Genomic DNA, 71,863 nt, shown 5'->3' with positions numbered 1-71,863 from the left:
ATCCACACGTCACGGCTGCGGCCGCGCCCCCTCCAGATCCAACGTTGCTCAGTGTTTACGTCTCCCACGCGTCTCTAGCACCTCCCTGCATGTGAGTGCACGTGCGTGTGTCTGTGTGTGTGTGCGCGCGCGCGTGGCTCTCCCAGTCTGCACACGTGCCTCTCGTCAGTTTCAAGTCCTCCTCCAACCCAGTCTCTTTACACATGGTCACTGTTTCAGCTCCCGTGGTATAATTCCGGTTCTTCTGGATCAACTGCCTGCTTCGCCTCCACCGAGCAGCCTGAGCCTCTTGGAGCCTGGTCTGGACTCCACCACGGTTGGTTCCTTGGTTCCTTAAATACACCTTCTTACCTTCACCAACTCCTAGTCTGTGTCCTGCGTTTGGGTCCAGCTGTATCACACCACAACAATATCTGTTTTGTTGACTTTGTTTTGTCCTTTTTTTCTCAACACTTTCCACACAAACACCACATTGAATACATTGAATCCGAATACACTCAAAGTTTGTCAGATGTGTAGATAGATAGATGGACTTTATTGACCTCAAATTGGGAAATTATTGTTACAGCAGCAGGTTATCCACAGCAACAGTAGATATACAGTTATAAGTCAACACTACCCTATACATATACACAACTAGAATATAGTTAAAGGATCACATACTATATACATTAGACAAAAGTATGCAAATGTGTTGCATCTTTTCTTTTATTTTGAATTCAACCAGATGAGGTAGCGTGGGAATGAAACATCTCAAGAATTTAGAGGCAAATCTTCAAGGCTCAATCGATCCTGTGAGGTCAACCGGATTATTAAGTGTAGCATCATGTAAGCAGTCAGAGAGTACACACAGTATTTACAGTAGAGGCAGTATTGACCTCAGCATGCAATTGTAACCTGATGCAACAACTTTATAAATGTATTTAAAAAAAGAACACAGACACACATTAGGACGACAACTTGGAGCCCGCAGACATAATTGTCCACTACAAGATGTGCACTCTACATGCACTGACAGGAAGACGTCTCCTGAAAAAGAAACTCTGATGTGTAATAAATGCGGGGTGCTTACATTCTAATTTGTGGTGCTGTATACTTGTATTTGTTTTTTAATGTATTTTATTTCAACGTAAAATAAACTGTATTTTGGGGATTAGTGGTCTCTCTGTCCATTTTGAGTCGATCAGTGTTGGAGTCTGTCTGGGCCAGTAGGGGGCAGTCGTGGAGCGTTTGAACTCAGTGAACGTCCTCTGGGGGTTATGAGGGTTTATTAGGCTACTATGTGTCATAACTTATTAATTGCCACCAGTGGTGGAATGTAACTAAGTACAAAACAAAGAATGAATACTTTTACTTTTGATACTTTAACTCAACTGTGCTGATATTACTCACATGTTTTCACTTGTTGTGGAGTATTTGCTGCTTTAATTTAAGTAAAACTAAATACTGAAGGATTGAGTGTTCCTTCATGTGTTGAGAAAATATTCACATTTCTTAAGATAAATAAACTATTTCATAGTAAAATACTGACAGGGGCCATTTTTTGCAGCATGAGTACTTTTACTTTTGATACTTTTAAGTAAATTGTGCTGATAATACTTACACATGTTTACTTAAGGTTGCGTTCAGGGACAGTGGGGAAAACCTGTACTGGTCCACAAAGGAGGCTTTCCCTCTGTTAGTATCAGAGCTGAACATGTTACATGTGTAGCACCCCAACACTCCACAGAGGAGACCTAAGTTACCTTTAAACTGGAATGATGTGTTCAGTATCCTAAGGTCTACCACGAAGGTTTAAATGTATTTTACCCTCTTAAAGTACTTTGTTAAAGTAGTACTACATGTATCTGTGCAGTACAAGTATGTGTGTTTAGTTTTACGTAAGGGTTCATATTTTATTCAGATTGTTTGATTAGTTCGGATATTTTGTATTCAATTCCTTTAATACAAAAGTAATTAAAATATTTAAATACAGGAATAAGAAGTTCTTATGAAATGAGAAAAATCATTATCTTTATCAAATAAATTGAAAACCCTCATTTAGAAAATTAACACTTATGAAATAAGCAAAACACAATTATTAATAAAAATAATCTTTAGTCGTAAAAATAATAAAAATCCGTAATTATATAATATTGTAAAATCTTAATGAAGAAGGAAATTTCGTTAATTACAAAATAAAGCGAAACGCTCATGATTTAAGCAAAATACTTTATTAAATTTGTTTTTATTCCTTAATTACAAAACTAAGTCAATTTATGAAGTACAACAATTTGTAAAATTCTTATGAAATGAGAAAAATCCGTAACTATGAAAAAATGTAAATACCTTGATTGCAACATTAATGAACAACAATAAGCGACATTCTAATGAAATAAGTAAAATCCTTAATGACAAAACTAAGCAAAATGCAAATGATTTAAGTAAATTATAAAAAAACAAGCAAAATCCTTAATTACAAAATGAACTACAATGATTAAGAACAATGAGCAAAATAGTAAAAACTTCTGAATCTGAAATAAATTAGTTTTTAGGGGCTGATCACAGCGGGACGTTGTTCATATTTATATTATTCTGATTATCTTTTAGATAAATGTTGCTCACTACAATAAAAGGGTCATGTGAACCACAAGGAGCGCTAAAGTGAAGTCATGAAGCTCATTATATGTTTTAGAGGACAAACAGCAACAGATTGTCAACATTGAGTATCATTCTACAGAATGTAGAAGATAGAAGTCAATGTTTCATGTTTATTCTAATATCTCACATTAACATTGTTCCTCATAGTCTGTGGTTCCTGCTTGGACTCTGGTAAACCTGCTCTCAAGTCTAGTTTTAAATGAAACTTTATATCTGTGAGGTGTTTATAAAGATTCATGTCTTCAGCAGGAACCAATGGGCTTGGAGCTGAGAGCCACAGACAGGAAGTCAGACCGTGTGGAGAGACCAACACATTGTTGAGAGTAAGACAGACAGGCTATAATAAAGTGATATCATGTTCAGCCTTAAGGTTTAAGGGAACATGCGTATCAAAGGGAGCTGATGGTGGTTGTGTGGTAGAAATCATCTGGATGTGAGATGAGCTCCTTGGAGGAGCTACTCTGCTCCTTCTTCTTCTTCAGCTGCAGGAACACCCAGGTTATAACGATCCAGCTCAGTGTTCTTCTGTCTGCACGGCATCCGCCCCCTGTTGGCCTGCAGAGACATGACAGCACAGTCCTGTCTTCAGTTCACTAAACACAGAGTCAGAGCTTCATTTCAGTGGCTGGTCTAAACAACAGACGTGTGTCAGTACCTTACAGTAGACGTAAAGGGCAACGTTCACCAACAGCAGAGCCAGCGGCAGGACGACCGCTTTGATGATCAGAGGTGTTGGATCTGAACAAACACATGGACAGTCATCATCACACAACATCATGAGTCCAACAGCTCCCATTGACCCTGAAATCTACAATCACTGACACGTATTACTCTTTATGTTTACTTCCTGTTCACGGTTTGAACCACAGACGTTATAGAAGAAGTGGACGTAGTCGTCAAGACGTCACTCATTGGTCTGTGGACTGTGACCGTCGCCATCTTGTTTTATTTACAACCAGTGAACAGGAAGTGACCATATCTGGACTGAGGAGGAGTGACGTAGAGACGCTGTATACATCTCTGGTAGAGACCTGTCAATCACTGTATAGCCCCGCCCCTAAAGCATCCCCTGCTTTATGGTCTGTTTGACTCTAAATGGACCATCATTTACTAAATGAACATCATGCTGTATTGAAGAAGACTTGACACTAGAGATTGAGACCAAAAACTCATGTTTACTGAGATAATAAATCAAGAGAGAGGTAGAGTCATTTTCTCATAGAACCAGAGGAGTCGCCCCCTGGTGGACATTAGAGAGAATGCAGCTTTAACACATGAAGCTTTGACTTCTCTGTTCAGTACCAGATGTAGCTGCCTGGAACAATCGAGGTCGTTCTTAAAAGAGACCAACATGATGGTAGAAACAGGAAGCAACAAGTGACTTCAGTTAAAAACTGTTTCCATGAACTCGAGGGTCTAAAGACAGACGGTGTCACTTTTCATACAGAGTTTAAAGTCTTCAGCAGTAAATGTTCAGTTTTAGAGCCAGTCAGAACGAAGGTTTGTGTTTTTGTTACATTGTTACATTTTATCTGGTTACTTTTGGTTTCATGTTACAATGATATCATCACTGTAAGGCTAAGAGGTGTTATGACTGATGTGGTGGCAGTGGAGCTTTGTGATTGGTCACGTCAGAAGGTGCTTCTGTTCTCAGAGAGCCAGAGTTATCCTGGTAACCAAACCTGCTCTGTCCTACAGTAGATTGTTAGCTGTTGCCTTTTATAGACTGTGTTTAGGTTTGGTTTCTATATGACATGTGTAACACAATGACAGGAGTCACAGAGTCATTCCAGAAACAACAACATGGACTCTGTGGTCAGCTGATCATCTTCAGTCAGTTTGGACCAATCATCTTCAAACCTGCATGTAAACAGTCAGCTTACCTAAGACAGTGATGGAGAGCAGACGGCTCTCAGAGGAGAAGGTATGATTAAAAAGATAGAGGTGATAAACACAGCTGTAGCTTCCTTGGTGGGCGGGCTCTGCAGCAGGAAACAGGAAGTGGGCAGAGTGATTGACAGCTGGCTGGGTGTAGTTGTGTGCTGAGTTGGAGGAGGTGAAGGTGAGCTGGAAGGAGCCTCCTGGGTACTGTGGCTGGATGGAGCAGCAGATGGTGAAGGTGGAGCGCCTGAGCACCGGAGCCCCCTGCTGCTGGGCCTCGGAGACCCCGTACATTGAGGAGGACACAGTGATGATTGGCTGAAGCAGCAGGTCTGTAAACACAGAGAGAGATGATGACAGCTCACATTTACCCTCCATTGAACAAGATGAATCCTGAATAATGACGTGATGTCACAGGCAGACAGACAGACAGACAGGTGTGTCCTCTCAGGTGGAGCTCAGCAGTCTATGGAGGTTTGAAGCTTCCAGGAACAAGCCCACCTCTCTACACTTCAGGATGTCGTTGTCCTGGATAACTTTACAATTCAGTCCAATGGAAACCCACTGACTGTCACTGTGACAGAGGAAGGAACATACTGGAAACATTGCTGTCAGAGATGATGTCATTGATGGGCTTACCTGAGCAGGTGAGATCCACGATGTAGAAAACGAAATATGATCTTAAACAATCCCTCAGAGCAGATCCAGACTGAAGACAGCTAGGGTAGATCATCCACACAGATCTCTCTGAGGACTCCACTCTCCGTCTGTTAGAAACAGCAGAGCCACAGTCCAGATCTCTACAGGCAACAGCTGCTGTCTTCAGGCTCCAGCCATAGTGATTTACTGGTCTCCAGTCTCCTTGATGTTTCACCTCCAGTGTTCCTGCACAGCGACTGTCTCCTCCCACCAACCTGACAGGTTCTGAACAGAAACAAGAGAGTCGTCAGTAAAGAACAAAGTGAGTTTCAGTAGAACAGAAATGAACCAGATCAACGCTGCAGCTCCTCTTCTACCTGAGCAGGTGAGTCCAACAGCTTTGCCAGGTGAGCAGGTGTTTCTATCTGAGCCTGAGCTTCTACAGTGCAGGAGAGCAGACTCATTGCCTCCACACTGGAACTCTTTGGTCCACATTGGAGCCTCCACTTCTCCATAGAGCGCCCCCTGGAGGACTGAAGGAGCCCCACAGCCAAGCTCCCTACAGACCACCTCTGCATCCTGCTGGTCAAAGTCATCTTCACACACTGAGGACCACCACTGGTTAGACTGGTTAGACTTCACCTCCAGTCTGCCTGAGCACAGACTAGTCCCATCCACCAGCCTGACTGAGTCTGGAGAGATGATAGAAGATGAAAGAGAGAGATAAAAGACACCAGACGCTAAATAACATTCTGTTTTATTTTTGTTAGAACATCAGTGACCCAGAATATAAATGTGTTGATAAAATGATCCCTAACATCTAAAAGAGATGGGGCTGGACTCTCTCCTTAAGGAGTGTGCAGGGTGAAGGACGGTGTGGAGATACTGACGAGTCCTCGGCTGAGCTGAGCTGCTCTAAGTTGTGTCCAGTAGGTCATTGGTGCCTGTTATGGTGTAAACCAAAGAAGCTGCTGGTGTAAACCAGTGAATAAGAAAGCTGTGGAGCTGAAGGAGGAGTCCCTTCAGGCTGGTTGGTGGTCGGCCCAGAGGACTCCTGAAGCAGCAGACATGGAGGTTTCATATATAAAGATATCTTGGTGCATTCAGCACCTGATTTACTGAGGCAGCAGCTCATCAGACAAGTCTGCTGCCATTCTAGCTGCTGCATGTGTGTGTCCACCTGGATACATTACTGTCAGAGATGATGTCACTGATGATGTCACTGATGGGCTTACCTGAGCAGGTGAGATCCACGATGGAGGAAGAATATGATGTTACACAATCCTTCAGAGCAGATCCAGACTGAACACAGTCAGAGGTGATCCTCCACACAGGTCTCTCTGAGGACTCCTCTCTCTCTCTGGTAGAAACAGCAGAGCCACAGTCCAGCTCTCTACAGGCAACAGCTGCTGTCTTCAGGCTCCAGCCAGAGTGATATACTGGTCTCCATTCTCCTTGATGTTTCACCTCCAGTGTTCCTGCACAGCGACTGTCTCCTTCCACCAACCTGACATGTTCTGAACAGAAACAAGAGAGTCGTCAGTAAAGAAATGAATTTAATTAATAAAATATAAACTAACACATGAATGCTGGTTATGCTTCGCTGGCTCTTTATTTCTGTTTTCTTTCTCTATTTACCTGTTGATGTGTGATTTCCTTCAGCCTGGAGTCCTGGAGAAATAGACACACATTTGTTGTTTAAAGTAAATATAATAGAAATATATTTGCAATTTACATCAAAAACGTATTGTGATATTGTTACATTAATATTCAGACAGTTGAACCTGCATTAAAAAACAAAACTGTGTTTAGACGTCTCCTTCTGTTTCAGCCAATCACAGAAGAGGAGATTAAAGGGTCATATTTTTTTGTGACAATACGACAAACAAGACATTTATTATTTTTGTAATTTAAATTATTATTAACAAGGTCTTTCCTCAGAAGGCAGACAATTGTGAGGGGAGGGGCTAAAAACAGAGAAATGTACAAAGTTAAGAAGACATAATAAGATATTATATTGATTATTATCAGGCAGCAAAGAAAAGGGATTAAAATGGTTCAGCAAATCACAGGCAGCGACTCATGATGCTCTCTCAGTACTCAGTGATGAATGCATTGTGTTTCCTGTGAGTGCTTCACAATAAAAGCCCCCATTGTGATTGTCTTGTTGAGGTGTTTTAATGTGAAGCAGCAGTAAATGCTGAGTCAGCATTAGCAGTAACTCAATGCTGCTCTGATCCGTCTGTAGGAGAGTGAACAGGAAACAGTGAGGCTGATATCAGATTACAAACAGCCTCCCTGATCACATGCTGCATTCTGAAGCTATGGAGGACTCGACCACCAACAGTATAACACACTGCACACAGAGATCATTACTGAGTATACATTGACTACATGAATATTAATTTACTACAAACATAATCAATAACTTATGATTTGATTAACATGTTGGATTTTAACTTGAATGTGTTCGTTCAGGAAACATCACATTTTATAAACTAAGAGGAAACCTTTGAGGAGTTTTATTTTAACATGGAGGCTGGTACAGTTCATACAGTCAATAATTCATCACTTTAATTATTATTCACGAAGAATTATTTATTTATTTTGAAACTTTTTATTTTATCGCAACAATACGACCTCACTCCATTGTCTTCATGTTCAGTGTGTGTGTTTACGTTTGTTTGTGTGAGTGTGTGCACGTCTACATGTGTGTGTGCGCGTGTGTACGTGTGTGTGTTTGTTTATGTGTGTGTGTTTATGTATGTGTGTACATGTGTGTGTACGTTTGTGTGTGTGTGTGTGTGTGTGTGTGTATGTTTGTGTGAGTGTGTGTGTGTGTGTGTGTGTGTGTGTGTGTGTGTGTCCTCTCAGGTGGAGCTCAGCAGTCTATGGAGGTTTGAAGCTTCCAGGAACAAGCCCACCTCTCTACACTTCAGGATGTCGTTGTCCTGGATAACTTTACAATTCAGTCCAATGGAAACCCACTGACTGTCACTGTGACAGAGGAAGGAACATACTGGAAACATTGCTGTCAGAGATGATGTCATTGATGGGCTTACCTGAGCAGGTGAGATCCACGATGTAGAAAACGAAATATGATCTTAAACAATCCCTCAGAGCAGATCCAGACTGAAGACAGCTAAGGTAGATCATCCACACAGATCTCTCTGAGGACTCCACTCTCCGTCTGTTAGAAACAGCAGAGCCACAGTCCAGATCTCTACAGGCAACAGCTGCTGTCTTCAGGCTCCAGCCATAGTGATTTACTGGTCTCCAGTCTCCTTGATGTTTCACCTCCAGTGTTCCTGCACAGCGACTGTCTCCTCCCACCAACCTGACAGGTTCTGAACAGAAACAAGAGAGTCGTCAGTAAAGAACAAAGTGAGTTTCAGTAGAACAGAAATGAACCAGATCAACGCTGCAGCTCCTCTTCTACCTGAGCAGGTGAGTCCAACAGCTTTGCCAGGTGAGCAGGTGTTTCTATCTGAGCCTGAGCTTCTACAGTGCAGGAGAGCAGACTCATTGCCTCCACACTGGAACTCTTTGGTCCACATTGGAGCCTCCACTTCTCCATAGAGCGCCCCCTGGAGGACTGAAGGAGCCCCACAGCCAAGCTCCCTACAGACCACCTCTGCATCCTGCTGGTCAAAGTCATCTTCACACACTGAGGACCACCACTGGTTAGACTGGTTAGACTTCACCTCCAGTCTGCCTGAGCACAGACTAGTCCCATCCACCAGCCTGACAGAGTCTGGAGAGATGATAGAAGATGAAAGAGAGAGAGATAAAACACAGTGTCAAGTCAAACAGGATTTTTCTTTTTTGTAAATAGAAGCAATATAAAGGACTGAAAAATATTAGTAGTAAATAAAATAACATGTAAAGCAGTTAGTAAAGTAATTAATATACTGAAAATCTGAATATTCAGAAAAGAAACAGGGCAGAACCAATCTGTCTGGAACTGTAGATAAGCAGAGACCCAATCCCAACCTCCACCCTCACAGACTCACAGACTGAGGCTCCGTAAAGTCCCTGAGGGTTTAGTTCTGTCCCACTGTCAAACCATCCAGTGTTTGAGTCTCTGACATTTTGACTCCTTTATGAACCCTTTCTGTAAGTCAGCATTCGATGCAGACTTTGCAATGTGACGTTAAACACGAGGTAACCAGTGGACGCATGGAGACGTAAACAAAGGTAAACAAAGAGGACGGCTCAGTGTGTTCAGCCTGGAGTATTACATTTACTCAAACATTAAGGGTTAAAGATAGAACATGAAAACATTAGCAGAGGATATTTATTTATATTAAATATTTAATATATGTCAAATATTTGATTTTGTCATTGAAGCGGTTTTGACAAACACTATAAATAGATTATATGAAATGACCTCATCTTGTGAGGAAAGAGCCTGAAGACGTTCAAATCAGGGAGTACAAAGTATAAAATAAATACACACAATTATTAGGGGTGTAACAGTTCACAAAATTCTCGGTTCAGTTCAATACGATACAGTGGTGCCACGGTTCGGTACATTTTGGTACGTTTTCAATACAGCAAAAAAGCAGAAATGCCAAAGCCGCGCTGGTGAGACTCTCAAATGGTTGTGTCTGAAAACCAGTAGATCTGAAAACCAGTAGATCTGAAAACCAGCAGGTCTGATAACCAGTAGTGGTGTAACACCGATAAGAGAGCTGAACTTTGCACCAACTGAGAGACTTTGTAACTGAGTGAAGATCAGCGTTAGCATTACACCACGGGGATCTGTAGCCATATACAGACGGCAATAGTTTAACCCTTTGTTGTATAATATCGTTGTTTGTTTATGATCAATTGTCCGCAAATGTTTTCTATCTGTTTGTAAATCCTATGATGGTGAAGCACGGTGAACCGTGATCTTTTGGACCCTAAGCCTTTTTTTAGGCCTCTTCTTGAAAATTGTAACCCATACAAAAGAGACTACAATTCTGTAACTACAAGGTCTATTGTAAAAATGTTGATGCTTGAATAACACTAGGGATTGTGAGATTTGATGAGATGAGTAAATATTGTGTATATGTTACTGGTTAATAGTAGCTGAACACATTAAACACAGCAAACAGGGAAAATTCTCAGGTTCGTCTGAAGAAAAAGCACTGTAATTTATTAAATGAGGCCCTGGCTAGCCTAAAAACATGCCCAATTCATAGCACAAAGGGTGCAGGTGCCTCACAAAAAGATTTGGTGTAAATAAAGTGAAGCAAACCCCAATTATAGGTGTTTATCTAAAACAAAACATGCCAAGTTCTCATTTTCGAACCAGAATTTGCAGCTGTTCCATTGTACTTTTATATACTTTATAATTATATTTCACTATATTTCACTTTGTTTATCACTCACATTGTACAATCTATCCTAACAGAGCTGTTTGGCATCATTTTGACCCATTTAGACCCATTTAGACCTCTCATATCTCTCCTGGATGCATTTTCCTCGTCTGTCTGTTTATCTGGAGCCCTTACTCAGGCTCTGCCGGGCGGATCTTGTCATGTGACCACTCGTTACAACCGGGTGCTCAATGCGAACACACTCGTGTGTTCCATGAAGTGATTGACAGAATTTTCAGCCAATAAAACTCCAAAACCGTGCCGCGGTCAGCCCCCAAGCCCCAAGCCCCCTGTATGATTCGCCGCCGGCATTCTGACCACCATTTTGGCTCAGATGAACAGAGAAACGCCATTTTAAGTTCCAGACGTACCTACCTAGCAGAAGAACACATTACTAATAAGGAATAATTGCAGATTTCACCGTTTCGGCCCTCAAAACCGACTCAAGGTATGATACAGTTATAATATTTCGCAGTGTGGGAGTTGTGCTTTCTGTGGCTTGTTGGCTGTAACTCCTGAACGCTTTGACGGAGAGTAATTTGGACGATACCGTTGAAATCTGTGTGAAGCGCTAATGTTGTTAGCTGTGTGCTATGCCGGGTGAGACGCTATGTCCGAGATTTACAAAGCATTCTCTGAGTTGTTGTCTTGCCGGTTCTGGCGTCAAATGCATGATATTGTGGCGAATCTTCTTAGTTAGTTAGTAGAATAGTTTATAATGGTGTTTGCAGTGTGTAAAATGGTTAACATGATTACATTAAGGAGACTTTTTTCGATACAAAATAAAATGTTATTTCTTTTTTTAATTTCTTTATGAACTTTGATTTCTATGACGCTCTCTTCGATTAAAAATCTCGCTCTGTACCCCAAATGTGGCTCGCTTGGGTCCAAGAGGAGGTTTCATTGTTTGTTGATAGTATAATAACATCCTGGTTCACTTTTGGTTGCTAAAAGTGCTGAAGTGAAGTATAATATATATTACATATGTCACAACATGTTTAGATTATAGAATATGGCACTGGTGCTTAATACTCAAACCATCATGAATGCTTTGCTGTGGACGGTGTGGAGATACTGACGAGTCCTCGGCTGAGCTGAGCTGCTCTAAGTTGTGTCCAGTAGGTCATTGGTGCCTGTTATGGTGTAAACCAAAGAAGCTGCTGGTGTAAACCAGTGAATAAGAAAGCTGTGGAGCTGAAGGAGGAGTCCTTTCAGGCTGGTTGGTGGTCGGCCCAGAGGACTCCTGAAGCAGCAGACATGGAGGTTTCATATATAAAGATATCTTGGTGCATTCAGCACCTGATTTACTGAGGCAGCAGCTCATCAGACAAGTCTGCTGCCATTCTAGCTGCTGCATGTGTGTGTCCACCTGGATACATTACTGTCAGAGATGATGTCACTGATGATGTCACTGATGGGCTTACCTGAGCAGGTGAGATCCAGGATGAAGGAAGTGGAAGCTGATGCTACACAATCCTTCAGAGCAGATCCAGACTGAACACAGCTAGGGTAGATCCTCCACACAGATCTCTCTGAGGACTCCTCTCGCTGTCTGTTAGAAACAGCAGAGCCACAGTCCAGATCTCTACAGGCAACAGCTGCTGTCTTCAGGCTCCAGCCAGAGTGATATACTGGTCTCCATTCTCCTTGATGTTTCACCTCCAGTGTTCCTGCACAGCGACTGTCTCCTTCCACCAACCTGACATGTTCTGAACAGAAACAAGAGAGTCGTCCGTAAAGAAATGAATTTAATTAATAAAATATAAACTAACACTTGAATGCTGGTTATGCTTCGCTGGGTCTTTATTTCTCTTTTCTTTCTCTACTTACCTGTTGATGTGTGATTTCCTTCAGCCTGGAGTCCTGGAGAAATAGACACATATTTGTTGTTTAAAGTAAATATAATAGAAATATATTTGCAATTTACATCAAAAACGTATTGTGATGTTGTTACATTAATATTCAGACAGTTGAACCTGCAACTGTGTTAAAAAACAAGACTGTGTTTAGATCAGTGGCGGCTGGTGGAACATGTTCTAGGTAGGGCCATCCAATCAATTTCAGCAAACATCCCAGAATGATTTAATGCAAAAACATTAAGGTATCAAACACGCATTACTACTTAAATATTTAACATTTATTCCAACACGAAAAAAAGCAGTAAACAACACTTTGATAAACACGTCAGGACATCTTATTTTAGTCACCCTCACAGGCAATTCAGTATAATATCATATAATATTCAGTATAACATATATGTAAGAGCCAGTTTTTTGTATTTTATGTTTATTGCAATAGTATGTGTGTTATGCCCTTTAGAATGTTTACCATATAATAGAGGTAATTAGTAAAGGTAATTGGTCATGTTGTAGAATGTGCTTCACATGTATGTCTTTACCCTATTAAGATAAAGGCTCCTCTATTCTGTCCTGCTATTGGATAATATTTGGTTGACTCCTTTAAGTAGGTTTTCAGTGCCAGTTAGGTTTTGATGAAGCAGGATGTGGAGCAACACTTTTTCTGACCGCAAATTAGAGATCGCAGAAGACCGCAGATTAAAGATGTTTTAGTTATAGCCAGCAGAAGGTCAATGTTTTAGTACTCCAGTTATTGCACAAGGACTTTGTTTATTTTTTGTTTACATCGAAGAATAAAACTACTTCTAACTACGAGCGACGTGCCTCATCCTTGGACAGCTAACAAGACAAGTTTAGCCTGCAATAGCTCATGGTGGTCTACGTGAGTCAGAACCCTTTACATCCTGCAAGAAGTGGCCAAGAAGGACGGTAAAATAAGCTGCCACTACAATATATATACAGTATAATATACATCGTATAATAATCAGTATAATATAAAACACACGCATACATATATATATATATAAGCTATGATGAGTTTTCACTGTTAATTTACCATCTCTATTAAATGTTGACGCCTCAATGACCAAGTTGTCATGAAACTATGTAAAAGAAAAGAAGTTCACTTTGCCTAATATGTAGCTTGAGAGAGTTCTCATGTGTACCCTGGTGTTCTCATGTTTCCTTACCTCCTCATCCCTCATTCCCTACCCCAGTGTTCTCATGTTTCCTTACCTCCTTATCCCTTACTCCCTACGCCGGTGTTCTTATGTTTCCTTACCTCCTCATCCCTCACTCCCTACCCCGTTGTTCTCATGTTTCCTTACCTCCTCATCCCTCACTCCCTACCCTGGTGTTCTCATGTTTCCTCACCTCCTCATCCCTCACTCCCTACCCTGGTGTTCACATGTTTCCTTACCTCCTCATCCCTCACTCCCTACCCTGGTGTTCTCATGTTTCCTACCTCCTCATCCCTCACTCCCAACCCCGGTGTTCTCATGTTTCCTTACCTCCTCATCCCTCACTCCCTACCCTGGTGTTCTCATGTTTCCTTACCTCCTCATCCCTCACTCCCTACCCTGGTGTTCTCATGTTTCCTACCTCCTCATCCCTCACTCCCTAACTGTCCGTGCTGGATCTGTCCCCGTTGTTTTCAAAAGCTAAATAAGTTATTAGCATGACTGCATCCAGCTAGCCAAACCTGTCTGGTACAGCTAGTAGAGAAGTAGAGAAGCTTCATGTATTGCCTCCCTTTCCCGCTAGTCTGCTGTCTGATTGTGAGGTCAGGCTGATCTGGGATCAGCTCTTTGGCCTGAAGTTTCTCCTCAAACTTCTCCTCTCAAACGGGACTTGGAGGAGTAGTGCTCGCGCTGGCGCTCACGCTCGCCTGAAGAGACTTCTCCTGACGAGAACGCGCAGCTTGGGGCCAAATCGGCCAAATCCCAATGTCCCCCCTAAACCCTCAAACCCTGAACCCTCAAGGACTTACTGACGTCACCTGGTAAGTGGGTGAGTGTGAGAGACTGTGAGGGCTTGAGATGGTGTAAATAGGAACGGGACAGCACTTTGCTGCAACATATCACGTTACCATGAAAACGACAAAAAATATGATGTATAATTGTGTGTATTTATTTTATACTTTGTATTCCCTGATTTGAACGTCTTCCAGACTCTTTCCTCTCAAGATGATAAGTACGTTCGTATAATCTACTCGTTTTTGTCAAAACAGCTTCAATGACAAAATCAAATATTTGATGAATAAATAAATAAATATTCTCTGATTTCATGTTTATTTTTTGTTCCATCTTTAACCCTTAATATTTCTGTGTAAATGTAATACACCAGGCTGAACACACGTGATCCGTCCTCTTTGTTTACCTTTTGTTTTTTACTTATCCATGTGTCGAATGGTTACCCCGTGTTTAACGTCACATTGCTATGACTTGTGGGTAATTCCCACGGAGAATCGCCATTTTAAGTTTCAGACGTGCATAGTGAGCTAGCCAGCACATTTCTAATAAGGATTAATTTGGGATTTCTCCGTTTTCGCCCTGAAAATCGACTCAAGGTATGATACAGTTCTAATATTTGGCAGTGTTGGAATTGTGCTTTCTGTGGCTTTTTGGCTGTAACTATTGATCGGCCCCACTAGCTGCGCGTTCTGAGACGTGCACACAAGCGGAGATGATGAGCAGACAGGCTACATACAAAATCCCCTTCAAAATAAGAGCACAGGATTTCTTTTTCTTCTTTTTTTGGGGGGTGGGGGGGGGCTCAAGGTGGGGCCAGGCCCTCTATTGACCAGCAGCCACTGGTTTAGACGTCTCCTTCTGTTTCAGCCAATCACAGAAGAGGAGATTAAAGGGTCTTATTTTTTTGTGACAATACGACAAAACAAGACATTTATAATTTTTTTAAATTTAAATTGTTAACAAGGGCTTCCCTCAGAAGGCAGAGCATCGTGAGGGGAGAGGCTAAAAACAGAGAAATGTCCAAAGTTAAGAAGACAGCAGCTCACATCCAAATGTTTCCAATACACACCATTACTACAATCACAACAAGCTTTGTGTTGCTTGAGGATACGAGAACCTTTCAGACAGAAGCAGTCATTAGCTGAGAACTGCTGTTGAAGTTTCTCTGAGTACAGTTGTTTAGCATCTTTCACCTCATGGCTGAACCTGTGCTCTTTAAACCTGTCCTTGTCTCCTCTCCTAAACACTTCCTCCTTTTACAACCTTAAGAGTGATTTATGCTTGCTGCATCCGTGAGGCGTCTCGAGTGTTTCCCCACCAGTGGCTGGAACACGATGCTGATAACTACTACTGATAATAACAACATATTATATTGATTATTATCAGGCAGCAAAGAAAAGGGTTTAAAATGGTTCAGCAAATCACAGGCAGCGACTCATGATGCTCTCTCAGTACTCAGTGATGAATACATTGTGTTTTCTGTGAGTGCTTCACAATAAAAGCCCCCATTGTGATTGTCTTGTTGAGGTGTTTTAATGTGAAGCAGCAGTAAATGCTGAGTCAGCATTAGCAGTAACTCAATGCTGCTCTGATCCATCTGTAGGAGAGTGAACAGGAAACAGTGAGGCTGATATCAGATTACAAACAGCCTCCCTGATCACATGCTGCATTCTGAAGCTATGGAGGACTCGACCACCAACAGTATAACACACTGCACACAGAGATCATTACTGAGTATACATTGACTGCATGAATATGAATTTACTACAAACATAATCAATAACTTATGATTTGATTAACATGTTGGATTTTAACTTGAATGTGTTCGTTCCGGAAACATCCCGTTTTATAAACTAAGAGGAAACTTTTGAGGAGTTTTTTATTTTAACATGGAGGCTGGTACAGTTCATACAGTCAATAATTCATCACTTTAATTGTTATTATTCACAAAGAATTATTTATTTATTTTGAAACTTTTTCATTTGATCGCAACAATACGACCTCACTCCATTGTCTTCATGTTTAGTGTGTATGTGTGCTTGTGCGTATGTATGTGTATGTGTGCGTATGTATGTGTGTGTGTACGTGTGCGTGTGTATTTGTGCGTATGTGTGTATGTAAGTGTGTGTGTGCGTATATGTGCGTGCGTATGTGTGTGTGTGTGTGTACGTGTATGTGCGTTTATGTGTGTGTGTGTGTATGTGCGTATGTATGTGTATGTATGTTCGTATTTGTGTGTGTATGTGCGTACATGTGTATGTGTGTCTGTACCAGTGTGTGGGTGTGTATGTGTATGTGCGTATGTGTCTTTGTATGTGTATGTGTATGTGTGTGTTTGTATTTGTATGTCTGTATGTTTATGTGTACGTGTGCGCGTGTGTTTGTGCGTATGTGTGTATGTAAGTGTGTGTATGTTTGTATTTGTGTGTGTATGTGCGTACATGTGTATGTGTGTCTGTACGAGTGTGTGAGTTTATATGTGTGAGTGTATATGCGTATATATGTGTATGTATGTTTGTATTTGTGTGTATGTGCGTACATGTGTATGTGTGTCTGTACCAGTGTATGGGTGTGTATGTGTATGTGTGTATGTGTATGTGTGCGTATGTGAATGTGTTTGTATGTGTGTATGTGCGTATGTGTGTGTGCGTACGTGTGTATGTATGTGTGTATATATGTGTGCGCGTACGTGTGTATGTGCGTATGTGTGTGAATGTGAGTTTGAGTGTGTGTGCGTGTATGTGCTTTTGTGCGTATGTATGTGTATGTATGTTCGTATTTCTGTGTTTGTATGTGCGTACATGTGTATGTGTGTCTGTACGTGTATGTGTGTATATGTGCGTACGTATGTATGTAAGTATGTGTGTGCTTATGTGTGTGTGCGTATGTGTGTGTGTACGTACATGTATGTATGTTTGTATTTTTGTGTGTATGTGCGAATGTGTATGTGCGTATGTGTGTATGCGTATGTGTGTGTGCGTACGTGTGTGTGTTTATGCGTGTGTGCTTATGTGTGTATGTGCATATATGTGTGTGCGTTTGTGTATGTATGTATGTGTGTGTGTGTGTGTGTGTGTTCTCTGATTTAAAGATACAACAGTAATATTGTAATAAAACACATCTTCTGTTAATCAGAGTCCTACCTGAGCTCCACAGCAACATCAGCAGCATCAACAGGTGATCCATGACGTCCAGGTAGACCATCTCTCTGCCCGTCTCTCTGCCCATCTCTCTGCCCGTCTGAGTGTCTGTGTGCTGTCCTCAGTGTATATCTGCGTACAGGAAGAGGTGGAGCTTTACTGATGGCTTATCTGTCTTTAGTTTTACAGAGAAGAGTCTCTGTCACATGATCAGCTTCTTCTGTCCACCATGTTCCAGTGTGACCAGTGGATCAGACACTTCTTCACTCTGGTGTCTTGTTCTCACTTTGGTCTGACACCAATCTGTTCAATTATTGTCCTGTTCAGCATGTGGGCTCATGGAAGTATAGAACCATAGAACTATAGATCTATAGAGCTAGACAAATAGAAATATAGGAAAGAGTTTCACTTCTTTATAGTTTTAAATCTTTTGTGTTTGTTTGAGTCTTATTATAGTAGTTTCATATTTTCTTGTAGTTGTTTTACATGTTTGTGGTTTTCTTTAACTTTCATGGTTGTTTGAGTCTCTCTGTAGTTGCATTATGTCTCTCTATAATCATTTTGATATAATGAGTCCGTCATGAAGCTGCAGGATGTGTTCAGATCTGAATCCATTGGTCCATCTGACCTTCAATCAACAGATCAATATCTCTGTGAGCACATCCAGCACCTTCCTGTGTGTTGCTCTGGTGATCTTACATCATGTGTCGTCAGTTTGTTTCTCCTTCACTGAATAGTTTCTCGTGATGTATTACTTCTGATGATTTAGTGAACTCCTAATTCAAACTGACTCTGTTGTTGCTCTTTATCAAGTTTCTCCTGAGAGACATGGAAGTACTCACATCTTTTAATGCAGTAAAAGTACTAATACGACAGTGTAGAAGTACTCTGTTACAGTGAAAGCACTAATACGACAGTGTAAAAATACTCTGTTACAGGGAAAGCACTAGTACAAAGCTGTATTCTCTAAATCTGCTGTGGGAAGTGGATGACGAAACACCACCTGAAGCTCAACCTGGACAAAACCGAGCTACTGTTCCTCCCGGGGAAGGGTTGCCCGCACCGTGACCTGTCCATCACCTTTGATGATACCGTGGTGACGCCAACTCGGACTGCGAGGAACCTGGGTGTGACCAGAACGACCAACTGTCGTTCTCAGCAAACATTGCATCGGTTACACGCTCCTGCAGATTCCTGCTCTATAACATCAGGAGGATTCGCTCCTTCCTCACTGACGAGACGGTGCAGGTGGTCATCCAGGCTCTTGTCATCTCCCACCTGGACTACTGCAACTCTCTACTTGCCGGAGCCCCGGCGTGTCGGCCATCAGACCTCTGGAGCTTGTCCAGAAAGCTGCAGCTCGCCTGGTTTTCAATCGCCCCAAGTTCTCCCACACAACTTCCCTTCTCCGTGCTCTACACTGGCTCCCTGTAAGAGCTCGCATCCAGTTTAAGACTCTGGTGCTAGCCTATAGGGCAGTGAAAGGAACAGCTCCTTCCTATCTCCAGGCCATGGTCAAGCCCTACACCCCTGCCCAACCACTTGTCTCTGCTGCCTCGGGGCGATTGGTTGCCCCTTCGCTCAGAGGTCCCTGCGGCCGACCGACCCGGTCACGGCTGTTTTCTGTCCTGGCCCCACAATGGTGGAATGACCTCCCCACTGATGTCAGGAGAGCGGAGTCGCTGCCCATCTTTCATCAGGCTGAAAACTCACCTCTTCAAGAAGTACTACCCTGAGCCTTCCACTTAGCACTTATTGTATTCATACTAGTTTGTTGCACTTATTGTTTTCGTTTGTTTCTGCACTGTACGTTTGCTCTGGTTTATGCTCTTAGATGCTCGTTTAAAAAAGGAGATGCACTTATGACTTCTGGTGACTAGTAGTTCTCTTGAATACCTGTGTTGAATTCACTTATTGTAAGTCACGTTGGATAAAAGCGTCTGCTAAATGACTGTAATGTAATGTAACATGACCAAAGTCACTAATAACACACTTTAGGTTGAACAGGGAACATGTGTTAGTAGATAACTTTGGTATATTTCTCTACTGAGGCAGCGTGAGTGTAAGTCTGAGCTGCTGTTACTCAGATGAAGAGGAGGACTTGTTTTCTTCACCACAGCTTCTGAACTGCGGTTGTGTAAAACTGATTCTATCTGATTTCACAAGAAGCTGCTGACTGATAGCAGATTATAGGACTGTTTCCATGACAGGCTGAGCTGTTCCTATCAGATGAAGTGCCTTCTTCTTATTTCTGCTAGATGTGTTAACATCAGCAGGTACAGCTACTGACTACTGCAGTCTGTGTGGAACTGTGACTGTGACAGTGTAGAAATACCCTGTTACAGTTAAAGTACGAATACGACAGTGTAAAAGTACTCTGTTACAGTAAAAGTACTCATTATGCACAGTGGACCACTTCAGAATAATATTATTTTATAGTATTATAATGATTGAAGCATTAAAAGAGGACCTATGATCTGTTCTGCTTCCTCCCTGTCCTTTAGTGTGTATTATATATATTTATATATATCTTTGTACATCAAAAGGTTGTAAAGTGAATATTAAGTAGGTGTGAAGTGTGCTTTGGGTTTAAAAAAAATAGTTTGTAAAATGCTCCACGGTGATGAAATAAAGGTCCAGTTGTGAAATAAATAAATATTGTTTACCTTCAAAAGAAAAACAAGAAAAACAGGAAGCGGTTTTTCAAATCTGCATATTGAGATATATTGATTATATAAAGACTTTTCTTTTTATTTGCACAATAAAAAATGAAAAAGCTTGAGCGAGTATAACCGCTCAACTATCTAGATTCTGATTGACTGGAGAAAAAACTTTATTATACTTCAATAAAATGAATGAGAAACATAAAGTACAACATGGTTACTCTTTTTAGGATGTATACAGAGAACGGGTGGATCAGTAATCACACTCACTGTCTCTGACATCATGGAAACACATGGTGCGTTCAGGGACCCCGGGGAAACTCGTCATACAGCCGTTTAAACAGAGCGAAACATGCAAGAGTCCTCTTCAGGGTCACACAGTAAACTCTTCTCTTATCAACATGGGACACACTACATCCTCATTGAAACAATGATGATTTAATTCAGTAAATAATTGATTAAAAGAATAAAAACAAGGGTTTAAATGTGAACATCATCAACTCAGAGAGGACATTGATGATCCACATCCACCACTGTCCAACAACCAAGATGCATCACAGTAAAGAGAGACATGGGGAAAAGTCCCAAAATGACTCCTAACGTCCTTTCCTAACCACTTTTCCTTGACCTCTATGGTAAACGTCATGGGTTGCGGGTCGCTGTCTCTGGAGCTTCAGCCTCCACCAAATATTTCATCCATTTAATGTAAAAGAGACAAAATCAGATGAACAAAGAGGTTATTAGTTCACAATGAGGCACTGATGATGAATCAGTTAAACACTGAATAGTGAAAATGGAGGATTGATACTCAGAGTCTCACTAACATGGAAGATGTGTACAAACACTCACCAAGTAGTTTATTCTTTTGTGAATTTGTATCTTTTTCATTTAGAGGCTTGTTCAGATATTTTGTAGAATGATATTTTGTTGAAGTGTTTGTATCTCACGGTCACCTCGAGTATTAATAATGTTGTCTTGTGTTGGAATTCTGTAAAAACATTATTCATATTATTTTATTCTAATAAATCTAATCTGCTGCATTTGTGAGTTTACTGCAGAGAACGAGTCTAAACATTGAATTATTCACGTTTGTCATAAGAACATAATTTACCTTGATCGTGTCCTAAAGCTCTCATCATGTTGATGTAAACGTCTCATCTGGAAACAGATCCAATGCAACGATCTCCATCCAACTGAACAAAGTTATGAAGGTATCACACTTATTTACTCACCAGTTGTCACTCTACTGTTAAATTGATGGACCTTTATCATCTCTTAAGGTAATTATGACTTTATCTGTTGTTGTGGGTCAAACAGAGGTTCTGTAGGAGTCGTTATCGACCCAACTACACGACAAGAAACGAACATATTATATTTAACAGTTAAATAAACACGCACGTCTCCGTTGTATCACGTCACGTTTCGTCATTAATGCATGTAGTTCATAGTTATGTACATTTACTGCTCCATGTGTGTTTGACAGCATTAGCTACTAGTTACTTAGTAGATTAAGGACATCAGACTAAATATACTCAACTAATAAATGATGATGTGTTATTACAGATTAAACTACCAGCAGTGTATAAAGCCATTAAAGTGATGAACACATTAACGCCTCAATAATTATATTTATAATGTATAATATTCTGCATCATAAGTACTTTTATTTTTGCTCCTTAAAGTTTTGATGCTCAATTTTTGTGTACTTTTACTAAGTAAGACTTGAATGCAGGACTTTTACTTGTAAAAGAGTATTTACACCATGTGGTGGTATTAATACATGTTTTTGTACTAAAGTACAAGATGTGTAGACTCCAGGTGTCCCCCCCAGAAGAAGCTGCATCCACCCTCTGGCTCCTCTGTGATGACACAACGCTCACATGCTCCTGCTGAAGCCATGGGTTGGTCTGGTTCCCTGTTTGTTTTAGAGAGATGTACACGCTGTCATACACACCATCATTCCAGTGATTTAAGTCATACCAGCCCAAGTACAAGAAGATATTCATGTTGGACCCCAGCCACCCTAGCCCTATTTTTAGGCCTCTGCTCGAAAAATGCATACCCATACTAAAGAGAGTGATCTCTAACTACAAGGTCTATTTGAATAATTGTGATGTTATCTATCAGTGTATATGTTACTGGTTAAGAGTAAATGAAGATGGCACACAGCTCAAAATGTTCAGGTTCGCCTGAAAAAAAAATTATTTATTTGAAATAATGCAGCTGAAAGTCTAAACTCCCAAATCATAGCACAAAATGTGGCTTTAATAAAGTGAAGCAAGCCAAACTTATAGAGGTTTCAGTATGGAGAGGTCAGGCGGGGTCGAGCCAAATTCTCATTTTGGTTGAGAGCTGTTGCAGCCATTCTAATTTTATATACTATATAACTATATATTTCACTTGTTTTATCACTAATAGTGTTCAATCTATCTAATACAGCAGTTTGGCATCATTTTGAGAGCCTCCATACCTGCATGTAGAAGCCCGTTTTTTCTCACAGACACACACAGAGAGTAGAGACAGAGTGGCTGGGATTAACTGTGGATTTGGGCCGTTTTTACCGGCGAAAATCATCTCAAGGTACGATGCGTTTCAATTTTTTTGCCGTGTGGCTGTGTATTGTTTTGGTGGCTTATTGGGTGTAACTTTTGAATGGTTTGAAGGAGAGACATTTGGAAGATATGGCTGGATTCTCTGAGAGATGCTCATGCGGTCTGATCCATTGTTCGTCCATGAAAGCTTTTAGCTTCGTGATGGTATCTCAAAACAGAGTACGTAGCGCGCCGTGTCCTGGCAAAAAATACAAGAAATTGTGGTAGAACTTGTAGATTTTACACTTTGTGTATAACTGTGTTTTGAGTGAGTAAAATAGCTTCCATGGTCCATTTGCCCAGAATTTCTGCGTTACGTAGGTATATGATATCTCATAAAATATCATTTTATTCATTCTCAGAATGTGTGTACATGTGTGTACTCTGTCGCCCCCCCTAGCCCCCCACCTGGGGGGCTCTCGGGCCCAACATTCTTATTCTCGTCTGTTTGCATCTCAGTGATGGATGAAGATGAAGAGCTGGAGAGAGGGATGCTGAGTATCTCTCCTTCAAAGCAACATGTGCAGAGCTGTGAGTAGATGTTTGCTGTCTTTTTTAATCATGTATTCTATTCAGTATATATGATATGTTTTTTGTTTGTGTTTAACAGCTGTTTCTGCATCTTCATCAACAGCCAGACAGCAACATGCTTCAGGAACAAAAAGAGGTTTTTCACCAAAAACGTTCTGCCGTCAACCGACATCCCTGGGACCATGACTTCTTATCCCACATGAAGACTTGAACCGTTCTGTCTCATGTTTTGGTGTTCTACTTGTTGTCCTAGTGACTATGAATTGATACCAGTCATGATGAGGGTACGTATCACTCTTTGTTTTCTTATATGGATAAAAAGAAACAGTACGTATGTATGAAACTGCTGTGTTACTAACGCATGAATGCATGTGTTTGAAGTGTGCCATGTTGCTTCACCTGCCTAGGTTACATCACAAACACACGTGTATGAATGAAGTATATTCTTTATATATTAATGTGAGAAACAGTCTGTGTCATTGGATAAGGCTGAGAAAGGTGAAGTAACAATACTAACAGTAGTGTTCAAAATATAAATGACTTACAAGGTGTTTTCCGTTGTAGAACCATCTGCTGCACTGGCTGCACCAACTCATCTGAAGGGTTCACAAGTAGATGGTAAATGCATCCAACATTTAAACGTATCCGTCGTATTCACTGTGCTCATATCTGTTATAAACCATTGATTATGTTTTGTGATCCTTCTCTCCTTGCAGCCGCTGCTTTGATTGTAAAGAGACCTGAGTGTGTGTCTGCTGCCAGAAGGAGCAGGTCGTCCATCGACAGAGGCGACTGTCGCAGTTCCTGGTGTGTATTATTTGACCTGTGATTTGCATCTTAAAATATCCTATATGTAGTGTCCCATCAAAACTGTTGTTAATTCTTTAAAGTTACTGCTGCACTGTATTCGGACAAAAAGTAGGCAGCACTCCAGTGTCCAGCTTGCTGAGTTTCACGGACTACAGTGTAGACGTCATGTTTCATTCTTGCTTCACGTTACTGTCAATAATAACATGTTTAATATTCTCTATAGTGTCAGAGGCCCCCCTGATTTCTCCTGAGATGTCTGCGGAGCCCGGTCAACTGTCACCTGCACAGAGAGATCAAAGTTAGTATTAGAATGTTTTTCATGTCAAAAAGATTAAATCAAGACGCACCCAAAATCGTACTAATTTGCTCTGTTTATTCTTGTCGGACTAGGTGAGCCGTTACCCAGACCGTGAGCTGTGCCCATCCGTCCTCCTCCACAGCTCCCTGGCTACGACCAGGAAGTCAGCCAGTGGACCTGTTCACAGCAGCAGAGGATCTGGATGAAGACAGAGCTGGAATCCGTGGGTCTCTGGCCAGGCTCCTTTCCTGTGCGCAACCTCATGAAGATGGCCTCACTGTGGCGTTTCCCTCCCCAGCCAGAATGAATCGACAGCATCGCTGATCTTCCTTCCCCAAAGCTCTTTCAGCTGGAACTGGACGCTACAAAGAAAAGGGTGGAGAGAGGACTGAATCCCAGCCCACGGGTCACAAGTGTGGATTCTGTCAGATGGATCTGAAGCAGGGCCCAAACAGTCCTCACATTCATACGGGGTTCCCTGGGGTAACAGGGAAGGACATTTACTGCCCTTGGAAAGTATTTCCCTTTTATAAAGACCAGACCAGGGCATGGAGAAGCAGACTAGCTGGAATGAGTTCCAGGGGTCTGCTTATTATGAGACAGACAAAATGAGATGGGAGGTTGAAAAGGGAAAGTAAGAGAAAAGGGGAGTGTTTTTTCATTATGGTATTTGTTTAACATATTTGTGCTGTGTATTTGTGACCTTGCATTATTGGCTCTGTGTTCAATATTCACTGTCCCTGTTTAATAAATATATTTCATTCACTAATGTTTACATGTCTCATTGATACGTGAATCATTATAGTGAACAGTAAAAACTACAATATAATAGGTTAATAGCCATAAATAAGTCAAGTACTTGATAATCTATCTGTCACTACAATCTAGTGATAATCAGTAAACAGCAAAGTTTGATAAACATTTCTTGATTTATAAATAGCTCTTTATCATTGGTGTGTGGCTTAGCCCCAACTGAGACTCAAAACTGCGTCCAGGAGCTGAAACCAGTGACATGAAAGTGGATTTTGAGCACATTGGACAGCGTTATTAATGCTGCAATTTCATTGGCTGTCAGCGTATGCCAACTATACACGGCTTGTCATACACGGCTTGCCGGCAATTGACAGGCGGAGACACTGTCCACTATACTAACGAGGAGGGGCCTGGACGTACATGTGACTCCATCCAACGAATCAACGTGATTCAGGAAGTCAGTTATGTCTGATATCGCCCTCTTTTTATGATTATGACTGTTACAGTACAAGTTAGAGTACTTGTAGCCGACGTCATCATCATTATCTATAATCTATCGTTTCTTTATACAAAGTAGAATGTGTTTCAGAAAATTTCTCAACCATTCAAACCATGATAGAGATGTAACATTACATGTAATATACTGCTAAGGTACTGTAAAAGGAGGTCTACGTTGTTAATGTTGCGTGCAAGTTTAATGGAGAACCTGCAATTAGCAGATTTCAATAGCTGAAATAATTCCTTTGCTGATGTTATGAAAATACTGTCATCAAAAACTCAATACTTCATTTAAACATTGTAAAAATACGACAAATGAAAATAACTTGTAATCCCAGTCTGGGACTCGAACCCCTTTACACACAATAGGAGACCACTCTTCACCTTTGAGTGACAGATATCTCCAGCAGCAGCATACAGACCACAATAAACACGCTATACACGGCGTTTAAAGCACATGTTAAGATTAACATGGCTCTTTAGCTGCTAAACGTTTCACTGTGTTCACCACAGTCCCTGTGTTTTCATCAGTTCTCCACTAGGAGGAGGCAGAGGTCCCATGAAATAGTGTTACAAGAGAAACCAACACGGTCAGTGTCAGAGCACCAACTCCTAGAAAGATCTTTTTCTCCTTTTCATCTTATTTCAGTGTGTAAATGAACCAACCGAGCTAAACTAACATGTTGGTGCTGAAGCGGTTGATGCAGAAGTTTGGACAAGAGTCAAATTTGTCCGATCCTTTAATCAGACATTGAGCTGTACACTTACACATCTGTGCGTAGATGTGGAGACATCTTTAATGACCCACAGAGAAATACAGATGCTGCAGTGGCACATAGACCTACGCAAGTACAGAACAATAATAAAAATAGAAGTAGATATTACGAGAGAGTAATTAAAGACAAAATGACAGTGGTGGTTAATAGCAGCAGAGTCAGCAAGTCTTATATGTAAACAGAGTACACCAGGTAATGAAACGGTTTGTATTAATGTAGCAATCAATAATATACTTAGTTTATAATGTAGTAAGACAGAATAACATAGTATAGTAAAAGGTGCAGCGTAATAATAATTATATAATATAGCCCAATGGTCATTGTATTTAAATTGGGCATACAAGAGTGTCATATTATTTCCTAAATTCGGTTAATTCAAAGTTTCTTTTGAAATTCGACATCAGAGATGCTTTAAGAACATTTAGCGACATATTAGAGAAGAAAAATAAATACTATTTAATGTGAAAAAGTACTCTAATCTTTAATTAGTAGAAGGTAGTAATACTACAGCATAGAAATAATTACAGGTAAAAGTCCTGCATTCAAAGAACATATATATTCATAAAAGTACTCATTATACAGGATGGCCCTTGTTATTTCATTCATTTTATGTCATTACATGGTAAATAATATTTTAAAAAGGTATTAAAATAAACAGACCGACTTAATTTTGTAGTTTTCTTTATTAAATCAAAATATCATTTCTCAGGATTATGACATTTAGTTTATGTACATACTGAACATATTCCCTCTTTCAATGTATTTTTCAGAAAGTGGCCGATCTCTCTGTTCACCTCTCAACTTCTTCATTATAACATCAGGATTAAACAACAACAAAGTGTCTGCAACACTTCACAGACACATGGAGAATATTGTATTTTTAAATGACAATACTTTGAGAGCATCAGCGGCCTCACAATAAACGTCTGATTCTTTCCCATCATGTATTTAGTGTCAAAAAGAATGTAAACAAACAGCTGAATAATTGAAATGATAACTTTATTAAATTCAACATTACCGGCAGCAGCTTCTTTCTAGTGTTCACGGGTGAAGACATTTATTTTGTACACCTTTCCTCTGCAACAAGTGATGAACGACAAAGATGAGCACCAGAGTGAGGGCTTCACATTTCACTGTGTTCTGCATTTATTTTGTTTTTGTAAGAAATCATTGCACATTACTTATTTTATCCGACCTACAGACCAAAATATGAACGGAATTCAAATTATAAAATTGTGTAAAGCAAAAGAAAAGCGGCAAATTCTTGTATTTGAGGAGCATGAAACCAGAGACGGGCTTATATGTTTTGCTTGATAAATCACTTTACATGGTTCATGGGATCTATAATGGGGATCTGAGGCTCTGCAGCAAATAACAAGGATTGTCATTGTGAGTTCTACACTAATCTGCAGAAAATCTCTTGCTTTCACCAGAAATGAACACTGAATATAAGAGACATGTATCAACAGAAGAGTTTCAAGACGGCATACTACAACAATAAGTAAAGAGCCGGGGGAGCAGGTTAATAACTAATAGTTTCCCAGATTTAAATGGTAAATTTAGGAGAAAAATATTGCAAAGTGAAGCAATGTAGTTCTTCTGTCTTTAAATTTGAGACTTTTTATTACAAATCACTGACTTTATAATCTCAGAGAATATTCAAGTTTATATTTTCTTGTACATTTGTTGACATTTCTTTCCATCATAAAGTTCCCACTTTGTTTTCTTGTTAATTTATAACTTAATACTTTGTCTTTTTTTTCATGGTATATTACCCCCCCCATGCTCTGTAATGACTTTGTCTTCTTTTAAATGTTTTACCTACAATGTTTGTAATACGCCGTCGTATAATTCAGTTCAGCCTAAACATGTGATGGGTTAACAACACATCTGTACGTCATCATCATCAGGAAACAGTTCACCCCTCATATACAAGGTAAATAAAGCTAATGAGGTTATTAGTACAGTTCATCAAGAAAAAGTCTGTTTAGCAGTGTTTTATTCTCAGCCTGCGTGTTACACTCATATTTGTGTTAAAAAAAACATTGAGGTGGGAAATGCAGACCTACTAAAGCTTACCAAAGGAACTTCATTTTACAAAAAAAACATTCCAAACGCTCGTCTGAAGAGTCAAACAGAAAGTAAACGCTGGAATGAGTCCTCTGGGTCGAGATCTACTTTCAGAGGAAACTAGGTTTAGGTGTGACTCAAAGATGAGCGTTTTAAATGTTCTCTGGAAAGAACACGTTAAATCTGCCCTCTGGCTCCAGAACCTCAATATACTTCAGCTAATTTTGAGTGAAACTACTTCCTGAGATAATTCATTTCAATGTGAGCCGAGCCAAACCTTGAATGAAAGGAATGTGTACAACCTGCGACACGTCAGCGGCGATATTATCAACGTGTACGACAGAGCTGTGGATTATCTCGCAGCCAAAGCTCATCTCCTCCTCCTTTAGTCAGCCGACTATACTCCTGACCTCCAGGACACATAACCGTCAGTGGAATTGGTCCATGTTCTTGATTCTCCACAACAATAACAACTCTAACAACACTACAGCTCTACATCAGAATGCAGCATACTTAGCCGTTAGTGCCACAAGATTAACGGAGATGAATGGAATTCAGTCGGGGTTGTGAAAGTCCAAACGTACTAGAATACATACAGAAGATTGGCCCCTAATAAGGAGGCAACAGGCGTCAAAATTACAAACCAACATTAAGGCATCGACCATTTTCTCCACGTCCAGCTCGCCCTTCATGTTTCTAGTCTGCCTTTTTGTCTTTTCCCTCCTCCTCGTCGTCGGTGTACTCTGTGGGCTCGTCCCCTGGTTTCAGCAGCTTGCCAATGTAGTCGTACTTAACTGGAATGGAAGACGGGAAGAATAAAATAAATGAATAACTGCCGACAAATTACCAGAAAGAGATTTAAGGACACTGCATTGTGTTTTGAAGCTTGTTCATCGAACGCCATTTCTTTTCTCCTGAGTCATAAAGTAAAATATTTGTTGTCTGATGTTTTAAAGGGAAAAGATGAGATGCATTGCAGTGGAAAGAATCGTTTCTCGAGATACTTTTCTGGCTCAATAACTGTGGCGTTTAAACCGTCACATCTCGTACTCACAGGTGAACTGAGTCTCCCACTCGGAGAGGCTCTCCTGCTGCATGGCGTTCAGGTCGGACAGGTCGTCGTGTTCGTCTTTCAGGGCCTCCTTCTCCAGGCAGAACGTAGCCAGACCTCTGGACGCATCTCTGCCCGCAAACACTCCATACGGCCCCTCTGTGAGACGTGATACAAACAGTGAGGTGAATGCAGACGACACATTCAAGAACTGCTGAAAGCGGATCATTTTGAGCTTGTTTTACATGAGATTTTTCTGGTGATATTCTATGTGTTTCCCATGCAAAGATCATAACCAACAATAATATATTTGTGAGGTGGTTCCAGTTGGAAACAGTGGGCTTAGAGCTGAGGCAGACTTTTGGTTTTGGTCCAAAACTATTCAGCAACACACGGCCCTTGGTGTTCAACAGCCTGTAACAGCTGTGAGTGTTATCAAAGTGTCCTTGAGCACCAGGCCCTCTCTGTCCACGGACACACTTTAAAATCAGCCAAATTCCTTTAATAACAAGCCACAGCAGGACTCCAGGCTTCAGGGCTGGGCGTGCAGTGGACTGAAAAAGGTTTGCATGACTGTGAGATATGTTGTTGGTCAGAGGTTACAAGAAACAAAGGTTACAATCTGAGATAAGATAATCATTTAAAAAAAAAAGAAAAAAAAGGAGGAGGTCTAACTCTGCTTCTGTTTCCAGGCAACAGAAACCATGAAGCATGACGGGGCATATTCTAATTTCAGAGAACACATGGTTCAACTCTGGTAACATCGGTTTAACCTCACTCCTGCAAAGAACAACAGATCTGAGGCCTGCTCTTACACCAATGAATTCATAACATTTCTTTATGTCTGTCTTATATTGAAGATTTAGCTCTATAAAGTGTTTTTTTCTTCTGATAAATCTTCCATTTCCCATCGACTTAGTTTTGGGATAAACGCACCAAATGTGTGGAATCACGGGAAAAATACAGGAGCGTTTTTACCATTTACTTAAATCTGCCTTTTAATAAACTGTTGTGTTGCTACGTTTTCCTAAAGATCTGAGTAACGTTACTTTTTTTTCTCCCCAACTGTAATTACATACGGTTGCCACACTATGTAATGATTCAGCATTAAACCAAACATTACAATAGAAAGAAAAGCCCACTGCACTTTGGAAACATGGCGGCGCCCGGTTTGTTTATGTATTTTCTTTTTATACCAAGGAGTAACTCAACGTCTTCAATAGACGATCTGTGGTTCCAAGGCTATAGCAACTCCTCTGTTGTGAAACGGGATCTTCAATTTTTTGCCTGCTCGCTAAAGGGGGTGTGACGTTAGCTGCGAGTTACAAAAACTCAATTTAAACTTGTTGTGTTTGGTAATGTCAGAGAATTGCTATCAAGTGTGTATTAATAAAATGTCACCTCAGCGCCATAGACTGTAGCACAGAGCCAACGGCTACCACACGCGAGCGTATGTGAGTGGCGTAATGTTCTAAACGTTCGAAACACAAGACGGACGGAAAAGAAAACAGGTCATACCAACTTAATGGAGAGGGGTTAAAGTAATGTTTACCTGGCCCATAAAACTTCTTCCCTCTGGTTACGTCGAACACTTTCCCGTTGACTGCCATGAGGATCCTCGGGTCCTGGAGTCCATCGTAGGGCTTCAACTCTGCGAAGGTGAAGTCTCTCTTTTTCAGTTTGGGCAGCGGTATTTCCACCTCGCCGAGCTCCGGTGGTTTGTCCCCGCGGAAGATTTTGTACATGAGGAACAGACAGAGGCTGAGCAGGGTCAGGTTCAGCGGGGAGGTGAAGATCTCCTGAAAAATGCCCCCAGAAGTTACCTCGCTTCCTTCTTCTTCGGCCATGTTGGGTCCTCTCTCCGTCCGTGTGTGTGCGCTGGGTGGGAGCCCACGGATTAGCCAATCACAGTACAGCCTGAGAGGCGTCGGTTAACCGTTTAAACCAATTAGGTTATTCTAACTGCGTGCCATAAAAAGCATCGAAATATAGATAGATACATGGATATTACATTATATATTCTAAACTGTAGGCTATCACGATATACTTCTCTTTCTGTAATTATTAATGCTAGTTTTTATTATCGATTGTTTCATTATTTTGTATGGTTTATTGATTAGTTTAATCTATAAAGTGCCAGAAAAAAGAAAATAAATAACTGAAAAAGCATGAAACAATTAATCAATTATCAAAATGGTTGTGTTAATCAACTAATCCATATAATTATCTAATAGCTATATTATATGTAGGCTATAACAACAAACATAATTAAAAAAGTTTAATTTGTTTGAAGGATGTTTTAATGTTATGGAGAATACATTTGGTGACCACAAATAGACACAAAACAGCCACATAGGGACGCAAAACATCCCCAAAAAGTTGGCCTACTGAAATGTACTTTTTGTTCTATTGTCCATTATATCATAATACAGGCTTTTCCTTAAAATGTCCGCAGTTTGTTTTGTTGGTTCTGTCTGAAGAATGTAGACTTCAGTACCTGTTTACAGACATTGTTTCATAGCTCAGCATCTGATAAATGCCCACCAACAGTGCAGGAGGGCGCTTTGTGTTTGACTTGTTAACGGTGCAGTCTGTGCTCCAGATGTGCCAAAGTTATGTTTTATAGCTGCAATGTCTCTGGGATTGTGTTCATATTTGATTTGACATGGATGGAGGTGTATCATATTTGCTCTTTCACTCTCATGTTATTGCTCTAGTTTGTTATGTTTGCAGCATTCTGTCAGCCAATGTGGGCCACATTTTGGCGCATGATGCTTTGAAAAAGGCCAGTTTATTTATATAGCAAATTTCAGCAACAAGGCAAAGAGCTTTATATAAAACCTCAAAAGACAAAGTGCAAAAAATACATTATTAAAGGTCAGGTAAATACCAATTACAAATTATTGTTCTATGTGTTGAATCTAAGTAGTATTTTTTATTTGAATCATTGTATTGCTATGGGATTAAAGATGTTTGTTATGTTTAGGGTTGCTAAACATATACCATGATACTTTCTGAGATGGTTATCGTTACAACCCTAGTTATGTTTCGAAAACCAATAAAGATAATGGTTTGTGAAATTGTGCATGTGCAACTGTCCAATAAAAAACAATAAAAAAACATCAACACATCCGGCGATTGTCTCACACAATTCGGGCACTTCCGGTTCCTGGAAACCGCCGCCTCTTTGGTTCCCACCCAAACAAAAAAGCTCCGATGGAGATTTCTACCCTCAGAAACAGCTCTGTATCCGGCCAGCTGATCACCGTCAGTTAGCTGTGATTGTTATTTAAAAAAAAAATCGAGCTTCTGTTAGCTCGGCTACTATCTCTTTCTGTGACGTCACTGCAACTCTAACTTGGCTGTTTTGTAATTTCACCCCATTGCGCAACAGTCAGTAACTAGCTATAGCTGCTGCTTTTCAGTCTCCAAACAGCAGCTCTGGAGAGATGACAAGCGGTTTGTCGGTCACCGGCGGCTCTACTTCCAAACAGGTCTGACAGCCCTGGCTCGGATCGGATCGGTTCGGCTTGGCATGTCACGGACGATTTGTTGAGTCAAGCTAGCTACCAGGTGAGTGTTTGTGTGTGAGGCTAGCTTGGTTAGCTAAAGGTTGAGCCGATGCTGGTGTTCTGGCTGTGTCTTGTTTGTCCCTATGAGGACAAGTGGTGGAAGAAGTACTCTGATCTTGTACTAAAGTAAACTTACTTCTACCACAGAGTAGAAGCTCTGTTACAATAGTCCTGCATTGTGTTTACAATATTTAACTCGTAATTATCAAGGTGTATTCAGTGTTATTTAGTCATTTGACAAGTAGAAAGCTCAGAGAATGTTGTGGAAAACGTACTGTACTTGAGGTACTTTTACTGAATTTAAATTAATTTTCTGGTTTAAACTACTTTATATTCTATACGTTTACCATATAATATCATATGCTTCTATTTCACTACATTTAAGAGGCAGACATTGTACTTTTTACATGTATTTGACAGTTTAAAGATTATAAGTTTATAAGATATATTATCACACAGACAGTACATCAAATGTGCTCTAGCAGTAACATTAAAATGCTGCTTCCGTGTTAAAGCATCAGTCATAAAGTTCCAATAATATGATTTATGATAATATAACTCCATTCTGTCCAACAAGTACATTAACTTTGATATTGAAAGTGAATTTTGCTGGTAATACCTTTGTACTCTTGTTACTTTTATTTGTAACAAGAGTGTTTTTACTGAGTGCTATAAGAGTAACTTTTCCACCGCCTGTATCTTTATAAAGGGAATATTTCGTAACGAGCATGTGCTCATGCGTTTTTGACATATTCTTTAGTGGCAGTCCCACTCCACGATTTGGAGGGCGAGACAAAGTTGTGGCAATTACAGTTTGGTTTCACTTTCGTGTTCTCAGCACCATATCTTAATAACAATACATAGAAATACATCAGATATCTGCACACACAACAGATGACACGGATAATCAGAAGAACGCAAAATATTTGGCAGTAATCCCAGGAAAGTTTTGAATATGGTTATTATGGAGTTTTATGACACATTTGAAATGCATGCAAATAGTTTTTATGATTTCATTGGTATTGCCACTCATTTGTTGTCTATCCTGTCTTGTCATCACACAGCACTCTGAGCATCCTTGTACACACTAACCCCTCCCCCTTCTTCCTGTTTCCTCTGCTGCGGATCTCACCCTGGGCTTTTCCTCCACACTCCAGTTACCATGAGTGCGATGCGTGTGGATGCCAAAGTGGTGATGCTGGGAAAGGAGAGCGTGGGGAAGACCAGCCTGGTGGAGAGATACGTTCACCATCGCTTCTTGGTCGGCCCGTACCAGAATGTGAGTGTCGGCTGCTCTGCTTCAATTTCCACGGCCACGATGAAAGACATTATTTTGATATATATTTAGCCCCGGGGAGGTTGTGGTAATCGGGCTCAAGTCCGTGATCATCTCAAAGCATAGAAGCACTCACATAAACCGATGAAGTAATGTTCAGATGCTGCATTAGACGAGCATATTAAATGTTGGAGCTATTCAGACATGCCTCTCTCGTGTCCTGTTTTTACAACTTCACAGTTGCATGAAGCAATACAGCAGCTTTGGGAAGTATTTAGGCGAGGAGGGTAACGGTACACCAAAGGCACAGTTTGGTGGGAATTCGGAAGAGCGGTAAAAAAACCAAATGCATAAGGATCCGTTTCGATTCTTTCATTATGAACAGACAGTAGTGCAAGTGTCAAAGACGGACACAGTCGACTTGCTGAGGACTGAAGGAGCATTTTGATCACTGGCAACTTTGGTGAACTGTTTTGATTATTAAAAATAAGGGACATTTTTAACACTTCTGTGTTATACTGTACGGACACTAAACAAACACTTTCCCAAAAGGCAACAGGTCACAGTAGGCTATAAAAGTGAAAAGCATCTATTATGCTACGAAACTGACATTAAAAAATGAATAGAATAATAAAACATTTCAGTTAGTTCCACCGTCGCAATATATATACCTTCAAAGTAAACAGTTCTGTATTGCACTGTATTAATGCAGTTATGTTGCACTGTATTAAGCAGTACATTGTGAACTGTGAACTAACACTCCGTCCTCGTCTTACACACGACTCTGTTGCTGTTGTAGCTGACCTTGCACCCACAAGCCGGTATTCCAGCGCCGCTGTTTTATTTGTGTTCGTCATATTGTGACTGATCCGCTTGTTGTGCTAATTTTAGCAGATGTGCTAACTGCATATGGCTTAAAGACTCGCGCGTATGAACTTTGGTTCCGCTTTATGTGCATCATTCTGTATCCCGTGTGTTCTGCATGCACGGAACCGTAACGGCACGATTACACAAACTGTAACAGCACTCTGACTTCTTCACTTTTTGCATTATATATTTAATTTATAAAGGATTGAATGTTATTGTTTTTGACTGTCAATCTACACGCAATAAGTCGGAATGACAAAAACTAAAATCTCTGTATTACGCAAACACTCAGTAACCAGGTTAACCCACACTTCCACCGTACAGTATTTGCTGATTACCAGTTCACAGCTAACTGCAAAGAAAATGTAAATGTAAATGACTTTTGCAGGATTATGAGCAGAAGCTCCATGTTATCGTTTAGACAGTTCCCCCAGTCTACAGGGACTCCCAACATTTCCATCCATGAATGTCTGATGCCTATTTTCTCGTCCTGACAGACTATCGGTGCTGCTTTTGTTGCCAAACCAATCCAGGTGGGAGAGAAAGTGATCACTCTGGGAATATGGGTGAGTTAGAGGCTACCGGATATGAATGTTAGTCTGTTTTCTGCATCAGTCCCACAACTTGGCATCGGATTCAGCGTTGTACTCCTCTAACATTGTCTGACTCAAGGTGGACGGTTAAAACTAAAAAAGGATCAACATAAATACAGCAGAACCAGATTTATTGTCTTTGTTTTATACATCATTTTCCCATCAAAACCTGGCGCCTACATTACCCACAATGCATCTCAACCACAGACCGTTTATTTTTAATCCATGGTCTTTTTATTTGTTTATCTAAGTTTTCCAATAAGATGAATGGTATAAATTCAGCATTAGTATTACAAATTATTTAATTTTTTCAGAGGAAATGTTGCTGTGAGACTTGGTTAAAGTAAAAACAAACACGATGAACTTGTAGACTATTTGAATAACTAATACCTTTTATCATGCATGTGATGATGAAAAATATTTGTTTCCACTTCTGATTCTTCTGTGTTGGATAAATGATCTATGCATGACATATTACAGTACCTTATCTGTAGATTGATTAGACTTAATAAACAATTTTTTGGAAAGTTTTATTAAATAATAACCAAAAGAAACAGTTGAGTTTAAGTTTTCACTTTAATTTATTGTCTTATTGTTATTTATATATTGCTTTAATTTCTAAGTGCATTATTTTTGGAAAAATTGTTAATGACTGAAATAAATGACTCCTTCTAGGTGATTCCAGAACTTTTATAGCATTTAGGGGAAATTAGCTTTTAGCTTGTCACACTGGGGATTACGAGGCATTTAAAGCCTGCATGGGCGTTCTAGGAGACTGTTAACAGTTATTTTCAGATCTCAGGTGTGAGAGCCGAGACATTACTGGAAGATGGATCTCAGTATTTTTCTTTCTCCGTCTGTCTCACTCAGGACACGGCTGGATCAGAGCGCTACGAAGCCATGAGCAGAATCTACTACAGAGGAGCCCGGGCTGCCATAGTCTGCTACGGTAAACCTGCACTCATCCTAATCATCTTAACGACAGCACTCAGGTGTCAGAACTCTGGGAGCTCTTTTAGTATTTGGGCCACAGCTGTATGCATTTGTAAATGAACATACAGAACTGAATGCACATGGTTACTTTTTGTGGCGCTTTCAATGGGGAACAGAGCACTGTGCTGCTGGTACTTATAGCAGGAGGATTTGTTTTGGCTTTGGCTTGGAGTTCCAATTTCCAACAAGACGGGTGGTGATAGACTTAATCAGCATTGTGGGAACTTGTTTGGCAAAGGGCTTCAATGTAACGGACATTCTTTTATATGTAAATATATCACCGTTTACCATCCAGTTGTTTCTGTTTGTGTTAGTGTTAAACCTTTACTTCAGCCTTTAAATCTTTTTTTACATGACTCTTCATTGAGAGGAATCAATAGCTGGTGGATTAGTCCTGGCTCCGAGTTCTGGCTTTGCTGTCCTTGTGCGCTTTATGCACGTTTGTGTTTACATACATATCTTATTTCTGACTTTTAGATATGACCGACACCAGCAGCTTCCAGCGAGCTCGGTTCTGGGTGAAGGAGCTGCAGAACTGCGAGGAAGTAAGAGAGCTTTTCTAGTCTAAAGTTAAATGTAACAGAGCTTAACTGTAACTCTGTAACATTGTGTTTAGTTTCTCTTGACTGTGTTGTCTTCTCCAGCACTGTAAGATCTACCTGTGTGGCACTAAGAGCGACCTGATTGAGGGAGATCGTAGCCTGCGGCAAATCGACTACCACGATGCTCAGGACTTTGCTGACGGTAAATACCATCTCCCGGTTATAAACTGGTCACTATACTGGTGCTCTAATCTGTACAGAACTGTGTGTGATTGATAAGGTACAGTACTGTTATGGAGCCTTCATTTAGATGTCTGAACAGCAGAATACAACAGATCGATGTGGTTATTTTAGCTTCATATTTATGTGCACTAATAGGTTGTTTATATATTATGCCACACTGATAGTTTCCTTTCTTATTAATGTACAAACTCCACATGTCAAACACCCTTCACAGGGTCTGCAGGTCATGAAAAGTCTTAACAAGCATTGAAATTTGTATCCTCAAAAAAAAAAAGGGCATTATAACTTCAACTGTATGTTCTTGTATCTGATTGCAGGCTTTCAGTAGCGAGGAAGCTCATCGTCTCATAATATTCAAAATCTTAAATTAAATTAATCAGTTTTAATTGGTTAATCCATTAATGCATTTCTGCCACTTATCTGGGTCCAGGTTGCTTTGATTCCATTAATAATATTCTGAATTTTTTTAAAATATACTGCTAAGAAGTACTGACTTCTGGGGCCTAATTTTTCCATCATGCTTTCAGACGTCAGCCGATAAAACTGTGAAAACGGGTAAAAGCTAAAATATCTTAGATTGCACTTGGTGAACCCTGCAGAAACCAGTTCAAGGCTTTACATTCTAGCCGTGTTAACAGAGTTAATCTTTAAACCTGAAAACAGGTTTTACTATTTACCTGGACATTTGAGATTAGGTTACTGACCAAACTAAAGGCTTGTAAACGTCCTGAACGTGGTCAAAGGATATATAATCAAATGGTTAACCTCTCTTTCAAACGTTTGTGCAGCAGCCGACTGACGTTTAACCTCCCTGCTTTGGTTTGCTTCACAGAGATCGGTGCGCTGCTTTTTGAGACCTCCAGTAAAACAGGAAATAACGTGGGTGAGTCACACCGTCAGTCATCCTGCAGAACGTATTTAACACGGGCGGTTGGCTGTGATCACAGCTGTATTTATTCACGGTCTGTCAATTGAGGAAGTGAGTTTCCCTCAGAACTCTAATATTGACAAATGTTGGCAACTTTTCTCGCACATAAACTCACTTGATTATTGTAAGACATCACCCATCCCAACATAGCAGATAGTCAGGAAAGACACTTTTCCGCATGAAAAGTCTGTTTGGAACATTTGAACGAGAAAGTCTCCATTTAGCAGGTTTACCTCATTTGAATTCACCCCCTTTTAAACCGGCACCTTCATTCATAAACGCTAATTTAACGTTGGTTTTCAGTCCATTAAAGGCCCTCTGTCACTTTTACATTAGTCACGTTAGGTAAGGAAAACATTTTGGGAATAGCATAGCAGTGAACAGAGCTCTGGGGTGCTCCTAATTTCACAACAGAAAATGTAGATTTACTATTATTAAAGAAAACACACTGTGTTCTTTTAGATAGGTACGATTTTAACCATGCGAGAGTCAGACCAGAGACGCCAAACTAGCTTTACAATCTGTCAAGATTCTTCAGTACCTCACGTCGAGAGGGAGAAACAGGTTTTTAACCCCTCTTACAACCTCAATAATAAGACCACAACTTCTTCTGCACATTTTCAATTTTCAAGTAAACATCTCTCATCATTCTATGCGTGTGCACTGCATCACAGAATTATCTAATAAATGATTAAACTGATGAGAAAATGTAGTAGTATCATTGTGATAAGAAGGGATGAGTGTCCCTCATGTCTTGATAAAACCAGTAAGAAATATGTAATGGGCAGCTATGTGTGATTGACATAAAGCCATTACTTCAACGGATAGGCATCAATGTTGCACATTCACTGCCCAAAAATAACTGTCGAAGGAGCTGCTGCTGTTGGCCAGTCAAACTAATTCAAATGAGCTTTAAACTCAAATTTCCCAAGGAGAAGTAAATAAAACTAAATAACAGAAATTCTTCGATTGCAAACATTTAAATGATATCGAGGAGGGTAATAGTGAAATGTTTGCTATTTGAAAATATGTCTGATTGTGTAAAAGCATAAATATGTCAGACATGAGTCAAATTGAGACATTGGTCTCTCATAGAGACTATTTTCACAAAGTGATTTTCTAACCCTCAGTGGAACTCTTAAGCCAGTCACGTTATCAGAATTTGACTTCGATGACAGATGCACCACAGAGAGCCATCAGTGGGACCAAATCCCTGTAATCACAGTAAAAAATATTGTCAAAGATAATCAGCTTTTGTACAGAGATGACCACTGAGAGCCTCTTTTCTGTTCAAGCTCGACAACACTTAACATCATGTACAAGTGCATTTCAAGCTTCACAGATCAGAAAAGAGAAACAAGCACACGCATGTGAACATGATATAATACAGTATACCGTGGACCATGAGCTGAAACACAACATTAACTTGTGTAAAGTAGTCAAATTCCACTTGAGAACAACAGTAAAGGCTTGTTTGTTGCTGCACGTATGCTGGCGTAGATAATGTAATGGTGACAGTGTACTAGGGTTCATGGAGGAAGGGTTTTTGGAGCCTCTCTTATCAAACATGCTGCTTGTTAGAAACTAAATGTGGCACAGTTATTGCTTTTTATAAACCAGGTATTATGAACCTGAGTGGATCTCTTTTTAATCCGGTCTTGATGGAAACTGGCGAGCTTTATTCTTTCATCTGCTTTCTGACAGATGAGTTGTTCCAGAAAGTTGCTGAGGATTACAACACTACTGCCTTCCAGTATATGACACGTGAGTATTCTATCCACGAAAACTCAGGAATCCTTTGCATGCAATCTAAAAAGGAGGATTTTGAAACATACCGACCTCTATATAAACCAAACGAGCGGCGGGGAGTGAGGCGGAGGGACCGTTAGACCACCAGCCCATTTTTCGGCTCATTTTCTGTAACCAGTGCAGCATTAAAGCACGGTGGGATTGTGAAGCTTGTCGAACCGTCCATTTACTAGCTATCTTGTTAATTCCACCATGCTTTAATGCTACATTGATTACAGGAAAATAAGCCAAACAAAGCACTCGTTGTGCTTTCCTGCACTGTGACGAGTGTGTGGATGAAGCATTAAATTGTTACGTGTTACTTATTTACTCTGGCTCTCTACGCTTCGTAACGTTACTGCGAAACTGTCTCATAAAGCTGCACACTAAATACCAAGCAAGGTGGTTAGCCTAGCTTAGCATGAAGACTGGAAACAACTAGCCTGGCTCCAGCCAAAGGAAAGAAAAGCAGCTCCAGAGCTCACGGTTCTATCTTGGTCGTTTAATCCAAAGTGTGAGAACGTTTATCTAAAGGGGGCAAGTTTTCCTTCACTGATCCCAAAGCTGCTATAAAGACAAGCCTTTTGAACATAAAGTCTCTTCCTGTTTTTGCAGCAGAGGAGACGGGAGTAGACTTGGGCCAGAAGAAAGACTCGTATTTCTACTCCTGTTGCCATAATAACTGATGCCGGGGCAACAGGAAGGGAAACAGAAGCGGTAACCTTCCTTTGGCTGGAGGAAAAAACGTGGATAAACTGGATGAAGGGAAGAAGTCACAGAAGAAGGAAGAAAAGAAAAACAAAAAATCAAGCAGTTCTGTTAAAAACTTGTTATGTTCATTTCTTTTGTGCCATAAAGAACTGACGGCTTTAAGACTTTATGGAAGAGGATCTACTGCAGCTGTTACTGGGTAGGATAGAGGGATTCAAACAAACAACACTTCCTCATTTCCCTTTTCTTCTGTAGCTTCTTGACCGTGGAAGTAAACGTGTCTCTAAAGCGGTGGCGTTTATCAATCTGAAGTTAAAAAGATGGATCCCACTGAACACGGACTGGCAGAGAAAACGTGATTGATTGAGCGAGAAGTGCAGTGCTTCAGGAGGGTGGAGGGTTTGTTTACAGCAGTTCATTTTTGTTTACCTGTTTAAACCTGTCTGTCAGTCATCTTCGATGAAGCCGACACAAATGGAGTGAAGCCAAATAGGCTACAAAAAAAACAACTTACTTAAAATGTATTATTCTTTTTGCAAATCTGGTACAACTCATGAATGAATTGATACCAATGAGCCTTATAAAGGCCTTAATACCCCGCAGTAGATAGCGTTTGTTTAAAACTTTTGAAAAGCGTTTAGAAAGACGTTATGGATGTATTAAGAGAGCTGGATAGGGCACTACCATGCTGCCGGTGGTCATGTGTGGTACTGCAATATTTCTTATTCTTGTGCAATCCTAATATCATTTTTGGGCTTATGTGCTGGGTGAGTGACTTTCCTTCAAATGAATCCAGTTCTTATAATACATCCGTAGTGACAGCGCGCACCAAACGCTCCTGTACGTTTGCAGCATCAGCTAAGAGTCTGATTTAAAAGCGACTATAATAACATCTCTAATTCAATTGCATGGCCTGCGCTCACTGAAAGGCAATAATAAAAGGACAGTTACTCTTTCTACATTCAAGCTCTAAATGATCTATTTGGTCATTTCAAATGCAAAGTACACTTGAAAATGTGACTGTCAACTTTTCTTTCGGTGAAATGTTCCTTAGCGCTGAGGTTTTTAAGAAACACTGATCAAAGTTCCCCTCTGTGGTGAGAAACAGCATATTTCACCAACACAGGAAAAAAAACTCTTAACTGGGTGAATGTTGTAACGCGGCTCAAACTGTCATCTCAATGTCCTCAGCTGTATTTAACTCTTAATTTATTGCCTTTTAAGTTGTGCTGCCAGGAAGACGTGGGGAAATAAATTGACACAATATGAGTTTCCTCCATGTTGCTGCTTTGATGTGTTGACGTTTCATGTGTTGATAATTTGATGCACAATATTTTATATTGAGGGCTGTTTCAGACAGACCGGAGTAAAGTACAAATATGTTGTGTAAGGTTAAAATAATGTTTAAAAAGCTCTGAAAGATTTTAAAGTGATCGATCCACACTTTTGTTTGCCTTTGTGTATAATATCTGAGCTTTTTAAGCATTTGATTGAAAAATAATGGCAATATACTGTTTTTAAAAATCTAAAAATGTATTGCAAATCATCACCAACCTTAATATGAATGCATCACGGCCTACAGAACTCAATCTGTGGCGCATAGAAAACGTTTTTTTTGTATTCAGTTTGGTGTTTCCAGCAGCTTATTCCACTTACAGATGATTTTGCTGGTTTCAAACGTCTCCGTAGTATCATCTCACGTCGTACATCTCCACTAAGAAGGAAAATAAACATTTACATAAAAGCTTGTGCCTCAAAAAGGGACGTTACAATAAGCCAAATAAAATCCCTTGAAAACAGCCAAAATGTCACTGGAATCGACAAAATCGTTGAGCCCATTACCCATGCTTTGTACTGTAAAACACAACCTGTATTATAGTAATTTAAAATATAAACTCTCCTCTGTGGTCAGAATTGATCATGACCCAAAAAGCACAGATGAGCTACACCACTGGAAATAAATAAAGAGACAAAGTCTGCAGGTCTTGAAAAGTCTTAAAAAGCATAAAATTCAGTTTAAATCAAGTAGAAAAATGAAAAGTAAAAGGAAAAAAACATGACTTCCTTCTTGACTTGAAACAGATCACTACGCAAGCTGATTTACACCGGAGACCTCGTTTACAACGTTCCTGCTGTTAAAATAAATGCTGATTCATTATTTATTACCGATGCCATTATTTTTGGAGCACTGTGTTTACTGTGAATGTATTACATGTTTACACTCTGGTACAGCCTGGCCTGTGATTCATCTTTGCAAAACTTAATTTAAATCTTCAAATGCATCGACACCAGAGAGTTTCTTCATCTGTTTCCACTTTATCTCTGGTAATTTGTCATTTTTGTGTTTTTCTTTTAACTCACCTGTGGCTCACCTACACAGGTGTTTCTCCTTCTTTCAGCTGATTAGACCTCCTCTCTGGCGCCCCCTTCCTTCTCATGGCTGAATCCAAAAGATATGTCTCAGACAACACCTACGAGTTGTGCAAAGTGAAAAATAAAGTTTACCAAGGCATCTCCATTTCCTGTTTGACTATCAGATATCTGGTATTGTTCACTTTGACTGCAGTTTCCCTCCGTTAGAGAAACAATTAACCAGAGTTGTGTTGGCAAAAGCACAGGTGTTCCTAATAACACTAACGACGGCTAACGGTAAGTCATGACCGAGAGCCACCATGCACAAGAACCTGCAACTGAAGCAGCTAAAAGGCCTATTTTACTCGTTTGCTACCTTTAGCTAAATCATGGATGTATTGAGAGTTGGCTTCAGCACTGCTACTCTGTCTGGTCATTTGTCCCATGTGACCACTCACAGTACTGCAACGGGGGAAAAATAGACCAAAACGCATTTCCCCCCATAGACCACCATCATAAAATAGACTGTAAAACACTTCAAACAGCAAATATATGGTCAATTACTACTGATTGTGTTATGACTATATGAGGGATTATATTTTTATAACCTTAAAAAAAGACAGCATTAGAAATAGCTGAAGCATGTTTATGGGGTTTATTTCTCAACCTTTAATAATGAAATAATGACGGTTTGGCATGCTAATAGGTCTTTCTGGAAAGCTGAAACATGTTTTTTCTGTGCATATTCTACGCTAAAGAGGTATCGAACACTGTGCTGGACAGTAAAACATCAACACGGCTTAAATTAAAGGATATTTAATCTCGTTGGATGATGTTTGGTTAGAATTCAGCAACAACGTTTCCAGTGATGCTAATTAACATGTGTCACTCTGACAAGGGCTTGTGGGAGTTGTTGTGGTTGATCTTATATGTTTTAAAGCACTTGAGAGGTTACATGATCTTCCAGGAATGCTGAATTGTGATATAATTGAATTAAAACAAATTTAAAGCCACATATGATTCAAAACGCCATAGAAATAATGTCCGAGATGCTCACAGTCAAAGATCTATATTTCTTATGCTGCTTCATGTTGAACCAATAAATAAAAAAAAAGAACGAGGCCAGTAAAAAGCTTATTTCATAACTTCTTTTTCTTATATATTTATATATAGCAGTTGTTTTAACAGGTCAATGGTTGAGATCTAACAGGTCATAATTACACTGGAATGAAACACTGCTTGTTGGGCAACTGTAAAAAGGCATTAATAGGGACACTTGGCTTTCACAGGCGCCAAAACCATTCCTTAAAAATATCTCCAAAGAAAAACACGCTAAGGCATCGGCAGATAACACACAGACAATATTTAGCTTGGAGACAGAGCGAAAACACATGTGGCAAGAACATATACTGGAGTAAGCGTCACAGCAGGAGTCCGTCGTTTCAAGCGTCCCGTCGAAGACTTTTCTGTTTCCCCGTCATCATTTGTGCCTCACAGAGCAGTTTATAAACAATGACCACAGAGCACACGCAGTGCAAGACTGACTTTAGTGATGGATATGAGCTTCTGGAGTGTCCAACCCGTCTCCTTGTGGAGCTACAAGACAGCTTTGGCGGTATAAACTGTATAAACACTTTCTCTGAGGCATGAAGGGTAATCTCAGGCAAACACTGAATCATCGTCAATTATAGATCCTTTTTTCTTTTTGTCCCCGCTTCTTTTCGTTGCCAGCTTCGGTCTAAAACTAGCAGCATCGCTTGTCGTGTGAACTCATGTTGAGGCTTCGCCAGGCAGCAACATCTTCATGTGGCACTTTCACACTTTATTGATACTCTGATGTTGAAGCACCATCAAATGATCGGGACCAACTGGAGCTGGAGGGGAGTGAATGGAAGCAACGACTCCTGTGTCAAGTATAACCGTAAATAATAAACGTAACCGATGTCCACTGACCACAAGGAAAAAAAGTTTGGAGCGGTGTTCATGTTTGAAAGCAGATGACAGGTAAATTCATGTTGTTTTTTTCTGGTTCTTTTAAAAAAACGTGGCTACTATTTGATTTGAAATGTAACCAAGTCGAGGTCATTTACGTGGGCCGAAGAATGAAGAGTTCACCCGACCTCGACAGGAAGCTACAGTACAGTGCAGTCTTTTCTAGCACGAAACACCGACAGTATACACACTGGCTCTGCAGATACAACAACCGCCTCCAACTACGTACGTTTTGCAGGGTCAACTTGCTTGAAATACTACTGAGAACAAATACCAAAACAAACCAGCAGGTGATATCTGTGAGAGAAAACAAGTATATTGGAGTGAACTATGTTTACAAATATCAAGTTGTACATTATGTAGAAGTTCCAGATAATTGTCTTTGTCAGATCTCCCATATGAAGGTGCAGCCAGCGCTAGTGTGTGCAAAGTCACCGAGTCATGAACCGAGCGTGTAACCGATTATTAGGACAAAACTAAATAAATAATAAAAGAAAAGTCTGTGTATAAATATGGTTCTATACAGTATTTATTCTGTTTATTTATTTGATTCGTGAACACTTTATTTATGTGCTGATTTAGTTTTGTCCTAAAATTTCCTCCATACAGTGACAGACTGGGCTACTTGTGATTGGTTTATCTTCCCTGGGAGGGTTCGCTGCCTGCAGTTGTAATAATAATCCACTGTGCGTCACTCCTCTTCCTCCTCCTCCTCCTCCTCGTCATCGTCGTCGTCCTCCTCATCGTCCTCGTCGTCATCATCGTCGTCGTCTGCCTCGTCCTCGCCCGCCTCATCATCCTCGCCCGCCTCATCATCCTCGCCCGCCTCATCATCCTCGCCCGCCTCATCATCATCCTCCTCCTCCTCCTCCTCCTCCTCCTCGTCTTCTTTGATCTCAACATATTCCATCACCGCCTCTCCATCCTCTTCGTGAGAATCTGACTTTTGCCTCCCCAGCTCGCCCTCTTCCTCCGACTCCTCCTCCACTTCCTCCAGCAGCTCCTCTTCATCCTCATCATCCTCCTCCTCCTCCTCATCTTCGTCCTCTAAGACATCCCTCTCCTCCTCATACGAGGAGATGGGCGAGTAGTGCGGGAGGTCATACGCTGGAGGGCTGCTGGGAGCATCTGAGCTGCTGGGGGGAGGCGAGGAAGCTGGCGCGGCGACAGGAATAGTGATGGGTACCGGGATGGACAACGCGGGGAGTGACTCGGAGGGACGCGCGCCGCCGCCGGCCCTGATCTCCTGCACCTTCCTGGCGGTCGGTTTCGGACTGGCGGTGGTGCTAGAAGCAGCAGAGGGGATGACGGCCATGCCCAGCCCCGAGGTCAGGGCTCTGGGCTCGGGCGTGTACTCGCGGATCTCCCCTGGTTCCAGCGGGTCGGGCCCACAGGGGTCGTGCTCGCTGCAGCACAGCCTGCCGTCCAGCTTGGAGATGAAGAGCAGGCCTTCGCGGTGCTGGTTGCAGTAGGAGCTGGGGCACATCTCGCAGAAGGACGCCGCCTCCTTGTTACATATGTCACACTGGTGCCACGGACACTCCCAGCGACCTACAATGAATATACAGACAAGGACGTCAAGGAAAGTACAAAAGAAGCTCTGAACAATATCTGCATGCGAAAAACATCCTCACGAGGGAGCATTTCTGCTCCTCGTGCACAAATGCGATCCCACAAGCTCGGGGCTGTGATAAGCACAAGCTCGACCCTTCCTACGCGCTCACAACTGAATGAAATAAACAGTGGCTGAAGCCTCTGCTCCTTTGATTGGTCACTTTCAACAACCAGAATCCGATTAATGTTTCTACTGTGATACACACGCCGTCGTTCAAAGGTTTTCAATCATGAAAATGAAATGTTTTTTTTGTCTTCTGAGGTTATTTATTTATCAAAAATGTATATGCAGGTGTATGAATCTCTTCCGCTGCTAAAATGGCTCGCAAAATATACTCGGACGGCCGTTTATATCCCTGAAATGTTTTACCGTGTAGTTTTCCAGGGAAAACTCACCTGAAGACTGCATTTGTGACTGCATTTGTGACTGCATTTGCCAAACACCACAGATTTCACCAAAAGAAAATGAGTTATTGTGTTAAACAGAGAGCCACTGACCTGCAGGCCTCTTGGTGAGGTTGAGGCAGTCGGCGTGGTAGACTTTGGGACAGCCGGGTCTCTTACAGGAGACCATCTGTCCTCCGTCTCCGCAGCTGAAACACTCGTCCTCTCGTTCTTTGGTCACCACCACCTTCTTCTTCCTCTTGCCGTGGCCCCTCCTCTTCATCTTTCGGCCTTTGTCGTCAGATGGAGGGTTGTTCTGGTTTGGAGAGGAGAGAAGCTTTAAACAGAGCTTTTGTTGAGCTGACTTCATGTTTACCTTTCAATTGACTGATTTTGGCATTTAAATAATTTGTAACTCGGTACATTTACTCAACGTTAATGCAACTAAAAGTACTTTAAGTACATTTGTTTCGCAGGCTACATGATGTTACTTAAGTATGGTTTTGAATGCAGGACTTTTACTTGTGGTAGAGTATTTTAACAGTGTGGTATTAGTACTTTTACTTCAGTAAAGGATCTGAATACTTCTTCCACCACTGACTTCAGGTGTTAAACAATATATGAGCATTTCAATTTGTGTCATCGCCCTCACCTTTGGCCTGACACCCAGGAAGCCGCTGCAGTTTGGTGCCCCACATTTACAGACCGTCTTCCCGTTCCCCAAACACTCCAGGTTGTAGTTGAAAGTGAGCTCTGTGCCTAAACAGAAACACACAAAATACCTCCACGTAAGCATTCCTCATTTGTTTTTCCCCATTAAACTTGTGTGTGTGATGTCCAATACTCTGATTACAGTGGTTATATATTTTATTTACCTGCAGCGACGTCGACGAGAGTGAACAGTCCCACCCGGGTGTCTCCGCTCACCGTCCACTTCTGCGTCTCACAGTTCGGCTGACAGCAGTGGTTCATGAAGCGAGCCTCGTTCCCTTTGGGCCCGGCGTCGATGATTCGATCCTAAAAACACACACACAATAACACACAACGTTACGACTCATTGAAAAAAAACCAAGAGACGACGGGAAACGAGGGAAAGAGAGAGGTCACAATGGTCAAACAAGTAGGTAAATAAACACATTTTGTGAAACACTCTCCAACCAGCAGATGAGTTTAATTCAAGACCCAAGTGACGTCCAAATTATATTCAGTCTACTCGGGAAGAGACTTGTTTTGCTGCCACTTGTCTCGAGTCTTGTTTGGGTAGAGCCCATTTCGGATTGGGTCCAAGTATCCTCATGTCTTCTCGGGTTGAGTGCGATCGCTCCGGTATTTTAAAATGTATTTATGCACGTCGGATTCAGGTAGGATTTCTCTGATCGGGTCCAAAAGATGAAAAACAGAAAACAGGAACGCATTTTTCCTCAAGAAACTAAATTTAGATCTTTTTTTTTGCTTTTCAAAATATATTACTGGAAAATACACGGAGCGGACGACCATCTGCCTCTTCTTTATATTTACATACTTTACACCACTTTGAAAAGACACAGATGGCAAATTTATATATACACATGCAAAAATGTATTTCTTGTTCCACCACCAACATGAGTTTTTATGAGTTTAATGAGTTTTTAACATTATGACACACTCTGGCTGTGGAGCTGTACCTTGTCCAGTGTCAGCATGTAGAAGTTACAGATGTCGTTCTCCTGGGCGTGTCTGATCCTGGACCTGCACTCCTCCTCGTCAATCACCTCCCCGACATACTCACTCACAAACTGACCCTGAAACAAAAAACATTCAACATCATTTGGCCTGATGCAATCACTCTAAACGGCAACCACACTTCCTGATGGCGACTCTGTGGTGGTAGAGCAGCGCCAGTAGAATGAATGATAGAAGTACAGTAGTTACCTTCTTGATGTCGTGGACACAGCGGAGTCCCCAGCCGCGAGCCAGCGTCCTGAAGATCTCCACCTGGCTGTACTGACGCTTGCTGAACGCCTGGTTGAGGCAGTGCTCGCCCGCCGGGCAAACCTGCAAACATTTCAGCCTCTTTGAGCTCAGCGTTTTGGTTTTACAGAGCTTGATAGTGAGCTTCAGCTCATTGTTTATCTGTCCGGACCAAACCTTTTTGTTGTGGTTCACTCTCACCGTTCTTAAAGCGTTTCTTTTAAAGAAAAGTAAAAAGCCACTGTACACTACCTACTAAGCAGCAAACAGCAGACGGACACAGTCAGAGACTGGTGAACATAGAGGAGCTGCTAAAGAGACAGATGCTTCTCTCGGGAGTTGGTGGAGACCAAAAACAGAGCTACACATTAGTGAATATTGGATTAAAATTCATCAGGTGGACACAAACTCCAAGACTCTTGATGAATCATTATGTTGGTCTGTGACTGCTGAATGTGTATATAAGCAACTGTTTGATAACAAGTTTAACTTCAGGTCTAATCGTGTCCACTTGCATCTTTCCATTGACAGTCTCTCAAAAACTATGGTCTTGAGACAATTTGTTACATTTATAAGGCTTTATAAGGTTCGGGGAAGCCCATTGGAATATCTCCAGAATACTATCACCACAAGGTCTTAATCTTAAGGACACATATTGTGATGGTATATATATATATATATATGTTCTTCTGGCTTGGGTGAGCCTTCATTTGCTGCTCTTTCCAGGGTCAAGAATGAACGTTGAGGCTGTGAATGTACACATGCATGTGCATACTGTATGTATGCATGTATAAGTATAATTTCTTTGTTTGGCCAACAGTGAAGAGGCGTGAATTTGATGAAGAGGGAAATGGACATTGTTTTGGATGAAGATAATGTATATTTCTGCTACTCGTACATTTTTTCTGTTGAGTTTCTAATGAGAAAAACTTGAAAAGAAAGATTTGAAAAGAAAGTTAAGGATTTGATGCAGAGCAGATTATTGATTAGCACTATCTAGACAGATATATTTGTGAATATCATGCTTTCCAAAAAGCTAATGAGAAAATAAGACCAATCACAGTTCTTGCCTTCGCCATGCAGCTCCTACATTAAGTTGTAGGTAACTCAGCACCTCGACACAAAGCAGCATCGTTTACTCTTGATTTTTGATCATCATCCATGAATACCTATAAATCTATAAAACATGTAGTGAGCGTGATGGAGGGGTCTCTGTACCTGCGGGTGACATTCGTACAGCAGCATGCGGTTGATGCACTCAGAGTCCATCCCACATGGACTCTCATCTGTCGCCTTGCAGTTACACCGCGGGATCTCCGATAGGTCGGCCGTGAAGATCTGCACCTTCCCGATTGGTCGATTCACCTGAACGAGCCAAAAAGGTTGAAGGAGACATGAATTCTCTTTAAATCTGTCAGAGTGATTATATGAAGTAATCTTTCAAGTTTGTCAGAGATTAGTAGTATTAAGCATGACTTGTACTAATGCTCAGCACCAGACTAATACATAATTAATAAATAAACATACAGTACAAATATTCACCTTGATGGTACAAAGAACAAAGCCTTTAAGGAAATGGCTTCACTGGGTAAAACCTAGCTATATATTCTTAAAGCTATGTAGGACATTAAGGATCACATTTTGAAACTAAGACACCACTGCTTCACTTTTGAAGAAACCTGGAGGATGAAGCATATTCGGAGTAAATGGAGACGTAAAGTAAGAAGAGTCTCCCTGACCTTAATATGTTTGTACGGAGGAGGCTTCCTGTCGTTCTTCCTGTCCTCCTGAAGCTGCCGAAGCTCCTTCTCCGCCTGCAGCTCACGAAATCGAACAGCCGCCTCCTCCAAAGCTGAGGAGGGAGAACAACAGTCAGACACTCAAGTCATCATAGCGGGAACAAACAGAAGACACAACAAACAACACAAGAACCCACAGGATACCTTTCTTGTAGGTGGCATCAACACCTTTCCCCATCTTCTCCTTGCTGTTGGCGTCCACGTCCATATAAGGGAAGACCCTGGCCTGGTACGTCCAAAGGTAATCGTTGGAGCCGAAGAAGTGAACGGGAAATTCCCCGACATCGTGCTTCATCCGCTGAATGTTCTCCGGAATCGTTTTGGGATGGCTGACCTCCGCTGGCCACCACCTTTACGGAGCAGGAGAGGAAAAAACACAAAAGTTTGTCATTAACACGGTAAAACTAAAGAGTCTAAATACATGCATGCAGCTCTGTGAGGCTGTACTTAACCACATAGGTGCTTTGAGCTAAATGCTAACATCCCCATGCTAACAACTAACATAATGACAATACAGGCAAATATATTTACCATGCAGGTATTTGGTAACAAACCAAAGCATTGGACACATAAAATTGTCCAATGAAAGAAAAAATAACTGACCTGTACCGGCCAACCTTCACCCAGAGGATGTCCTTAAAGCGAGGTTTCTTCCCAGCCTTGCAGTCATTGCAGTACCAGCTGCCTTTAGGCATCTCAATTTTCAGACACTCCCGGTGGAACGCAGCAGGACAGGACTCACAGCACAGCAGACTGCCCCCTAGAGGACGTGAGGAGGAACTGCATCAACCGTTGCACGTGAAGGTTAGCTAGACCTACATTAAGGTTACCACTGTTTTCTGAAATAGCTGCTCTTTTAACTTGCTGTTCAGTCTACGCTATGACAAACAATGTTAGCGACTAGCTGGTCAATAAAGAGAAATAGTCAGCAGCTAAAGAGATAGATAGTTCCCCCAGGAGTTGGTGGAGACCAAAAACAGCAAAAAGAGAGAGAACATTGGACACAAAAACAAAGACTCCTAATGAATCATGTTGTTACGTATCTGCTGGATGTGTAAATGAGCAACTTGTTTCTGACACGTTAGCTGGAATACTATATTGACCCAGCAAAAAGCAGCATAAGGTGAATAAGAAGATATTATGTCACTGCTGTGTTTCTGTCAGCTGGCTGTGTCGTTCTGTTGCCCTCTAGTGGTTACCGTAGCTTTAAGGAGTAATTTCACGATCAAACGACTTGTTTTTAAGTTTGTTTTTACGTACAGTCCCTTTAATTTCATATCAACTGATGCTGGTCCTAGTCTATAGTGAATTACAACAGAAGTAATTTGCTATATTTTGCAAATAATACAACTGTGAATGAACCCCTGAAAACATACTTTATCACCTGTACTCATGTTTTTGGTCCTGAGACACTCATCAGGTAAGTTTCATATGGACATTGTGTAGGATTGGTTGTTTCTTTCAGTGACACTTCATGGTGTGCCGTGTTGGAATGTAACTAAACTCATCTATGCTACTTAAGTACAAATGTCAAGTACTTGTACTTTACTTGAGTATTATCTTTTCATGCTACTCTCTTCTTCTACATCTCAGGGGAAAATATTGTACTTTTTACTGAACTACATATCTGACAGATGTAGTTACTTCACGAATGTGACAATTTGACACAACATGAACACATGAGTAATACTAATATTATGATATAATATAGTAGTATAACAGTCACAGGGGGAATTTTTCTACATTTAATACTTGTACTTGTAACAGCCAGCCTGGCTGTGTTTGATAGTAACTAAGTCTACCAACCAGCTCCTTTAAATCGCACAAATTAACACGTTGTATCGTGTAAGTGTTAAACCCTTACATTTCTTGGTTGGGACCAGTAAATTCCTTGAGTCTAAGTTGATTTTCGGGCAAGCGGTTCCTGCTGCAGCTAAGTTAAGTTAGCCTGCCGAAAGCAAATAAGTGTGTTTCCCAAAATGTAAAATATTTGCATTAAACTTCAGGCTTTGGGGCAGATTCAAGCTGAGGCCACATGTTTCTAAATCCGTACCTTCGGTGCAGACGAAGCACCAGCTGACGTTGACGTGTTCGTGGTTCTTGACGCCGCGGCGGGGGGCGAAGTGGTTGGGACAGATGATGCTGTTGTTGGAGAGGACGACGCAGCCTGCTGCCATGCAGAGGTCTGTAGCGTGATAGGCTACCGGGCAGCGCACACACCGAACCAGACGACCTGCAGAAACAACAAACGTACAGTCAAGAGCATTGAAGGTGAAAACCAAACAACAGTAAATCCTCCGAGCGTCCTCTGGTTTACCTTTAGAGACGGACGAGCTGTTGGGGTTTGTGATGAAGCAGGTGAGACAGACGTGGATGGAGCAGCGGAAGCCTCGGTTCACAGGTGCCGTAGGGGCGAAGTTGGCGATACACTCGCCGTGGTAAAACTTCCCACACACGGGAATCATACAGCGGCGCACGTCCTCACTGCGCTTTTTACATACAAAGCAGGTGTGGACGCCTGGGAGAAACAAAGGGTTAGGGTCAGTAGGGTTTGTACCTTAAGCGGTGCATGTTCAGCATGATAGAGGACGATAGAAGTTCATTGTTACTATTGATTATTAATGCAATCTTAAAATAAGCTAATTGTTTTCAAGAACAGGTCTTACATCCTGAAATAAATGTATCTCTTTTACCTTAGATAAAAATGAAATTAAAATGTTTTACTCCTTTTTGTCTATATTTTTCACCACATGACATGAGTAGAATTAAAAATGTTTATAGTTTTTCATTTATCAATCCTATAATTCAGAAAGTGGAAAACCGTGAAACTAAATGTCACAAATGAATATAATCTTAAAAATCTGATTTCCTTTTTCAAGTTCTTCTATTAGATTTTTATTTGTGAGGTTTCAGGTTAAGTTAATGTATCGAGCTGCTGCCGCTCTCTGATTGGCTGGTTTTCCCCGGGATATTTTTACTTTAACATGTAAAGTAAAATATATATATATACACAGTATATATATATAGTACATACTATATAATATATTGTGGTAATAAAAGTTGGGGGACTGAAAAATATAGTGAGTAAAAAAAATGTTTTTGTTGCGCTTTCACGATCATTAACACAGACCTTTGGCCCCCAGAGAATACCTGTAAAACATGGTCGTACCTGATTTGCACTCCGGACAGACAAACTTCCCTTTCGGGGCCTCGGCCAGAGAGATGCAGTGCAGGTGGAAGGCTCCACAGCACTGACCCTCGCAGAGCAGCAGCTCCCCCGTCTTCTCACACACCTGAGGCAAGAAAAACACAACCTACTTTAAAATACCTGATATAATGACATGGATGGGTTTCCATTTCCTGTGTAGTCCGACGGGTTAAGCGTGGTATTATCGCTGGGGTTCCACATGGTAATACAGTATGTACTTAAGGTCACTTTCATGTTTCATCTTTTGGGCAATTGTGCTAGAACCCACTTTGACTTATTGATATATTATGATATTGAGAAATCTTGATAATCTTCTAAATATAGTGTAAACTTAAGCAGAAACTCGAGAGCCTAATATCTTCTGAGGTCGTTCGCTGCACTGTCAAAAGTTTGATAGATTATATAAATCTAAGGAGAAATGTCCTCCAGAAAAATAAGGCTCATGAGAAAGTAAAGAAGACGCAGCTCTGGACACCTTTCTCCATCAGTAAATTGGGCCTGGGGGGGGGGGCTCACCTGACATATGTTCTCCTTCATGGAGGCAGGACCTCCTCTGTCTCCTATGATCTTCCTGGAGGGTAAAAGTGAATCGTCACACAGCGACAAGTAGTCCTTCATGGAGGAGAAGCTGTGATCCAAGCTGGACAGGTCACCCTAAAGAGACAAATTCATACAGCGATAAATCAGAGCTTCCATACTATTTAAAAGGTAGTGTATATGATGAGTGGTCGGGAAACTAGTTTCAAATCTTTTCCCTGCTGTGAAGTTGCTCTCTTTTGCTCGCCTTTGTCAAAACGGTATCTTTTAATTGTCATTAACATGTCTTTCCTCCCACAGAACATGCTCTTTATCTTTGTTTGAATGCCAACTTCTGGTACTTTCTAACTGGAGCGCTCTTAAACATTGGCGGATTACAAAATGGGAGGAGAAACACTACAAGAAAGACGGCTGACCTCTGACTCCGCTGTGTCCCTTTTGTCTTCTGCTTGAGGAGCATCAACGTCTTCCGATGCCGTCTCCACATGGGCGGGTTCGGGCGGCGCCGGCGCTGGAGAGGACGGTGCAGGAGAGCTGGGAGGGGGATCTGCGGGCGTACAGGTGGACGCTTCGATGGGTGTCGCCGTGGAGCTGGAGGCTATAAGCTGCTTACTCTTTGATATTAAAGATGGCGGTGCCGAATCTGGGTATAAGAAAGACGTGTTTGAAACTGTTCAAGGCACGTTCATCACAACTATTCATTAAATCACAACACTGCAGGAAAATAGTCCACAACTTCTTATTCCAATTGAGATTCTCAATCATTTTCAAACATATTTTTCTCATGAGACGAATGTTTTATTGTCTGGAAATTCAACTGGTTAATATTCTAAAGTGGGAAAAAATGTTTCCCACTTTTTAAGTACTTTTCACACAAAAAAAAGAAAGAAAAAAATTGTTTAAAAAAAAGTGTTTAGCAATGATTACTATAAATTGAACAGTATAATATACACAGATGATTCACTGACCTGGTTGAAGATCAGGATTTGAGTTGTTCTTCACTGTTTTCACCTGTGACAAGAGAACAATTAACAAAACCTTTTCCAGTCAAACCGACGGAAGAAAAAAAAAAGAGAAAAACTTCTGAAACTCCCTAATTCATGACATCACAGTAAGAAAAAAACTAAAGTTTTTGTCTTTTCTCATCTTCACTGATCTTGAATATCATGTCTGTCCAACATGTTATTCTCTAATTGCATGACGTTTGCATGTTGATGCAGACTGTGCCTGCATTAGTTTGTTTTGTGGTCAACTTTTGATTCGTTGAATCCAGAGAGAGCTGTAAGCTCATTTCCCAAAAGCCTGTTTAGACAAAAATGATCATAAAATCTATTATACGGACCTTCTTAAACTTAAAAGGTGTTTCCCAAAAAGGATTGTGACTTTAGATACTATTAGTTTAATAGATAGCAGATTAACGAATGCCTCACCAGAGTTGGAAGAAGTAATCAGATATTTTACTGAAGACAAAGGAGCATTACAACAGTTTAAAAGTAGCAGAAAATGGAAACACTCAAGTAAAACACAAGTATTATAGATGTACCACAGATGAACAAATGTACACAATGCAGCTATATATGTACCTTCTTCTTGGGGCCCGTTGAGGCCTCTGCCTCAATACAATACTCCAGGATCTTCTGAGTGGGTTTCCTCTTCCGCTTCTTCTCCAGCACAGGAACGTTCACTGTGAATTAAATGTTACACAAAAAGACTCATTGTTATATATTTAATCAGTGGTTCCCTGACTTTAGGCTATGCAAGTCCCAAGAAGGTATAATTATTACATATTTCACAAAAACAGCTAACTTAGCTCTGTATTGCGCTACATTCCAAGTCAGCAGACTTTTTAGCGGTCTAATCAAATGCATTTCACATAAACTTTTACTTGTAATGGAGTATTTCTACAATTTTGTATTGGTATCAAAATACGTATTACACTACTGCAAGTATCTGGATACCCCAAACTTTTGGTTTGGTGCTGTTTTTCATGGTTTGCACACCTCAGTTCCAATAAATGGAAATCTTAATGCTGCAGCATACAATATTTTTAAACAACTGTGCGTTTCAAAGACATTTTCCTGTTTCAACATGACAAAGACCGCCTGCACAAAATGAGCTCCATATGAAATGTTTTTTCCAGTTTGGTGTGGAAGCACTTGACATCAGTGGCCAATCTCATTAATGCTCTTGTGGCTGAATGGGAGCAAATAAAATCCCCAGAGCCAACATACAAAATCTTGTTGAAAGCCTCCCCAGACGGGTGCAAGCTGTTGTTGCAGCGGATCTGCCTGTGGTTTTGGAAATGCATGTTTTATAGTCACATATGGATGTAATGTTTGTGTCCACATTCGTTTGGCCATTTACCCAGAGGATGTTTTTACTTTGGTTGACAGAAAACTTTTTTTCCCCTCAAACTGTTTCTGTAACTTTGAAAGGAGGTAAGCAGCAGAGAAAGAAACGGAAAGACTTCCTCACCGTTGCCTTTGACGATGCCTTCGGACAGCGAGAGGTCAGATTCAGGAGGAGGGGTTAGTGTGTCTACGGAAAGCACCGGTGCATCTTGGGGAGATGTGTTTTCAGTGCTGGGAATTTGTAGTTCAGGGGGCGTTGTTGCAGCAATTTCCTCTGGAGGTGGCGTCTGTATTTCAGGAACCAAGTTCACGGATGGGTGGTCCTGTGTGCTGTTGTCCGATCCCGGGGGTTCGGACATGGCCGTGTCCTGAGAAAACAAACAACGAGATTTCCCTGTCAATCAGTGATACAAGGTTTGTGTGTAGCTGGAAACAAGTGGTAATGGATGCCTAATGCGGTAGTATTATGCGTATATAACAACATTCAACTATAAAATTACAACAGATCTTACTTTGTATGAGTTTTACCTTTCCAATCAACTGGAGAGGCTTTTTAGTTTTCTTCCTGGTGGAGAAAATCTGATCATACTCTTCAGTCCATTCAATCAGCCTCTTGCTTGGTTTTCTAATTCGTTTATGTGCTGAAAAAGATATATAAGAACAGACACTAGCTTTTTTAAATCCCTGTTGTTTATGGTGTTACTAGACAGCAGAGTGTATTATCACACTTATACCATGGCCACTTGCCAAAGGCAAAGAGATTTGAATTTGTCTTAAGTTTTTTGAGTGAGAGATAGCTTAACTGCTAGCACGTAGCAACCATAGCCGTTTGTTGCTTGATTACAGAAAATACAACAGAGCATTATTGTACTAATCAGGGAAGGACACATGACTGATAAATCCCAATCAAGAATTGAACGCAGGTGTCTGGGAATCATTTTCAAAGCTCTCTTTTCTGCCCGTCTGCACTAAAATGCAACACCGGAGTTTCCAAACTAAAATGGCGTCAGCAGCGTTTTCAAACTTCTCTGTTTTAGTAGTTCAAAAGCACCATCAGTAGTTTGCTTTTGCAATGCACCCATGGATGTACAAACAACTATGACTAAATTACTTTAACATTTTGATTTACAGGCAAGTACATTTTTCTACGAATTCTAAGCCATATATAGACATTTCATCTCCAATGGACATCTATAGATTATATCCTCGGACAGTGCAAGTCTCACTGAATCTAAAAATATGTGTATCATGTCTGTGTATTAAGACTTGACAGAGTTATGACTCTGAGAATGTGCCTTTTTTTGTGACACAAATTGCACACCAAATCAGTGGGCCAAACTACAATAACTACAACTTCTAGATGTTTTTTGGAATGCATCCAGGATTTTGGTCACATTGGGCTTTACTACTTTTACTACAGACTCTTAAATTAGACTGTCCTTACCTTTTGGAGCCTTGTCGCCTTCTCCAGCGTTGTGCATCAAGCTAGTGTTAGTCTCACTGCAGTCTGCCGCAAGGCCATTTGGCTGTTCCAGACACAGCGTAGTGTCGCACCCCCTCTGCTCCAAAGGCACCATGTTCTGTAGATTCTCATTTACTTTGCCCCACCTATCTTCCTCCATCTCCTCCCCAACTACATCTTTACCACATACAGCTTGCCTCTTCCAGCTGCTGGTCTGTATGCCGAACAGGGACTGGACCCTTGATGAGCAATCCACTCCCGATGAAGAGTCCATTGCTGGCAGGGACTCCAGTCCAGGGATACCAGGTCCAGACCTGGCAGGACGACAAGGCACTTTGCGGTTGGCTTTCTTTTTCACCCCAGTGGAGCTGCCCCTTCTGTTGTAGGGCCTTTTGGACATCTGACTTGTGCTCTCCTCATTGTGTTTGATTTCAATTTTGTCTGGACTTAAATATGGATTTTTATCAACATGTTCAATTTGTCGATCTTGGCCTGCGGGTTTAGCCTCTCCAGGCATCACTAAGGGTTCCTCCTTAACATGTGCACTTGGTGGCCCAATTTCCAGTTCTAAGGGGGTCCCCTCTTTCTCCCTCGTGTCATGCAAGTCCTTCAACATCATGAGAAAAGTGCTGAACTTGTAGTTTGTGTCTGGTTTGAAAGAGATGGGTTTACCATCGCCCTCATTTGTCAGGGACTGGAAGGATACCTCCTCCAAGTTTTTAAAGGCATTTACAAAAGTAAATGGTGAGGAAGGGGAGGACAAGGAGTGTATGCCAGAGGACTGATCTTCCTTCTTTGCCTTTACCCTAGAAGTCAGAGGTATGAAGTCCATTGGTGGAGTTGAGGATATTGAGAGATCTTCATCTTCACTCTTGACACCAACATCAAAGTCAACCGAGTCAGAAAACGTCGAAGGGGGGGTGCTACAGCTCGAAAATATGTCCTGATCATACTCGCCATTGGTATTATGAGATTTAAGAGATTTCATTTTAGTGCAAAGGTCTAGTTTGGAATTGTGCGCAGAATTACACACAAGGTCCTCAGCTTTTCTGTATGGATTTAAGAGTCCTTTCTGCTCAGCCTCCTTTCGGGCTTTTTCACGCTTCTTCTGATCCGCCTCCTGCATAGCCTTCAGGGCTCTGGTCATCAAACGACTGCTGGCTGGGAGGTGGGCAGGCTGCTCTTGAAGTAGGACTTTACTGACTTCATCAAGAACCTGCTTTGATTTGTGGACCACTTTCTTGGATTTTGCAGAACACAGGCCTTCGGGTACAGGAGCTTTCCTACATTCTAAATTTCCATGCAGGTGAGAAGGTGGACTAGTTGTATTACAAGTTGTACTAGTAGATGTCATTTTTTGATGTGAACTGCCTAACTGTTCAGAGGACTTGCTTGTTACTTTGGATACAGGAGTCTTCTTACATTCCGACTGTTCTGATTGGTTAAAGGATGAAGTAGTCACTTTGCTTGGGCTTACATTTACAGTTTCTGGGTTACCCAACTCAGACACATTTGCCACATCTGAGGCAACAATAGTTTTACCTTGACATGACTCTGATGAGAGACGAAGAATACCAGTCCCACCACTTGCTTTTAACTTCTTAACTGAGACCTTTATGGAATCTGAACTGACGGCCTGATCTATGGAGACACTTGCCTTGCCGTCAACCCAATCTGTCTTTTTAGAGGACATTTTAGTCACAGTAGTCTCTGGTATTTTGTCATTCTTTGTACATGTAGGTTGGTCATTGGGACTAATGGTCGCACTAGAGTTCAGGAACTTCTTACCCTTTATGTCCTTGCGTATCAATTTGACAAAGGGCAGCCTACACTTAGAAACCAGACTTGTTTGTTTGTCTAGACTTGCTAATGGATCAGTAGCGTCAATATTTAAAGTGGACACTGCATTCTTGTTACTTTCTTTTTCTTCAGCTTTGTCAGGAATTCTGTCAATTAAATGGACCTCTTTATTAGCCATAAAGTCAGAATGTTGAGTTTGACTGACTCTCTTTACACTCAACCTGGTTTGGTTTATGAAACTTACTGGACTGGGCTCTAAGGACTTTTTCACATCTGAGCCACCCAATTGGTCTGACGTTGAGCCAGTAACAATGTCTGCTGTATTACTCACTGCCTGTCTACCCTTTGAATATCCACGCTTGTCAGAGGTCACACCATTCTCAAAAGAAAGAAGTGACCTCTGCTTGTCTGACAATCCTGACTGGTCAGCGGGACTGACAGTTGTACCAAAAGGCCTATCAACAACTGGGGGGGTTTTACACTTCAAATGTCCTGAATGTTCAGGCGACAGATTTTTATCAGCAGGTACCGGAGTCTTATGCTTGTCTGACAACCCTGACTGGTCACTGGGCCCACCACTGGAGGAGGACGCACTAGGAATCTGTGACTTTTTACTTACAACAGATGAGTTCTTTTTCTTACAGGGTACTTTACTAAAGAGAGTGCGGTCTGGCACCGGACTGGATGTTTTAGGTCGTCTGTCTTTGCCGGATTTACTGAACCAAAGACCACTCTGAATATCTGGCTGCTTTTTCACCTCTTTGACAACTGTGACAGATGGTGGAGTCGGAACTAGCTTTGACTGACGTTCAAGTGCTTTTGGACATAAAATCTTAGGGACTGAGTCGAGGTCAGAATATGGGCACTCTCCATTGTCTCTATTCGATTGGTCAGGGCTGTTATGCAACGTCTTTTTAGAGTGTTTACTACTTGTGTCCTTCAGCGATTTACTTGGTTTCTTCTTCCCAGTAGATTTCCTTAAAGTGCTTGTCTTTGCTGGAGTTGTAATTGGGGATGAAATGGATCCATTGGTAATGTGCAATGTCTCAGGAAGGGTGGGTGAAGTGGCGGGAGGAAAGGTTGGATGGGCCTTGTTCTTCCTATTCGGTGTGGAACTGTCATGGAAGGCATCGTCTATAGACGAAGGAATAAAGGAAGCTATTTTGGGTCTCTCTTGGAGAACAGATTCAGCTTCTGCCACACTGGATTTCCAAGAGTCCTGAAAACGCTTCGCAATCTGCAGAAAGATAAAGGTAAACACTACTCAATCTTTGTACACATAACTTACTAGTTTACAGAATAATATCTTAATTGTAACTGAAGTCATTCCTGAACAAGTCTGCAGCCTTTCTTTTATTGTCTAACACGATGATCACCCAGCAATGACGATGATTTAGATCAACGTTTTATTAGGGCATGCAAGCAGTGACTCATTATTCTTAAAATAGTAATTACAGTGTATTTGTAGTCCTGCTCCCTTTGCTTCCCCCTTCGGCGAAGTAGGGGGAGCTGTTCAAATTCAAAGCCTCCGTGGAAACTGTGAGTTGCTTTGTCCTCCACCCAGGTGAGCTCCACGGGCTCCCCAAAGGTCCTGACATGGTAGAGCCGACAGGGACGGTCACTCGGCTCTAAGACGACAACAAACATCAGCCTCAATGTCTTGATATGAGATTTAAAACTACATCATCCTGCACAGTAAATACATCTGTGCGTCAGCTAAGCAAAGGGAGCTTTTAAATGCAAGAAACCTGGACTCTTTACAACTACAATCAAATGTGAATACTGGTATCAGGATGATTTTTGAGCATGTACTATACATGATTTATTAGACAGTGGAAATAAGATTAAACCCACAATACCAGCAGTTTGTGGTATCTAACTCTACCTGCTGAGACATTAGGGTAATCCAGCTTTAGACAATAGTTTTTATGACTAGAATAAAACTGTACGAATCAACGATTGCGAAGGAAAACCATCACATGGGAAAACAAATTATTTTATAGCATAAAAGCATAATACAGTCAGTGTACATGTCAGGGGATGCAAGTGCTTGAAATAACTGCTTTCAAAAGGGATGTATAGTGTCAAATTAGGAGATCCATTGGTGGAATGTATAATGTAGTTTTTGATAACATAAATAAAAATTACTATCTAATTTGAAGATGTTCTGAAACTTTTCTAGCATCATGGTTCTCTCCGCTTGGTAACATGACCTAATAAGGCAATTTACTGCCAACCAAAACAATCCATAGATCAAATCAAACAACTGAAGACAATCCCTGTGTGATGTAGCCAATCACATGAAGTCAGCAATGTCTCAGGCCCACCTTTTACTTTGTGATAGATTCCCTGTGTCGGGTCAATGGTCACCTCACACGGCCACCATGGTCTTCGGTTGAACTTTGCCCAAATAACTTCACCCTCTAAAAACTTCACAGGCGGCAAAGACTTTTTCTTGGGGCTGTTCTGCTGTCAACAACATGACAATGAAGAAAGAAAACTGCAATCAGACAACTGAAAAAAAGACATGTTCTCACCAGATCATAGCTACGGATGTGTTGGTTGCTTGTTACTTTAGCATGTCCATCGTGACCCCCTGATGTGCATTTACTCTACTTTCAAAAGACATCAACATAGACATGTCGCATAATCCATGTGAGGATTCACCAACGACAATTATACATGTCCAAGGCTGTGTGTTTAAAAAAACATATATCACATCTATGCACATTAACCAAAGAAGTAACTTTAATAGTGTAAAATGCTAAAGGCTATAAAAAGCTAATGCCTATTTTGAAGCTCAGAGTTCAAAATATGAGACTGCAAGGGATTAGTTTACCTGTATGATATATTTTACCTTGCTTGATGCGTCTAGGCTTTTCTGGGACTTTATCTGAACTGTTTAGAGTATGTCTGAAAACTAGGGCTGTCCTCAACCAAGTTGATTTAAATCGACAGATCTGTATAACTGAGTTTCTCTACAAACAATCACACAAAAGCAACACTTAAAATCTTGTGTTTACTATAGATGTGCTCATAAGTTTCTTGGACATAAGTCATTTAGCATGAAAAAAGCATATAGAACGGTTCATTGACTAAGCGGGGGCAGCCCTACTGAAAAAAAAAGATAAAGACTGTAACATGAAAGCTTGATTTTCATCTAAATCTTTTCACTTTTCACAACAGAACAGAAATTGAAGGACATGCAAAGACAACACGTGAACTGTCGTCGTACAAATTTGCTGTAAGAAGTCCCAGATTTAATATTTTATAACATTTGTGGGTGTGCAATCCTTTTACAGTAGGCATAGGATAAAAGATGGAGGTACTCGGTAGTGATTAACAGCATTCGAAGAGTGATATGTGACTTATGCATGTGTTGAGTGATACTTAACATATTTCATTTAATTTGGTCAGATATCAAGATACTGAGGTTGAGCTTATTTTTTGATGTGTGGAGTTAATGTGTGTTTTGTTTTGCCTTCCTGTCTTGATTTGCCTTGTTGTTACATATGTATGTATGTATGTATGTATGTATGTATGTATGTATGTATGTATGTATGTATGTATGTATGTATGTATGTATGTATGTATGTATGTATATATATCACATCTAACACTGCATAGCGGGTCAAAGGTTTCAGCTTCGGACAAACTATTTTCTCTACAGGCTATAGGATCTAATTTTAGCTTTCCATCGTACCACAACAGGTTTCAAACCACAGTAGAAGAATATTACAACCTGGTAGCACTTGTGGCTAATACATCATTTGTGTTATTAGTAGTGACTGCTCACAGCAGCAGGTTGAGAGGACTGGCGGGGTACATGAGCAGGCCTGAGTTATGACCAGCATGTAGCAGGAATGGCCATAGGGCTGATACTGGCTGCTGCTATGATGTAACCATGCACTTTAAAGGAATAGCTCAACATTTTGTGAAACACGCTTATTCGCTTTCTTGCCGAGGGTTTGATGAGAAAGCCAATACCACTCTCATATCTGCCCGAAGCTACAGCCGGGATACGATTAGCTTAGCTCGTTATCATAAAAGAAAGCGGGGGAAACAGCTAGCATGTAGGGGTGTTTATTACATGTATTAACGAATGATTATCACATAATATTTGTAGCAAATGGTAGGCTGCTGAGCTACTGAACTTATAATCAGCGAGTGTCTAGGTATAGGTTTTTCCTCCTGGGGAAAGTTTTATACTCCTATTTTAGATCATGATGTCACAAAGTCAGAGTAAATTACAGCTGTTTGTTTTCAAACAATCACCCTAATTAAATATTATATATATATATTTCCTTAAATGTTTTTCTTTCTGACCAGGCTGTTATTGATGTTATTGGCTCTACTTATTTTTTATTTATTTGCCTAAAAATCAACCTGCACAAAAACTTTCTAATTGTGGGCCATTTCGTACGAAAGCCACATAATGACGCCATGACCAATGTTTCTGCAGCAGCCAGCTAATCAATGTTGAGTAACTGAAATATTTGGCCCAGTTGCAGCTTATACACAGAAATAACAGCGGTCCTGAAATTGATCCCTGTGGAACACTGGAATTTCTGAACTATACGATAAAAGCTAAACTAGTTTGGAGCCAGGTGCTTAAAAAATTATTTCAAACATTTTGGGAAATACACTGATTCACTTTGTTGCTGAGGGTTATATGATAAGACTCAACACTGCTTTCATATCTGTGCACAGTCAACAGCCTGTTAGCTTAGCTTAGCACAAAGTCTGAAAACAGAAAAGAACAGCTAGCCCTGCTCTGTCCAGAGTCCAAACAATCCACCTAACAGCACTTCTAAAGCTTACTAATTCACACTTTATATCTGTTTGTTAATTTGAACAAAAACAGAAATGTTAAAACAACAAGTTGGGATATCTATGGGAACAGTGACTTCCTGGGGTCTCCTCTGGTCACTTGGTAATCTCACATTGCCTTAAATCTCCAGGATTTACCTGTAAAACCATCATTTTTTCCATTCATGCCACGAGCAGAAAATATTTTTCGACAAAAGAGGGGCCCTGCAGAAAAGGGTTTTGAATCATTGACTGGGACACTGAGTTAGAACGGAGCAATCATTAATGTTAATAGCAACACAAGCTTCAATCATAATGTTGGATGTGTGTTTAGATTGACTGACCCGGCAGCTCAATTATTTGAATCATCCGTCCTATTCTGTCATTCAGATGATGTGGTCGTTATCCTGGAGACGGTGAAACATTGATTCAGAAAAGTTAAACTAAAATGTCAGCTTCAGATTTATGGACTCTGTCCTCTTTCTTTATATTCAGTGTCACATCTTGAGCAGTGCCAAGTTTTGATTAGGAACGTGTCCCCGAAACAGTGAAACACAAAAATAGTTTATTGTCTTACTTCTATTTGGGGGATAATCATGCCATCATTTTTTAAACTACAGCTCACATGATGCTTTGGAGGATGTAAACAAAGTATAAAGTCTACAAGCCACCTTCTTATCGCCTATAACTGTTTACATTTTGGCAAATTGGCACTACGGCTGAACAATCTTAACAAAAACATCTAATTGCGATTATTTTGACTGACTTATTATTCACATCTTCACTGAAAAACTTGATGAACGTGATTTCTGCAGGGATCTGTACCAAACAAACATGTTTTCTTCAGTCTGTAGAATGTTATTTGGAGGCCAGGACATCTCTGCAGCACCACAATATTTCATTCTAAATGGTATGTTGACGCAAGTCACACTGAATCTATAAATATACGCATCATGTCATGTGTTCAGATTTGACTACTTTATGACTGAGAGAAGGAGTGTGATTTTTGCAATCACGCGCTATGGCTTTTTAAGTACCTTAATTGCCTCCATTAGCAGCCTGCAGGCCTTGCAGATGAACAGGCCAAATCAGCATCCAATCCACAATGACTTACTTCCTGTTGGCATACACCTGTCCCTTTCACCACACGCAGCATGCTAGCCTCACGTCTTTCCCTCCACGACCCCCTCTTCAGCTCTCCTCACAGTTTGAAAACCTCTGGAGAAGCTTGACATTTTTCTTTAGCTCCTTGTGAATAGAAAACAACCATATTTCTCAAAGACAGAGCTCGGTTTTGCAGCCGTGTATCATCTGTGCCCAACCATTATTCACAAGGACCGATATTCTGTTACAACAGGAGAAAGGCAGTGCGGGTGTTTAGTGTGTCATGCACAAGGTTTGTGTGTGAAAAAGTTATGTAATAACTAAACTATACTTTCCTAGTAAGGGGAAACTCCTTTGACTGAGGACCATTAAGAACTTTTACAATCAAGACCTGAAAGAAAAGTGTTTGTTTACCCAATAGAGGTGTTGCTATTGCTAAAAACACAAAACTTTGAAAAGCTGTTCTTTTGTTTACTTGGAGTAATAAGGATAAAACTTGCCAATGATTGCATTGGGGGACAATCCCCAAGCAGGAGCAGCTCGGTGTCGCTCTCCCACTCGTCATCCGAGCCGTCCCAGTATCTCCGACGCTGACCCGAGGACTGGGACCGGGTGACCACTTTGGCTGACGAGACGGTACCATCCTTGGACTCCGAGTTCAAGTATCCAGGAGTGGACTGGAGAACGTTCCCCGCGTTCTCATGTTTGTCCCGCAAGCCTTCCCCCAGAGGTGACACAGTCTCCTGATCTTCATCGTTGTCGTCGTCGTCGTCGTCGTCGTCGTCGTCGTCCTCAAACAAAGAGGATTCAAAGTGGAGGAAGCCGTTAGCGAAGGGGCTGTTGCTGTCGAGAGAGAAGGCCGGGCTGGGCGGACCCGAGAAACAACCGTCCGTCTTTTTCTCAGACGCGACGGGCTCGACGCGATTGGCTGCTGGCGCGTCCCTACTTCTAGTTTGGACAACGGGTTGTTTTTGTCCAGCAGTAGAGACACCAAAGCTCTCCCCCCTGCTTGCGTTCTGGGTGCCAGAATAATCTCCGCTAGTGCAATCGGCCCAGGAGTCCCTCTCCATCCCCTTCCCCCTCTCCTTCTTACTCCCCCCCCACTCCCAGCTCCTCTCTGGGTCCCTCACCGGCAGGACCAGGTCCGGCTGGCTCACCATGGTGGTGAGATGTTGCAGCCTCCTGAGAGGACTGTAGGTGGAAGGCGAGGAGGAGGATGAGGATGAGGAGGAGTGGTCTCTTTGTGTAAACCCATAGACGGACGCATGCTTGAGGGAGGACGCGGCGGCAGACATGGTCAGCCCGATCCTGTGGTCATGGTGTCTGGAGGCGCAGGAGTGGGAGGAGAGGTCACGGCTGGGGGTCAACGGGCAGCTGGACTGATGAGTCTCCCTGCCAGGGCCTGGGTAAGGCCCACTCATGCTGGCATGGTTCCTCCCTGAAACATGAAGAGGAAATGATCAGAGGCCACCAAAACAAATCATAAACAAACATTCTGCACATGTGTCCTTGCATCAAGGCTCGTTGTAGTATACCTGTGGAACCCAGCTGTGATTTTGTTTAATTTCATGATGGCAATCCTTTAACAAATTACATTCTTTCCATGTTTTTATATTTTTTTGCACAGCACGTTTCTACAATATGTCACAACACCACTGCAGCTTGTCTAAAGTTATCCCAGGCAGATGGTGGCGAGATGTTTTTTAAAAAAAAAGTGACACAGCTAAGCCATCAAACCCGTGAAATACAACACAACCCTGCCTTCACATCATGTCAAAATAAAACGTAAACAGACTCACTGACGACGAGCCAATCGACCTATGGTGTCATTTGGGGTTTTTTTGGAAGAGATTCTGCGCAAACATCGCAACCGCCGCTATAAAGCCTTCGAGGAAAATTATCGCGATAAGATACAAATTACATCAAGTAGGATAAGGTCAGCAGCATGTAAACCCACGCTCGTGCATACACTGCACGCACGCACACAATAAAGGAAATTAATTACACCGAGTCATGTTAAAATCAACCGTCATACACGCCGGCGCTGCAACCAGCAACTGGAAATAAAATGGACCCGTTCGTGCGCGAGCGCGCGTGTGCATAGATGTGTGCCACTGCATGTGTGTCTGTCTGTCTGTCTGGATGTGTGTGTGTGCCGCTCGTTGCTTGCATGCTTGCACGAGATTAGAGACACAAATCGCCACATAACACGAGACGACACAAAACAAGTTTACCAACATACACTGACACACAAACACGCGCGAAGACACACACCACACACTTGTACGGGCTTCCCTCCCCGACAGATGCAGGCTATGTGTGCATCAAACAACAAAAATCACGGAGAAAGCGCCGAATGACACGGGATCTGTCGCGAGAATCTTACCATTCCGGTGTCGGCCACCGCAAACGTGACCCTCAACCCGCTCATTGTGGCGTTTAAATGTGCCAATTTCCAATTTTTTGAAAGCGGATGAGGAGAGTCCCAGCGGCAACACTACTAGGCCTGGATCCTGTGAAACGTACTCACTTGACTGCCCCCTCCACCTCCCTCCTCCTCTTCCTCCCTCCTCCCCTCTACATGCGCTAAAGCCTGGTCCAGCGGCCCCTGGAATCGAGATTCAGGCGTGTTGTGCTCCTCCAGCGATACCCCCCCCCCCCCCGCCCCACACACACACACACCCCCCTCCCTTTCTGCTTTGTGATAACTACAACTTTATAATTCGCCCTGTGTGGATTTCCGCTCTGTTGAAAGGCTATTTCCTGCCTGCCCCTTGAAAGTCAGTCTCTCTGTCAGCCGTGCGCACTGCCAGTCGTCACCACTGCCTCCCTCCCCAAGCCGGTCCACAGCGTGGAGCACAGAAGGGGCCGTAAATCTCTCTTCCAAGAAAAAATAAAAAAAAGAGTTGACAGCCACCAAAAAAACCCCAGAACGTACAGGACAACCACAAGACACCTCCAAAATCGAGCCCCGCCCCTGCCCTTAATTACAAGCCTCAATTATTAACCTAAACCAGGCTGCCATCACCATTGACATGTCACATGCCAAACTTGTGCCAACAAACTGGCCCCTTCTGCCACCACCACCCCCCCCACGCCCGACACGCACTTGGGCCAGCACACATGCGTCTGGAGACGGAAGAAAATAAATAAAGAGAAGTCATTAAAAAAAAATGTCCACCACTAACACGTCTGAGAAGCAGTGAAATGGTGCAGCAGGCTACCCGGAAAAACAGATGGGTTTCCTTTTTCTGAGACGAGTTGCTGTGTGGGATCTGGCTGCACACCCGGTCCCTTCAAAATGGAGTCCTCCAGCCTTAGAGGAGGAAAAAAAAAAATAGAAGCAGGCCACAAAGTGTTAATATATGCTCGATATAAAGTTCACCCAGCCACGGAGGAGCTGAGCCTCAAATCGCACCTCTTCTGAGCCCTGGATGTGGTGGCTGGTCAGAGTCTTGAATCAGCCATGCCACGACAGGAACATTTTCCCTACATGTAGAGCCTCCCAAAGTCACTGTCTCGTGAGCGTTTGTGCCACGACAAGGGGGGGACTGAGGACCGTGTGTGTGTGTGTGTGTGTGCCAAACGCACGTCTCACTGCTCAAAAATTAAACATTTAATGGCACTTCAAGCGTCGATTGTGCGGTGGGAAGAGGGGGAAAGACACGGTTTCTGTTTGTTTTATTTCTGTCCAGAAACGAAGGGGTGAAAGCTGGAAAACGAACTGCAGCTTCTCGGCCGGTGAGCTGAGCTGCGAGATTTCTGCGTTGGTGTGTTTGATTCTTTATGGACGGGGGGAGACATTTGGAGATGTTGGAGACGATATATGTCAGTGAGGACAGGGAGGGCGATGTAGAGGGGGGTGTTTCAGGTGTAAAATAATAATACCCCCTCCACACTCACACCACTTCACTCTTGTCACCGGGAGGCGATATGAGAAACGGCGGTTATGATCGACACGGCCGCCACACAGCAAACCTTCCTCTTCCTCCTCCTCCTCCTCCTCCTCTGCAGATTCAGAATAAAGCTCGCCCGTGTAACTGTTGAAAATGAAAAGACGAGTCTCTGCAGGACTGTTCATGTGAATATTATAACGTTTTCTGAAACCTCTCGGTGAATCTACCAGCTCCTCACTTCACACGGGTTTTAAAAAAAACCCAACTCAGCTGAGACGGAAACACGGATGATTTAGGATGCGTTTGGGCTTTTCAGCCTCGATCCTAGCAGAAGAGAGGTTTGGGTGAGGACGGGAGAGACAGACAGGAGAGAGAGAGAGAGAGAGAGAGACTGGCAGACAGGGACAGTCAGATGGGGACAGGGCCTGCTGCGGGTTTACGCAGCGCAAAACAGCGCCGCGCACCGGCAGCAGCGCGCACCCTCCCGGTGAACCGTCGTCATTAGCAGACGACCGTTTCATTCTCGTTTTACAGGCAACCGCGTGTCAGCGCACGTTTCCCGGACTCTCTCCACTGTCGCGTCACACCAGGTTTTGATTAACAGGTTCTAGTTCTAGCAGTTCTAACAGTAAGTAGATATGTGACACTGAACCAAAATGAACAAGTAATACGCCGTTGAGCCTCCATAGTGATATCATAGTGATACGCGTCATAAAAGACGTATAAGCAGTGGTGGAAGAAGTACTCAGAACGTAGTATATTATTGTTACAAGTACAAATCCAGAAGTATTAACATCAATATATGCATAAGTAAAAAGCACACACACAGAAAGGCCCATTTTTTAAATAATGTATAAAATTAGATTTATTAGATTACAATTATTGACATATTCATGTGTTCATGCCTTTAATGTTGCATCTAGTTCGAGCTCCTTTTAATATACTCCTGGGTAATTTAATCTATATTAATACATCATAATGTATTAGTTGATTATATTTTGTTGATAATTTTATATTGCCTCTGTATGTATATATATATTTAATTATTGTGGAGATTGATTGTATTGCTTTATACTGACAGGTGTTTCTATTATTTTGTCCACCCCATTTATATGAATTAAGGTGGACTATATAATAGAAACACCTCTTAGTAACACAAAGCACAGCCTCCAAACTGACCACAAATTATACCAAAACTGGCTAAATAAACATGCTCATTATCAGCTTCATGAAGGTGTTTATTGCCTTTCATTATTTTTAGCTAAGTGTACCTAATAAACTGGCAGCTGAGTGAACATCAATGGTGGAAGAAGTATTCAGAAACTTTATTATTGGTACATAGAAATACCATATCTTATGAGCGTCAGATAAATGAAGTGGAGTTTAAAGTATAATATTTTGTATCTGAAATATAGTGGAGTAATAGTATAAAGTAGTAGGAAAGGAACTTGAGTTAAGTACAAATACTTAAGTACATGCACTTGTCACCTATACTGTTATGCAGTATAATAATACTACAATGTATTGTACTACGAGTACTGCTCTTAAGTACATTT

The 71,863-nt window shown here is 41.3% G+C and overlaps 4 protein-coding genes and 1 long non-coding RNA gene across 5 annotated transcripts; 2 read left to right on the top strand and 3 right to left on the bottom strand.

Annotated features, from left to right (window-relative positions):
• Window positions 1–3,096: 3,096 nt before the first annotated feature.
• On the bottom strand, window positions 3,097–6,681 carry LOC306705227 (CD5 antigen-like; the record flags this gene model as incomplete). Its single annotated transcript, XM_079171932.1, has 7 exons — window positions 3,097–3,195; window positions 3,296–3,378; window positions 4,524–4,551; window positions 4,660–4,853; window positions 5,161–5,445; window positions 5,538–5,852; window positions 6,396–6,681. Coding segments are annotated over 7 exons (1,290 nt in total), but the record flags the coding sequence as incomplete, so codon positions are not given.
• Window positions 6,682–23,390: 16,709 nt separating this feature from the next.
• On the top strand, window positions 23,391–25,072 carry LOC306705510. The gene is made up of 5 exons (XR_013767340.1): window positions 23,391–23,564; window positions 23,845–23,898; window positions 23,997–24,087; window positions 24,314–24,388; window positions 24,481–25,072. It is a non-coding gene; the product is annotated as an uncharacterized lncRNA (long non-coding RNA).
• Window positions 25,073–27,396: 2,324 nt separating this feature from the next.
• On the bottom strand, window positions 27,397–31,391 carry pgrmc1 (progesterone receptor membrane component 1). The gene is made up of 3 exons (XM_079172019.1): window positions 31,089–31,391; window positions 29,540–29,695; window positions 27,397–29,279 (listed from the first exon to the last, which is right to left on the bottom strand). Exons 1-3 carry the CDS (start codon window positions 31,381–31,383, stop codon window positions 29,182–29,184), a joined length of 549 nt encoding a protein of 182 aa, XP_079028145.1. The 5' UTR covers window positions 31,384–31,391; the 3' UTR covers window positions 27,397–29,181.
• Window positions 31,392–32,777: 1,386 nt separating this feature from the next.
• Window positions 32,778–42,328, top strand: rab24 (RAB24, member RAS oncogene family). The gene is made up of 9 exons (XM_079171027.1): window positions 32,778–33,109; window positions 34,266–34,387; window positions 35,749–35,817; window positions 36,715–36,793; window positions 37,315–37,382; window positions 37,482–37,581; window positions 38,455–38,505; window positions 40,255–40,314; window positions 40,954–42,328. Exons 2-9 carry the CDS (start codon window positions 34,271–34,273, stop codon window positions 41,022–41,024), a joined length of 615 nt encoding a protein of 204 aa, XP_079027153.1. The 5' UTR covers window positions 32,778–33,109; window positions 34,266–34,270; the 3' UTR covers window positions 41,025–42,328.
• Window positions 42,329–44,451: 2,123 nt separating this feature from the next.
• Window positions 44,452–68,911, bottom strand: nsd1b (nuclear receptor binding SET domain protein 1b). The gene is given in 26 exon segments (XM_079171931.1): window positions 44,452–46,248; window positions 46,291–46,944; window positions 47,506–47,707; window positions 48,044–48,150; window positions 48,267–48,408; window positions 49,056–49,172; window positions 49,303–49,425; window positions 50,560–50,706; window positions 51,081–51,193; window positions 51,285–51,490; window positions 51,744–51,900; window positions 53,194–53,373; window positions 53,458–53,658; window positions 54,310–54,433; window positions 54,865–55,002; window positions 55,302–55,528; window positions 55,854–55,896; window positions 56,469–56,569; window positions 57,361–57,604; window positions 57,765–57,877; window positions 58,681–61,735; window positions 61,954–62,126; window positions 62,826–62,967; window positions 66,908–66,910; window positions 66,912–67,849; window positions 68,798–68,911. Coding segments are annotated over 25 exon segments (7,797 nt in total). The 5' UTR covers window positions 67,833–67,849; window positions 68,798–68,911; the 3' UTR covers window positions 44,452–46,084.
• Between the last annotated feature and the right edge of the window lie 2,952 nt (window positions 68,912–71,863).

Source organism: Pholis gunnellus (genome assembly GCF_910591455.1).
Source record: "Pholis gunnellus genome assembly, chromosome: 13".
NCBI classification, from domain to species: domain Eukaryota; kingdom Metazoa; phylum Chordata; class Actinopteri; order Perciformes; family Pholidae; genus Pholis; species Pholis gunnellus.
The sequence above is the reverse complement of the archived record's forward strand: the minus strand, read 5'-3'. Positions and strand labels throughout refer to the sequence as shown.

Bases quoted from the DNA above. Each gene is read 5' to 3' on its own strand.
- rab24 (XM_079171027.1), top strand. From the start codon at position 34,271: ATGAGTGCGATGCGTGTGGATGCCAAAGTGGTGATGCTGGGAAAGGAG. The intron at 37,383-37,481 runs GTAAGAGAGCTT...TGTCTTCTCCAG, and splicing joins AGCTGCAGAACTGCGAGGAA to CACTGTAAGATCTACCTGTG. The intron at 38,506-40,254 runs GTGAGTCACACC...GCTTTCTGACAG, and splicing joins TAAAACAGGAAATAACGTGG to ATGAGTTGTTCCAGAAAGTT.
- pgrmc1 (XM_079172019.1), bottom strand. From the start codon at position 31,383: ATGGCCGAAGAAGAAGGAAGCGAGGTAACTTCTGGGGGCATTTTTCAG. The intron at 29,696-31,088 runs GTAAACATTACT...CACGTCTCACAG, and splicing joins GAAGAAGTTTTATGGGCCAG to AGGGGCCGTATGGAGTGTTT. The intron at 29,280-29,539 runs GTGAGTACGAGA...CTTCCATTCCAG, and splicing joins GTGGGAGACTCAGTTCACCT to TTAAGTACGACTACATTGGC.